Source organism: Dermacentor variabilis, chromosome 9 (assembly GCF_050947875.1).
Source record: "Dermacentor variabilis isolate Ectoservices chromosome 9, ASM5094787v1, whole genome shotgun sequence".
Classification (NCBI taxonomy): Eukaryota; Metazoa; Arthropoda; class Arachnida; order Ixodida; family Ixodidae; genus Dermacentor; species Dermacentor variabilis.
In genome coordinates, this window is record NC_134576.1 from 95005011 (window position 1) to 95057510 (window position 52500).

A 52500-nucleotide genomic window follows, 5' to 3' on the forward strand; every position below is an offset into this window, starting at 1 on the left:
GATGGGAGCATTGCAGTAGTCTGTTAAGGAAAATTTTGTCTTGGTTTCGGGTCTAGAACTCTCCATAATTGCCCCGGAATACTACAAGGCATAGCCTGGAATGTAGATGAAAAGAACATTGGCTTGATTTTCGAGGCCAGAGACTCGGATTACTTCTCAGCGGAAGTGGTATAACGGTTATAAACAGGAATAAATTGCGTCACAAAGGCAGACCAACGTTTCCATAGAAGGACGAATATAGGTCCTGCTATCAAAATGTTGGCCATCTTTTCTGAGTCACATTATCCCTGTTTATAGCATTTGTTCCCTGCATGCTCCTTCATCCGTCAACACCCCTTCTAGGTTTTGTATTCTCGACGGAATACTACTTATCCCATATGAACGGGTGCATAGAACGCTTTGTTAAGCGGAAAAGCCTCTTTTTCGTACTGTTTAGGTGCTTAAGGGCGCTATTGAACAATGGGGATAAGGCGCTTTCTATTACCGTTGCGGTAGGAATATATGTTTTTAGGAGATTTCACAGAAGCTGGAAAGTTTACTGTTAATGCTTTCATAGTCCATATTATCGCAAAGAGTAATGGTCTTTTTATTAACATTTGGACAAGGTGACGCAACCGAAAATGAGCCATGAAGAACTGCGTGATTGCTAAGGCCAGGAAGGTGAACGAGTGAATATGCGTAGTCCGGATGGGAAGTCAATATAAGATCGAGCACGTCGGAGCTGTGGCCAGCTGTTCTTGTGGGAGACAGTACGAGTTGCGAAATGCTAAATGTTTGGCACATGTTTACGAAATCCCTCTCAACGGAGTGATAGGAAGGTAGTGGTGATAGATCTTCCCACGTTATCACAGGGAAATTGAAGTCGCCAAAGAAAAGAATTGTAGCGTGACGATACACTGTGGGGGTAACCGGAGCAGAGCGGCATGAAAATCGTGAACGAACGTAGTGTTAGCGTTCTGGGGATGGCAGCAGACGTTGATAATAGCTTCGATATAACACGCTCTTGAGGATAACACTAGCGGGACGTGAGGCCCCAAGCTATGGATAACGAGCAATGACTTGACTGATTACATGATCGAAAAAATAGGTCTTGCTGTCCGTCAATAACCGGTCCTGTAGCAACTTAAAAGGGTAGCAGGGAACTTTTGCGAGCATTTCTAAACAGTTAAAAAAAGAAGGTTTAGTAATTTTTCTCATTTAGCCCAATAATAAATCACACACTTAAAATTTTGCTGTTTGTCGTCCATAACATTCCCCAATTACTATAAATGTAAACTCGGTGAATGAGCTGGTTTCGTCAAGACATGACGAAAAGCCACATATACGTATTTGAGCAATTATCGTAGCATTCAGAGCTTCGCTTTAAATGAACGACGGCTTCGAGCTGACAAAAATACCGGTGCTCTTCGGGCTCTGGTTCGGCATCAACGAGCTCCGATTTTGTTGCGGTTCAGTTCCGGTTTGAATCAATAGAAAAATCATAACGGCACGGGAACCGATTCGCAAAACTGAACCGGTTAGCATACTGGTACCGCTCATTACACTCTGCCCTTCCCCATGGTGACATGGCACACATTGCTGTCAGGCTTGTCTTTATGTGCAAGTTTTTTTCAGTGGACGGTATCAATGGACTCCCTGGCACAGAGCAGACAGCAATTGTTATTTTTACACAGATATCAGTTAACGAAGTTTAATGTTATGCAGCTACAGCAGCCACTTACATTAAGACAACCATGCTAGGCAGGGACATTGCCATAGTGTGCGCACGCAGTACGGTGCCTCAAGGCGTACGTCTTTGTGCTCAACCTTTTCCGCGGTGGCTTTTATTATCATCCGTAATAATATTAACCAAAATAACGCCTCTATTGAAACATATAGTGCCCGCGCTGCTGTACACCACGTTGACCATCAGCAAACAAGAAAATTAATATTTTATTCGGCCTATATGTTCCCGGATTTGACTATTTGTAAATGGTAAATATCAGTCCCAAATGAATTAACATGACATTCTTTTCCCGTCGTAAAAAGCACACTCAAATGAGCTTTGTGAATATATCAAATAAATAGAGACCATAACATAAGTCTAATGCTGTGCGCAAACGCACCGGGATGACAAGCGACAAATTTTGAATAAAAATGACGAACTACTTGCGGATACACAACAGAACACCTTATTTGCATTGTCCGAAAATAAACTTCATAAATTTAGCATATAGGGGGGGGGGGCGAGCAGGCAGCGCAATCATTACTTGCACAGCTAAAGGTACCTGGCAGAAAAATAAAAATTTTCGGAAAAGATCGAAGAAGTAAGAAGGAACACCATAGAAATAGTTACTCATCAGTGGAATGTACTGATTTTTTGCTGACGCTGCGCAGCATGCACAGCGTCAGCAAAAAGTACATTTGCTCGTCCGCAAACGGGATGCCACCTCACTTATGCGTAAAAACATTCATCCAATAACGTTATGCATAGCCTAACCGCGATTGACAGGAGCCTTGCTGAAAGTCCAGCTCACCTCCCCGTTCTCGATGGCATAGCGCTGGGCACATCACTTCATTTTCGGTCCGGTTGCAACACACGGGCCCGCATTCAGGAGTGCGAGTCCTGATACCAATTGCTACAAGCGTATATGCGACGCATGGCCAATGCACAAACGCGACATCGGCATTTACTTTTAGTCACGCGAAGCGCGCGCACCGCAACAATCCGTGAACTGAAGCAACAGCTAAGGTACTCAGTTGCTGAGGTACAGAGAAACGGAAGAAAGGCAAGGGCTGAGGAGCAAGGGTAAATAAACTGACCCAACTCTTCACTCGGTCTCGACATCAGTCTCGCTCACTTGTCACGAAGAAAGGTGACCCAGCAAGGATGACTCGTAGAGCGTCCACAGCAGTTTATGACATGGCTGTCCTAATAGGAAGTGCTTCGACCCATTTAGTTGCTGCATCTATTAAGACTCACACCATAAGCCTCTCCAAATGGCCTGACGAAATCTAGATTCAGGCGGCCTCCACCTATCATTTGTGACTGGCCATGGTACTGGAGTATGTAGTGGAGGCATTGATGTGGTTACCATACGGACTGAACATTCCCGTACGATGCCTTCGATTTCTGCATCAACATTTGGAAGCCAGAACAATGATTTGGCTGTCTTTTTCATAGCAGCCATCCCTGAGCGATTCTCGCGCGTCAAATTTAAGATGGGTCTGATGGCAGCTGCGAGTACGACGATACAATGTCCCCAGAAAATCAAATCCTTAGTAAGGGTCTTTTGTTTGAGCAGGGCCAGTGTGACTCTTGATACTCCGCGAAGAAGTTGGGCCAACCGTTAACAATACACTGCCTGACTTGCTGTAAGGTCACATTCGAGTATGGCACATGTACTAGCCTCCCGTTGCTGTTATGGCCATGCTTGCTAAGAAGTCAATGTACATTACACACTCCGCTGTGTCACCGAGAAAGAAATTCAACAAGAGTGGACACTCGGCGAAAAGTGGCAACAGGAAATACGCCACGCTAGTATTAATGGCATCCGTTTGCTGACGCGAGCATATAAAAAAAAAAGAAGTGAAATAAAGCTAACAGGCAACGTTTTATTTCTTTATTCTTTCCCGCTAAAGTGAAAAAAAGTTTTGCGTATAAATGAACTTATACGTTGCACATATATTTCTTCCGTTACCTAGCAACAAGCCAATGACGCACCAGATGAACGCATACGCCACGCGCCAGACGCGACACAGAAGCGAGCAAGGCCCACTGCGCATGTGAGCGTGCGCCTGTTCGGCGATCAGTCTATCTTATTTTTGGATGTAGCCTGGTTTCTTGGGGTACCGGCGTATTCTTGCATTCATTCTGCACTTTGACAAAACACCACGGCGCTATTGGACTACTGCAAGGGGAGGAATCTTGTTTGACAGTCTCAGCTGCATTTCAAGCAATTTATGCTTAAGAGATGGCCTCGAGCATTGTGCGGCAGTTAGCAAAAAACAGCTCGGCCATTGTGGCCAGTGGACAGTTCGCACGGCGTGCACTGAATCGTACTGCAATGTGTTTGCGACGCTTTCTATGGGATCCAACATTATAGCTTATTAACGCAGTAGCATTAAGGGCCCCGTGTCGCAGAAAATTAGGCGCCGGCGTTCCGCGTCCCTCGATTTGCTTGCCTCATCAATTGCAGTTCATGTTGCCGCAGCGCTGCCGTTTATACCGGTCGTATCAAGTTTCATAACATTGATAATGAAACCGGCCTGCGTGGATATGACCAAGTGGTGCAATGCTTAGGCATACTTAGTACACTCTCTGCGTGACTTTTTTTATTACTTCAACACAGTTAGGCGGTCGGGCACAAAAGACATCTGGCAACACTGCCACACGAGAAAAATTCATAACGGCGAACATTACATAATGGCTACACACGAATGGAACAATTTACTGGATATGCTCCCATCAGAGATTCTAGCGATTTTTCATCCAGCGAAACTGTCGAAGATGTGAGACGGTGCATCATGTTTTGCCATAGGCACCGCATTGTTCCAACAGCATGACCAAGGCTGGCGCCCTGAGACCTATGCGTCGCGAATGCTGTCTACCACCGATGAGAAGTATGTGCAGGTCGAGAAGGAGACACTTGCTGGAACTTTTACTTGTGAACCCATTAGAGGCTTCCTACTGGGTTACAATGTACTTGTTAAGACAGCTCAGAGACCACTCCTTGCGACAGCAAAGCAAAACTTCTGTGATATGCTCCCACGTCCTCAGCGATATACTTTAGACTGATGCTCTTTGATGTGTTGCAGTACGTGCCCGGGAAGTGATTGGCCTTGACCGATACCCTGTTGCAGATACAAGGGGCAGCCGGTCACAACCCAGACCTTGACCAGGATGCTATTACTGTTCGCGCTTCTCACGTCCTCTAAGTCCTAGTGAGTGACAATATGAAATCCCTCCTGGCTTCGGCAACAGGGGAAGATGCTGAGTTGAAGCACGTCATACAGTCCTTACAGAATCAGAGGCCTGTCGTGGGAGAACTAGCTGCATTTTTCTCTGAGCTGTCGTATATTGAGGGAATTCTGCTCCTGTGTAGAAGAGTGGTGATATCCAAAAGTGTAGGTCATGAGGTGTTGCAGCACCTATATGAAGGTCCCTTGGGGTTCAACAAGTGCAAGGCCCACACTAGGCTGCTGATGTACAGGCCAGGAATGAATACAGACATAGCGACACTGGTAAATCGATGCGAAACTTGTCAGTTTGCATAATGACAATCAGCGGAGCCTCTGACACTAAGAGAAGCTCCAAAGCTACCGTGGCAGCGCATTGGCGTTGAACTCTGCGAGTACTATGGCCGAAACAACTATCCCGAAGTCGACTGCTTGTTTCAGACAACAAATACTGCTGTAGTCGCCAAACTACATATGAATTCCGTTCGAAGTGAGCGCAGATGGAGGTCCCCTGTTCCTCTCTCGAAACTTCAAGGCGTTCAGAGACAAGTGCGACTTTATCCATGAAACATCCAGCCCAGGATTCCCGAGGTCCAAGGACTTGGCTGAAGAGGGAGCTCAGGTAGTGAAACGAATATTGAAAAAAAAAGTGAGCACGCAAACGAAGATTTCTGGGTGCGACTGTTGAATTACTGAGCAACCCCACTGGTGGATGGGTGGCCACCCTGCGAGCTACACGTGGGAAGACGGCTCCGTGGTAGGTTGCCGATATTTAGTCCCCAATGCAAATCCTGGGCACAAGAACCCTCAGAACTCAACACATGGACGACCTCTGTCAATGCTACGTGAAGGAGATATTGTGAGGATACACCAGGACAAGTGGTGGGGTCCTAGGGCTCAATCGGATAAATTTGTGACCCCAACAACACACAGAGCTCACACCGACCGCACCTGATAAAAATGAATGTCTTTTGAGCTGGAGGCGGTCATGGAAGATGACCTTGTGCTAGTGCAGGGCCTCCAGCGGCTCCATCACACGCAGCAATGACACAAACAACGCAGTGCCCGGAGCCTCCATCCCAGGGGCCCACTACAGAAGAACACAACCTCACACCTGTGGTGTCACCGAATGTGAGCCCTACGACTCCGCCTCTACGACGCTTTAGCCGAGTGCGAGCGCCTCCAGGCTACCTCCGTGACTATGTGACCTCCATACATTTGTTGGTCTTTGTTGGCTTCTTACTCCATGCCTTGGGTAACTTCTCCAGTGAAGCAGAGATTCACCAGTAGGGGGGCGGTCGCCAAGGACGTCTGGCAACACTGCCGCACGAAAAAAAAACAACTACATAACGGCAAACGCCTAATAAAGAATGTTTGTCTCACAGTTACAATGATGTGTGCTTGTTTTTGCATGATGGAATTTTGTAGTTAAAATGTTGTTTATGCTTTCGTTTTTTGGTGCATTAGGCTGTTCACCGTACTTTTTCGAACATCTTTGTAGTGATCAAGAGTTTGTATAATTTATTTTTCCTAGATATTTCCTTTATGTGGTTCTTCGTAAGCGATGCTTTTTTGGTGTTGCGATAAGGTTTTAGAGTTTTGTATAAGAACAGTTTTCATAGACAGATTTGAACATACAAAGAACGCAATCGTGAACTAGTTCAGGATCTTTGATGCAATAAACATTTCACCAATCAACTGTTGACAATTACCTGCCGAAAGCATTGACGCTAGATTCATTAATATCCCTTATGACTGCATCAGTGTTCTCCTTATCCGTAGTTGTGCATATATTGTTTGGCGTTTAAAATATGGGCAATTGATCACTAATATGTGCACTTACTACACATGAAAAGGGACCTGGATATTTGAGGTGTGTGAAAGAAAGGTGAATCAAAGTTGATGAGTTATTTGAAATTCTTGCGCCCTATTTGTGTGCGTTTGAAGAACTATTTACTTCGAGGGTTCTGCTCAATTCCTTTTCTTGTGCAGAAACTGTTAGTAGATCGATATTAAGTTCGCCTGCGGAAATCAACTTGAAGCCATTGTCCTTAACACACATGAGGTAATTGTTAAAACAAAATAAAATTCGGAACACTTTCTGTCAGTGGCCGATAAGAAACACCAAGAACAATGTCATTGCATTGTACATTCAAGTCTTCATAACCTTCTACATTACAAGCCTAAAGTTCAATGAAACGGCAAGTGGGCTTATTCTTCACCATTAGCAACACGCCTCTTCCTAACCGTGAAGAATGGTCTGAGAAGCAGGATGTGTACCCTGGCGCCCTAAGAACATCACAATCGTCCCTATACCACGTTTCTGTTATCATGAAAACATCGGGCTTAAAATCGAAGGCAGCTATCATAGCAAGAGTATTATGTTCCTTATTTAGGGTAAACTGTGCATTGAGAGGAACAAAACTAAAGTTTCCTAAATTGTCAGCCTCTAATACGCCAAATTCACTTGGCGTGGCAAAACCGCTATCCATCGTGCCTTCGGAAATGATGACGTAGGCACCAAGCCCGTGAAAAAAAACATTCTTACTCAGTATTCTCTAGATCACTGACATGGACTATGCGCAGTGCACGTGAGGATTCTGTCTGCCGTGCGAAAACCTTTCCAACCTTCATTCAGCAATGTGAGAGTTCTTTTGTTTTTTTTTCATTGCGGTAGTTTGACCGAGCAATTTCTCAGGTTCTGGACATAAATGTTCGTTTATGAACAAGGGAGAAGGCTGAATAAAGCCAGTGTCCTTGCTAGAAAAGCGCGCTTTCCTTGCCTTGCTTAAAACTTCACCACGCTTTGCACGGCACACAGACTGAATGACACTGTTTGATTCAGATTTTTTCGCACTCTGCGACAAATCTCTACGCCACCCTTTGCAATTGGCTAAATTTTAGCTTTGCCAATATTGTCCAGGATTTCGAGCACACTCGGTGTCAATCACTGGAATGCCTTTGATTTCAAGATTTCTGTTCCTAGACGTTCTGTTGCAGAATCTTTTCTCGGCGTCAAACGTTCCTTTCTTTAGAATATCGAATTCTGACGTGAGAGAGGCTTTCTGAGCATGAATTTTGGCATTTCATTTCAGGATGGCCTTCAACTCAGTGAATAATTATTCAAAACCTTTGACAAAAAAGTGTAGGCTCTTCATATGTCAATTTTAATTTCTGGATTCGCTCTCCAGAGAAGCCCGCATTTCTTTGAGGCCTTGATATAACTTGAGTCGTGGCGAAGGGACGTGGACGTGTACAAGAAATCGATCACGAAAGAATGAGCGCTGACTACTAACTGAAGTTTACTCAAGAAGTGGTTTGTTAGCCACCAGCGCTCGTCCAGCCATGGTTGTTTTCTTGTTCATGTCAAAATCCCTTCACGATGCTTCAAGTTATATTCAAGTTGAACCAACTGCGAGCAAATCAGGTTGTTGCTACGTCAGCGCGTCGAAGCGCATTTAAAGCCGCCATCGTCGAGCTTTCAGCGATGGCTTTGATTCATATGAGGTATTGGAAAGAAGCTAAGACACGTTAGTATAGATAAGCGAAGACATTTTTTTGATGCACTGCGCTGTCGCAGAATGGATTGCGCAGGTACGGGTACCTTATTGCATTTTGCGTTCACTATACAATGTTAAGGATGCTCCATGTGTATGCCTAGAGTGGGCGTAGCGTCCACGCCTCGCTGCCGCTTGACAGGAGCACATCAAGTGTGCCTTAGCTCCAGTTATTTACTCCTTAACTGGTGTTCAGCAACGAGTGACATGTTGTTCGATGTCGGAGTCAGCAGGTATCAAACCTGTATTTTCTTTTGTTTGTTTCTTTTATAATAAAAACAAGTGTAGACATTTTTGCTGCCGGATGATCAACAATGCTGGTTCGTGCCAAATCCTGCATCAATCTTTTTTTGTGCAGCTGCACGGGCCGCAGAGTGTTGCTCTGACTAGCACCGATAAAAGCAATGGAAGCAACGTAAACGTTGCCTCGGCAATAATGTGTACAACATGTGCAAGCGTTTCACACGTAAGAAATGTATATCTCACGTGCCGTTTACTAACGTGGTTACTGCACACTGATGAGGTGAGTTCATTCATAAGCGATTGCAGTGCTATGATTACAAAAAGACGCGCTGCTACCCTCGTCGGCGTATATTTCTCCTAGGACGTAACGTATTTTCTGCACTCTTCGTGCCCCGTCGTGCGTGTTTTCCGGGCTGTCTTATAGTAACGGGTTTCTCCGCCTAGCATTTAGGTGGTCTCATCTAACAGCGGAGGTAATTACGCGAATCCCCTAAAACAACGTTCTCGGCTGCAGAACGGAACTCGGCATGGCCAAGTTCAGAAGTGTAAGCGTTTCTTCTGACGTGGCCGTAGCCACCGGCATAGTCAACGTTTATCCCCAACTCGCATATAACGCTATTCGTTAGTGGACCTAATGTCATAAAAATCACGAAACTAATGAGCACCCAGTGTCGTCCTGTATGCTTGAACTGTTTCCTGTCCAATCGGTAACTGCTTTTATTTTTTTCATATTCAGGTTCAGTTCGGGTTCAAGAACGCTCCTAGAATATAGTTTTTTTTTATTGATATGATATAAGGAGATGTTGGCGCACAGTTTAAGGCGCCGGCTACTCCTCATCTCTTGAGTGGTTCCGTCATACATCGTACAGGCTTCAAGGTTACATATCAAATAGTCTTTTCACACAAGCATCAGGACTTATCATGCAACGTTTCCACAGGAAGACTATGACGTAAGGAATACATGGTACATACAATATACAATGTAAATGTCTCCACACTTATGTAGATGAAGGTCTCCCCACTTATGTAGATGAAAGTCTCAAAAGTACAAAAGATATTGTCGCCTAACAACACATTGTCTAGTCAGCGGGCGGTACATACATCGTGTAAATGCATTATTGTAGATGAAAGTCTCAAAAGTACAAAAGATATTGTCGCCTAATAACACATTGTCTAGTAAGTGGGCGGTACATACATCGTGTAAATGCATTATCACATACAGTCACTACAGAACAGTCAACATAACGTAATTCACAAACAGATGGATATATACAGTCACAATGAAATGAAGGGAACAATGAAATACGCTAATAACGTCCAGCAATGCCGCTGTCTTTAAGAAAAGTCTTTAGTGCTTTTAAAGCACTCTTCTGTAAGGCCGTTGTTGGCCAAGGGCCCAAAAGTTTCCTTAAACTGAAAGGTCTGCGGTCTAATTTAATTAGCGCTGATTTAAGTCGGCTTCTTGGTGTGTCGTGATGTGGGCAATCTAGAAGCAGGTGATATATATCTTCGTCTACAAATCCACAATCACATTCAGGGGTTTCCGCACGGCCAATTCTGTGTAAGAAATGCTTTGTGTAGGCAGTGCCTAGCCTTGATCGATGAATAAGGGTTTCCATAGTTCTATCTGATGACAGTGAAAATTTGAATTCAATAAATGGATCAATATGATATAAGTCCGGGCTCTTAGAATTCTGATCAAACCAAGTGTTTCTAGACATTTTGAGAGACGTTGTCCTTATAATGCAGCGTAATTCATCCTTTGATATTGGGAGCGGAGCCGTATCATCTTTGAGGTGCGCTTGTCGGGCTGCTTCATCGGCTGCTGTGTTGCCAGGAATGTCGCAATGCCCTGGTATCCACTGGAATGCTATTGAATGTTTCGCTTCGCTTGCCTTTGTGAGGTTTTTAAGTGTTTCATATATTATACTGTCACTGAATGTTTTCCCCTTTGTGTTGCAGAGTGATGTTAGAGCCGCCTGTGAATCGCTGAAAATTACCCATTTTTGCGCATCTCTTACTGACAATATAAATTTCATCGCACATAGGATTGCGAACAGTTCAGCCGTTGTGGACGAAGACGCACGAGATAACTTAAATGATTCTTGTTTGTTGAGGTGCGGTATAATGAATGATGAAGTTGAAGAGGTTGCTGTACTGGAGCCATCTGTATAGACGTGTGTGTATCCTGAATACCGCATATATATCTGGTACAGCGCTAGTTGTTGAGCAGCTCGAATGAACGTGTCTCTTTTGCTGAATATCCCATCTACTGACAATTCGATTTTTGGAACTGTAAGCAGCCATGGAGGATATTCGATGTCTGAGTTCCAAAATTCATTTCCTGGCAATATGTGAAGATTTTTTTGAATTTCTACATGAACATAACTTCTATCTCGTTTCATAATGTCTAGAGCCAATGGGTGGTTTTTATGCTGGGTTTGAAGACGGAAATAATGCCGGCATGTTCCTGTAGTTCGCATAACTGGAAATGGTGATTGGCGAGCCTCAGCTATTACAAGAGAACTAGAAGTCGCTCGTGGAACTCCTAGGCATAGGCGTAGTCCTTTAGCTAAATGTCTTTGACGTCGCTCTTCTGACGTGTGGGAAAGTCCGTGTAAGATGGGCGCGGAATATGCAATTTTTTGTCGTATTAATGCATTGTAAACAGTCAGCATGGATGATACTGATCCGCCCCATGATGTGCCTGCAAGTCTGCGAAGTACAGTCACTATGGCATTGACCTCGTTTTCGAGTTTTTTTATGTGGGGTGCCCAGGATAGCTGCCTATCAAGTATTATGCCTAGAAATCGATGCTGTGTGACAATCATTAGAGGGTGTCCTTCCAGGTTAAGAGTGAACTTTTTAACTGCCTTCGAGTGAAGGGCAATACAGCTGTCTTTGCGTGTGATAGTACCATTCCTCTCTCTCTCAAAAATTTGTTGATTATATTTATGCCTTCTTGCAATGCCATTTGAATAATTGAGCATTAGACCCAGATGTCCAAATACACACATCATCTGCATACAGTGAAAACCTTAACTGTGATGGCAGCCTTCTTGTTAAATCAGCCATGACGCAGTTAAAAAGGAACGGGCTGAGTACGCTTCCCTGTGGTACTCCCTATTTGACAACATGTTCAGCACTCTTTCCTTCACCCGTCCGAACAAGTATTTTGCGACCTGATAGAAATTCAGACATCCATCGCAAGGACCCGCCAGACAGACCAAGTTCCAACATGCTTAGCAAAACATGAACGTGACTAACAGTGTCAAATGCCCTCTTGATGTCTAGGAATACTGCTGTAGTCATGTTCCCACGTGCACGCTCGTGCTCCACACAGGTTACTATATCTAATATTGCATCCATTGTGCATCTATGTTTTCTAAAACCTACTAAGTAGTTGGACAGCACATTCGTTTCATTACACCACCATTGAAGTCGCGCGTCAATCATTTTCTCCATTACTTTGCATAAACAACTTGTCAAACTAACAGGGCGGAAGGATTCAAAGCACAAGGGCGTCTTACCAGGTTTTAAAATTGGTATGATTCGAGCGACTTTCCAAGAGTCAGGTACAGTTTCCTCTATCCATAAGTTATTATAGATGTCTAAGAGAGCATTTGCACCTGTCGGTCCGAGGTTTCTTAGCATATTGTACGTAATGCCGTCCGGCCTAGCAGCGGACTTTTGGCGACATGATGCAATTGCACACTGAAGCTCGCTTAATGTGAAAGTATGATCTAATTGAGGATGTTTGGCCCAGTAGCAAGCAGTAATTTTTCGCTTAGCCAGCACTACTGAAATATCAAATTCTGCACATTGCGATGAAAAAGCAGGTCTGGAAATAAGCTCACAAAATTCATCTGCAACTATTATTTCACACGTGTCCCGAGCTACAGCGAGAGCACGAAATGGGAAGCTCTGTGTTACAGGTCCGCTTAAAGAACGAATTACTAGAAAAATTCGTGGGACAGTCGTGTGAGGAGACAGCGTGCCGCAGAAATCGCGCCAGCGCCGTTTGCCTAAATTCTCCATTCGTCTGCGCATTACATTGTGTATTTTCTGAGCGTTTCTGTATGCTTCTAAACTTCCGCTCCGTCGGTAAGCTCTTTCGGATCGACGTTGGATGGCTCTTAGGTGTTCATATTCTCCGTCAACTGCAGCATAATCTTTTGGAATTGGGACCTTCTTTGTGCTTATGTTCATATTGTCCTGCAAAAATTCTGTAAATTTTTCCACTGTTGCATGTTGATTAATTTGATCCGTTAGGCGGTACCGAAAAGCTTGCCAGTTGGTTAGTCTGCTGTAACGCCTGATATCACAGTGCATGCTAGAGTGGTAAACAAGGATGGGAAAATGATCACTTCCGCGCGTTTCCACATCTGTTGTCCATCCCACACCATTCACTAGATCATGTGAACACAGGGTAACATCTATGCAGCTTGAGTATTTATATCCACGAAGGAATGTTGGCGACCCATCGTTTAAAACAGTCAAATTGCATTTATCTATGGCGCACTCAATAACGTTTTCCCATGCATCACAATGATCACTGCCCCAGATGGTGTTGTGTACATTGAAGTCGCCACATATAAATACATTAGAATGAGCTATCTTGAAGATATCCACTAGCGCTTCTACTGAAATCCGGTTTGGAGGTTGTAGATATAGATTAATCACTGTTATACAGAGCTTGCCAAAGGATACTTTCCATGCGATGAATTCCGGGACGTCTGAATGACTGGACTGAATTTGATAAGATGGTAGGTCCTTTCTGACGCACAGGAGCACTCTGCTAACAGCACCTTGACGATAAGTCTTGTATATCACATAATTTGAGAGGCGAAAGTCGCCATTGATTCCCGCCTCTTGAATGCAAAGTTTTGGGAAGTTGTATTGCACAAGCAGTTTACGAAAATCAGCACACTTTCTTCGAAGACTGTTGGCATTCCACTGAAATATGGAGACATTTTTGTAACGGTTATTCATGCTCTGCCTGCCGCAGTTTCGGCCCGGATTGTTGACACAATAGTGCTTCTAGAGGCAACAAGGCTTTCACTTCTGGTAGGTTGTTTGCTTCCGGCAGAGCAGACAGGATTGCCTTAAGAGCTGCGCAAAGCATTGGCAAAATCAGTTGTGTCACCGATGCTGTGGTATGTTCGCTATTAGCCGGTGTTACTTCTGCAGTAGATGAGTAAGGTCGCTGAGAGAAATGTGTGCGAGTACTGGAGCTTTCTTCTGTATTACTTTCTGCCTGTTGTCGTCTGGGTTTCCGTAGCACTGATGCATAAGACTGGGCACTTGACTGTGATCTTCTTGATTGGTCTCTTGTTTGCACTGTTGCTTGTTCTCTAGAGGAGGAATAGCTTGCTGATGCTCTTGGCTGTGGTGGTTCCGGTGCTCGCTGAGGTGGTTGATCAGGCACTGGATGAACAATCTCAAGGTTTGGGGTTGGTTCATTGCGATGCGGTTGTCTTCCATGGATTAGTTCATGTCGACGCATTTGTGCCGCAGCTTTTTTCTGAGGGCAGCCTGAGAAGGAGGCGGCATGGTTCCCCGCACAGTTTGCACATTTAGGTTGAAGAAGTGACTTACACTCCTTGTGGTCATGATCTTCTGAGCAGATTTTGCATCGACGTGTGCTGCGGCAGGTTTTCGCCATGTGCCCAAATCTCTGGCAGTTATAGCAGCGAAGTGCTGGTCCTAGGTATTCCTCGACAGGGTGACTGGTGAAACCTAAGTAAATTCTTCCTGGAATAGGGCGATCGTCTCTGAAAGTCAGAATTACCGTGTGAAGTGGACGTGACTGTACTGCTCCATCTTCTTGGCGGGAATATCTTATCTGTCTGCGTGCCGATATAACTCCTGCGTCTTGCAAGAAGTCTAGGAGTTGTTCGTCTGTATACTACAGAGGCACATGTTTTACTTTCCCAACGTTTCGCGTGTATGACTCGGGGATGAAGGGCTTGACTTCCAGGCCACCTACACTTGAGAGCATCAAAAGGCGTTTCGCCGACGCTAAGGTAGCAACGCTGACACTGAAGCTTCCATCTCTGTTCGTCCTGGAAGGCTGTACTTTTTCTTTGGCAGCGGAAACTATTTCGGCAGACACTCGGTTTGGATTTACTTGCCAAAAAGTAGTACCTTCACTTGTTGGGCGAAAGACAACCGGAATGCCTTCGGCTCGCTTTTTCTTGTACGTGACCAAAGTAAATGGTGCATCTTCACCCATGTCTTCTTCATCACTTAGCTCATAATTCGATGTTGTGTCATCGTACTTGCTGTATTCTAGGCGAGGCTTCTTGCTCTCGGCTTCACCGTCAGCCATTATTCCTGAATTCGCTGAAGTTGATTCCGAGTTGTGGAGAACCAAACGTGCCGGCTTTATGAAGCTTTGTGACGCTTGCAAGGCCCCAGGCTTTTCATTACGGCCCGTAGCATCATTCATATGGCTTTTTACGTTTGGACGAGCATAAGGCTCATGACGATGTTCTCGGCTTCCGACCATCGTAGCGGCAGGGTAATAGCCAGGTCCTCAAGAAAGAAATGTCGTACCTGTAAGGTGCCTGGCTCGTTGAATCTTCGGCCGACGTCTTGTTAATCAATCGTCGTCAATGGTAACCGTAAATGTCCAAAAACCAGAAAACTCAGAGCACCGCACAAAAACAGCGACCGAACAGATACCTAGAATATAGGTTCGTGTTCGTGTTCAATTTAGAACAAAATACCGGTTCAGGCACGGTTTTCGGTTCGGGTTTGGTACGACACCCCGCAAAGAACACAAAGCTCCAAAGCCAATTAGCGTTAGGGTAATAGTGCTCGCTGGTTTCGAGTCTTAGCGGCCCGTGTTAGAAGCAGGTTACACACCCAGGGGGTCAAAATTAAGCTGGAACCGTTCGCTGCTGTGTCCTCTGGTCGGCCGTGTCTTGTTTTTGATACAGAAGAAGTCATAATTAGATTCTATTAGTGCTCGCTATGGGACGTGTACAAGGAATAGTGTGATGTCGACAAGAACGTGTATGCAAAAAGGGCCTTGCCCTGAATGTGCAGAGTTGCAAGAAGTTTAAGAGTGGTAAATGTGAGGCGAGGAAGGACCTCCTGCTTCAAAGAAATGAAGCATGAGGCCCCCTGAGCTATCGGTAACGTTGCTAGCAGAGGGCAGCTGCCTAGGCTAATTCAAATATCACAGAAAAGTGTATTGCATGCGTGAGGCATGCTTTTCTCGCTTAGCATAACCCGGACATATAGCTTCTTCAAACGTTTCAAATGATTGTGTTGGTTTTGACAGGCGTGCCTAACGCTGTCTGTTGTAGCTGTGACGCCTACGCATTGCAAAGGCAACACAACATATACGGGTACCCTATGGTATTTTGGATGAAACATTTCTGAGAAGCGCCCGTGACGGGTGTTTATTTTATGTCTTTTCGTTCGTGGTTGTGTCTTAGCCCTGTATTATGACCTTTGGAACGCTGCTGGCGTCATGAGTCGATCGTTTTTGTTTGTATTTGTTACATGCGACTGAGCACACATCGCAGAAGCGATGGTGAGCTTTTATGTGCGTGAAGGTGAACGTCGTTTGCTTTAGCAGGAAAGGTCGACCCGCGGACGACAACGCGAAATGCATCTGCTCACGCTCGGCGTTAGATTGTGGCTTGGGGGTAAGTGTGTTGTTCGACCGTAATTACATGCTAGACGAATTTATTCGTTCACAACCGTCAGTTAAGACAAATATTTTGAGGAAATTTGTCCTTTCAATGAATGTTTCGCCATAAAAGGATTCACATTGCTCGGCGTCTCGAATAGACCGAGGCAGTAATGTCGCGAACTTTTCCTCTCCGTTTCATGACCAAGTTTTCACAGTTAAAGGTGCATTTCATTCTTAAATATATTTATGATTGACCTGAAGCTCCACTATATTCTTATAAGAAACCGCCATTGGTCGTCGTGTTGTTTCAGGAAAGCGTTGTGCGTATGAACGGTTTCGCGAACCCTGGGTGTAGTAGCTTCTCACAGTGTCGCTAATTGTTTGCTGTGTTGACGACTTTGCACACATCGACAGGATCGGTGCAGTGGCATCACTCGGGGTGCATACTTGCTGGTTCAGGCAGAGTTTAGCAAGTCTGTCGCTCTTGGCACCCATTACCGTATGTCACTTAGGGACCATAATTATCAACTTGGTTACCCGTCGTGGTTGCTCAGTGGCTATGGTGTTGGGCTGCTGAGCACGAGGTCGCGGGATCGAATCCCGACCACGGCGGCCGCATTTCGAATGGGGCGAAATGCAAAAACACCCGTGTACTTAGGTTTAGGTGCACGTTAAAAGAACCCCATTTGGTCTAAATTTCCGTACTCCTCCACTGCGGCGTGCCTCATAATCAGAAAGTGGTTTTGAGATGTAAAACGCCATAATATAATTTAATGAACTTGCTAATACAGTTCTCGGGTTCACGCAGTAAGTATGAACTTTTACTGTCGGTTTGATCACCAAATTTTCACCTGAAAACACGTAAGCAACATTTTTGGAAATACCTCAGATAATTCCAAGTACCTAAATCATATGAGACATATGATATCGGTGTATCAGTAGTAGTAGCAGTAATGATAACCTAAGGGACTATGATGGATGTCCACTATAGGTGGTTGACCAAGAATAGGCGGCGTGAGGAAAACAAATTCACGCAACGTGGTGCCGTAGTGGCTATGGCCATATTCCTTCCATGTTTTACAGTTCACGAAACTCCGCCGTAACGCCATTTTAGGTGCACGTTAAAGGACCCCAGGTGGCCAAAATTAATCCGGAGTCCCCCATTACGGCGCGCCTCATAATCATGTCGTGGCTCTGGCACGTTAAACACGAGTCTTTAAATTTTATTTTAATGAAAAGCAAATTTAAGCTAGTCCAAGGAAACTTGAATGAACTTGTCAAACCTTTAAACCGTGACCCCAAATTTCGTAGATTGAATTGCGCATTGCCTGTTAAACTTGAGCCCATTCGGTGGGGTAGCAAACTTGTATATTAAATTATTATATCGCAGTTGTGCTGTTGTGTACTTCGGGTACCGAGAGAACCACAGGAATCGTCACGGTCGCTATGTATCTTCGCATCTGCGTCTATAGGGGGCCAGCCCTAGATTGTTGCTGCTCGTTTCTGCTGGTTCGTGCTAAATTGGGTGAAGAAATTGCGGGTACATTTCCATGGCGACGCCCTCAAAGCGTCGTCGGCTACTAGAGCAATAGTTGCCGCCGCCGCCGCCGCCGCCGCCGCCGCCGCCGCCAACAACAACAACAACAACAACAACAACAACAACAACAACAACAACAACAACAACAACAACAACAACAACAACAACAACAACAACAACAACAACAACAACAACAACAACAACAACAACAACAACAACAACAACAACAACAACAACAACAACAACAACAACAACAACAACAACAACAACAACAACAACAACAACAACAACAACAACAACAACAACAACAACAACAACAACAACAACAACAACAACAACAACAACAACAACAACAACAACAACAACAACAACAACAACAACAACAACAACAACAACAACAACAACAACAACAACAACAACAACAACAACAACAACAACAACAACAACAACAACAACAACAACAACAACAACAACAACAACAACAACAACAACAACAACAACAACAACAACAACAACAACAACAACAACAACAACAACAACAACAACAACAACAACAACAACAACAACAACAACAACAACAACAACAACAACAACAACAACAACAACAACAACAACAACAACAACAACAACAACAACAACAACAACAACAACAACAACAACAACAACAACAACAACAACAACAACAACAACAACAACAACAACAACAACAACAACAACAACAACAACAACAACAACAACAACAACAACAACAACAACAACAACAACAACAACAACAACAACAACAACAACAACAACAACAACAACAACAACAACAACAACAACAACAACAACAACAACAACAACAACAACAACAACAACAACAACAACAACAACAACAACAACAACAACAACAACAACAACAACAACAACAACAACAACAACAACAACAACAACAACAACAACAACAACAACAACAACAACAACAACAACAACAACAACAACAACAACAACAACAACAACAACAACAACAACAACAACAACAACAACAACAACAACAACAACAACAACAACAACAACAACAACAACAACAACAACAACAACAACAACAACAACAACAACAACAACAACAACAACAACAACAACAACAACAACAACAACAACAACAACAACAACAACAACAACAACAACAACAACAACAACAACAACAACAACAACAACAACAACAACAACAACAACAACAACAACAACAACAACAACAACAACAACAAAGAAGAAGAAGAAGAAGAAGAAGAAGAAGAAGAAGAAGAAGAAGAAGAAGAAGAAGAAGAAGAAGAAGAAGAAGAAGAAGAAGAAGAAGAAGAAGAAGAAGAAGAACAAAAACTTACCTTGTTCGATGATCAATGATTAAATTTATGATCTATGATGAGAGTGGCAGCTTCTAGCATGCAAAATCATATTTTAGACTCTCGATGTCCGTTTACGAGTATTTGAATGTAATGAGGTAATTCTTGGGCCGCACACCTAAACCAACAACGCCAAGCTTTTACAGCAAACCATAGCTTTAAATGAAACACGGCGCTGTATCGCAGCGCTCAGAATGCACACAGCGTAGCGCAAGCTGCTTTGTATTCTCTGGAGTACGCCCAGGAGCCATGTTCTTGTACGCCACACGGAAGTGCAGGCGAGCAATGGTTTGGCTGGACGATTCAGTTTTCAAGTTCAAGTTCGTTCTGCTCACAAGCGACCAGTCTAGGAGGCTCGGGCTGGAAAAGGGAAGAAAAATCTGCCAGCTGCATTGCACACATAAGTCGTTATCTTGTTAAATACCACCGCTGCACTTGAAGCTGAGGTTTATGCTGCTGCATGGCTGTTGATATTTGTCGTCGCATTTGTCAAAACGTCTCCAAGTTTGTCACAACGAATCGGTTTGTCGACAGTCTTTCAACATGCTGACGTCCTCATCTTTGTACAAATACTCTTTCTTCACTTGCTCAACACGTGCCATTTTTTTATTCGCATCCTATTTGCTTGAAGCGCATGTGCAAGTTCAGCTCACTGTGTCTTCTTCAGCATTACGTTAGGGACCAGCATCCCGGCGAAATCCTGCTTGTTATTTCTGCTAGAGTTTTCGAGGGTAGCTTCGAAGAAACAATGTCCCTTATTAGTCACAGACGCACGCTCGGAATAAGGCACAATACAATTAGTAAAATGCTCCTCGAAGTAGCGCTCGCACACGGCTCATGTTGTTGAAACATTTTTCTCAGCACGGCGATGTGCAAGTTGACGTTTGTCGGAAAGTTCTCGGGTCTCGCGGCGTCAGAAGCGGTGGTATTTTAGCCCGTGGCTTGGCTTGCACGTTCGTAGCCGAACTTACGATTCGACGCAAATAAAGTGGTGCCCCTTCGCCTCGATTTCTTCTGTGCAGGAAGACTTTCACTCTGGTGTCTAAGCCTAAAAAGCTTTGTATTCACAAAGAATACCCGCAGTATTCACTTCCTTCCTTATACTTCTAAGTAAATTGCAGGAATCCGGAGAACTATCGTGACTGCGAGCACAGCACACCGTGCCGTCAGCGTGCTAACAGACGATATGTATGACGGCTTTTGAAGATTACTCATCGCAGCAAAAAACATCACACTTGTATGCACTCTCTCAAGATAATTTAACCATTTTCCTGCAGGTTTTATTGTGAAAACCAATTACTTTAAATATAACAGGCGCGCAGTACCCACATAATCGGTAGCAGATGACGCGCATCTCGATAACAGGTTTCTTATTCGACTACAAAGTGAAGCTCAGTGTTGCATGTTTGTGAATTCCGTGCAAAAACTGCGGCGCCAGCATGTTGGTGGGAACTCGTGGATTTAGAAGCCTTGCTTCGTATTGGCTGTTGTGGCGTTGTGAAAGTTCTTCAGATTTGAAAAAGTTTAGGGTATCGCTCTTTTAAAATAACATGTAGGGTATTTTTACCGAGAAAATATTAACTATAGGTCTCAGCAGCCACCGCCACAATTCGTGACATCACCGCGAACTGGTTTGTCAACCTCAAAGCGGCCTTGCCACCGATCTTACCAAATTTCCTCTCATAATAAGGGTGACATTCTTGATATTGTAGAACAGAATATTCTAATACAGCTCAAATAATTTCTTTATTCAGTACTTTCAAAAGTTTAGGTACAGGAATGAATTCTTGTATCCCGCGCACGATGTTGCCGTTATCACCCGCGAAGATATAGAAGCTCATTTTATTAGGTAACATTTATATGACGTATTAATAGCGCGGCTAAACGCTTCACTTGGTGCTCAGAAATTTAAATAATTGTCATCATCGTCAGCAACATCAACAGTGACAACACTAAAATTCAGATGCGGACACCACTCACCTTTTCTTTATGCGAGAAGGTGCCACACTTGGCGGTTTCTCACACAATACTGAAGTTGTAGATAAATATACAGACACCAGAACAGAAGATGCTTACAAAATATAGCGGCACTGGTGCAGTTTCCATATGACCGCCGGAAGCGACAGCTGCCGAATTTCGGGAGCTCTTCGGTTCCGTTAAGGCAGGCTGTAAAGTAAGTAGTGGAGCTCATAGGTTTCAAAAGGCGCTGGTGCGAGTATTCCTTAAAAGTACATACTGTATTTACTCGCATAAGTCCCGCCCTCGTGGAAGATACGCACAAGAGTGGGATACTGTGAAGCCAGGTTTCACAGTATCCCGAACTTGCTCGCATGCAGGTTAATTTCCGGGAGCCGCTACTAGATGGCATTAGTTGTCCTGCTTATGATGTGATTATCACCATCACCGTGTGGCACGGAAGCGCCGGATACATGCCAGAGCATAGAGTTAGTAGAAAAACTCTACAAGAAAGGCTGGGCGGAGAAGGTGGAAACCGCAAAAGCGGCGCCGTGTTAGTACGACTCATTTTTGTAACTCAGAATATTACGCAAAAACGAGCAATAACACGTAGCACGTACGTATAATAACACGTAGCACGCACGTACGTATAGAAAGATATAACGGGTAGTTGGACAATTTGGATGTAAAATTTATGGTGCGTGAAAGGAGGCCTTTCAAGGAGGAGGGGGAAACACTTTATTAATTATTGAGAGGGAAGAGAGGAATAAGGAAAAGGGTAGGGTGGGAGGGAAGTGGTTGGGTGGGTCCCTATTCCAGGACACCAGTGATCCTGGCTACTCTCTCCGCCGGGTCCAAGAAGCCCCTTTGGGCGCCCAGCCCCGGCCGGACGAGGATGATCTCCCACGTTAATTAGATGGCGCCACCAAACTGACGGAGGCTCTTGATCGCGGTTATGGGAAATCTCGTCTGCATCGCATCTCGCCGTCTGCGCCTGAGCGCCCGTGCAGAGTAGCAGCATGGCGGCGCCCTTGTGGTGGCCGATTTAAATTCACGGGTCATATCTAACTCTGTGCGCCAAAGTAGCCGAAGTAGGACCATACCGAAACCTTGGTCGTCGACTCCGACGCAGCAGCGCTAGTTAGCTGGCCGGTTGGCTGGTGTTGCGTACTCCAGGGTAGCGTATCGTACTGCTGCCTAGAAGTAGCGGCGCCTGCCTATCGAAGCTCGACCGACGTTACTTATTGGGTAGCGTGGCGTTGTCGGCGGGCTGCAGTCATCGGGAAGACCATGGCGACCAAGCAAGGACGAGACGATTTCTAGTGCGAAACTTGCAAGGTTTATTCAAAGGTAGATGAAAGAAAATGAGAAGAGCATGAAGTGATTAAAAGTACATTTCGGAGCCCCTAAATAGGCTCTCTACAATCGTGGGCGGGATCGTGCTTTCGTCGATATCACGTGACCGGCATGGAAAGGGGGCCCCTCCTCCTGTGGTTATACCGAGCCTGCTGAAAGGAAGAAGTCGTCCCGCCGCCCGGAATTGTAGATGCCTGTCCGCCTCTTCTGCGCTTTGCGGGTTCGTGGAAATTATCTTCTAGGTCCAATTCGAGGAAAGGGCCTCTCTAAACTCGCACGCACGCACGCACGCACGAACGCACACACACGCACACACGCACGCACGAACGAACGCACGAACGCACGCACGCACACACGCACACACGCACACACACAAAGTGGCTGTACACTGCGGGGCTTCCGGCAGACAGGCACACTCTTGAAATGGTCATGGCGAATTAGAAAGTCAAGCTTCATTTCGACGAGGCCTGGTAAAAGGTCGGGTGAGAGAAAGTTCTTTCTGCACATGGGTCAGGACGCCCACAATAGCAGGCGAAGTCACGCCTCGTTTCGACGAGGCAGGGTGAGTTGGTCGGTTGAAATTTCTTTCAACACGTGGTGTCAGACGCCAACCCTAACACTGGGCAGATGGCGCGTCATTGCGGGAATTTTTCCCTCGAAACGTTTGTGCGCATAGGCGACGCTAGTGGTTGGGCCTGAAATCACGAGCCTGGACTGGAGAGACGGCTACGTACGTGAAGCGAATTTTGGGTGCCCGACCAATCAGATGGTTCCTACACCGAAGGCTAATCCAATTTCCCTGGGCGCTTACTAGACGGAGCGGCAGTTACTGTGAAGCCGAGAAAGATCCAAACAGATTTAGCGCAGCATTGCGTAAACTGACAGTGTCACGGAGTCAAGGCCACGTGCGCGGTATATCGTGGCGTCAAGGGTACCACCGAAGAAGACGGGCTGCGCGATGGGTGAACGCGAAGCCCACCCACGGCCCTGGTCATCACGAAATTTCAAGCGAACTTTATTTGATCGGTGAAGAACACTGAGCAGAAGTCTGCAGACAAATCTTTCGCTGCGCCGATGCCATAAAGAATCACAAATGAATTTTACCGTCACAATGACTTTTTTTGAGACTCCGATTTTTAGGATATATTCACGGTATTGCCCGTGTCTGAAAAAAAAAAAGAAAATGGTCGCCGTCTGGGCATGTGCTCATAGCCAGTAGTTGCCTCATTATTCATAGCAGTCGGGATGCAGTTCGGTGCTTCAGTGAGCAGCCGTAAGTTCGCCTGGTGTAAGGCCCGCACTCTGTAAAAAGATATTCAGAAAGAAAGGGCAGGTCTTATTTTAATAAATACGCCATGTCACATACATGAACGATTAATCGATTTGCTTTTTGCTAGTCAGGCTTTAAATGTCTGGGCGAAGCTAAAGTGCGACCGTGTGTAAATGTCAGAAAGAAAGTGCGTGACTTTCTTAAACAACTGGTACTTTCGGATAACACGAATATTTTCCTTATGCGGATACAGGAAATCGATGGTTTCTGGACTGCCGCATTCCAAGGCACGACTACAGTACTTGGAGGTAGACAGAAGTTTTACAAAGAATGTAAATTTTCGGTTTAAGAAAGCAGAGATAACGCGAAGCGCTCGTGCTTTGCTATCATTCCAGGTATCTCAGGCATCGTGATATTGGAAAAAGCTGAGGCCAACCATTATTGCTTGCTCGACCCGGCAGTCGGAGTGTGCAGGGCCTCATTACCGAGGTGGTTTTTCAACCGTACAGCAAAAGAATGCCAGCGCTTCACTTTCGGCGGATGCCATGGCAATGAAAACAACTTTATGAATGAAAAAGAATGCCAACGACACTGCTCAGGTAAGAAAATGCGAGCTAAGCACTCATCGACGTTGTTCTTGCCTGCAGGCACTTCCGCACACTCTGCAGTGAAGGCACTTTTGTGCTTTCTCAGAACTTCTGGTTTGCGTGAGCGGCTTTAACTCAAGTACTGTCCGTACACGTATCTACACCTTCTCTCTCCCTTCTCTCTCTTCCCCTTCTCCCTTCCACCAGCGTAGGGTAGCCAACCAGACTCTTGACTGGTTAACATCCCTGCCTTCCTATATTCCTATCTCTCTCTCGCTCTGCAGTCGCAGCGCATTTGTAGCTTAAAGCGAGGAAGACCACGCTGCAGCATACGTTGTGCGAAGGCTGTGCCGTCGGGATCGGATGTAGAATCGGAGGCTGTGAGTAGGGCGTGTCCTCGCAGGAAAGCACAGATTCAAAACGCAGACTCGGTGGCAGAAAAGAAGATACCGAAGCCCAGCAGTCTCAGGTCAACATGCGCGCAGAAGTTTGAAAATGAATCTCTCAACAGATAGTGATACGGCGCGTTCTTGCCTGGCAAACGTCGGCCGCGATGTGCCGTATGAGTATTCGCCGTGACACGTCAACATTCAAATTTTGCCATGCGCATGCGCAAATCACACTACTTTTGCACCTGGCGTAAAAGCAGGGCTGCCTCCCTTGCGCTGCTGGTGAGCTTGGTTTTGGTATTCTATCGATTGAGCGTTGAAATTTGGGGATGAAGGTCTTTTTAAAGCTAAAAAGAAACAACAATGCAATATCATTGAAAAAAAAGTTACCGTTTGTTATAATGTGGCTGCCTCTTAATTTGTCACTAAAGAAATGCCCCAAAGCTTCTAATAGACAAGGTAAATAACTTTTTTCATTACTGTACTGAAAGAAACGGTATTAGCGGCAAGATGGGTCTTCCTTGCCTTGCACGTCAGCTGCACTTATAACGTCTTTCTTTAAAAAAGAACAGTGTCGTCTAAAAAAGAAAGCACTGTGTATAATACCACTGAAAGTGATAGACATAAGATTACGTCAAACGCCATATTGTCAATGTTCGTGCTCTCAGTAGGTGACGTACCATGTTTTGCTCGAGAGCGCGAGCGGTGGGCGGTCGCCGCTGTTCATAGGAACGTGTCATTCTGCACCTTTGAACAAACAAGCAAGCAAACCAAACACAAGCAAGCAAGCAAGCAAGCAAACAGGCTAAAAAAAAACACAACCAAAAAGGAAAGAAACAGACAAACAAACGAGGGCAAATAGGTTCAGCTTCTCTAAGCGATGCAAATAATAATTAAATCTCTCATTCCGACGTACAAAACTATGCGATCTTGAGTTACATCGAATTACAGGAGGCAGATGTTTAATTAGTATGTGACGCACAATGCTTTGGCGACGAATGCCAGCCGTGAGAAAAGTCTCTAACTTTCATATGATATTACTTCCTGTGTATATGAAATGTAATGTTATGATCGGCCCGAGAGTAGCACGACGCTACAAAGGAAGCCCACGTTGATTTGCCAGAAAAAATAGGAAAGCCTCGCTGATAAAAAAAAAAGAATTCTTCTTCGTAGCTTTCTAATTTGTCAGAGTTGACACTATTTTCTTCAAGAAAGAAAGATGGTTAATCTTTATTTCAGAGAAATTGGTCGTAAAGCTAAAGTGAAACGGGCATTCTCAAAAGAACAATGCAGCTCTGTTGCACATTCACAAATACAAATATCAACGCAGTCTTTTATTAATGCGAAAGCATCATATGTCCCATGAGGCAGAAATTCTGGCGTCAGTGGTACTAAAGATAGCCGACGCCGCAAAGAGAAAGAAACACGTAAAATGTTGCTGCGATTGACGTCAAATTTTTCGCGGAGGTTCCTGAAACAATGTAAATCAATGGCTTCGCAAATAAAATTTCGTACGCTTTCGTCTGAGTCGGAATCGAACGCGGACCCCCAGGCGCACGCTCCTCCGACGACACGGCCGCTCCATGGTTCTGGCTGTGTAAAGGTGCGCCTAGTCTCTGCGTCACTGCACACGCCACGTCGCCGCCACGTCATAGTAAGATGGCTTAAGTGAGAGGAAGCTGGCTTAAGGGCGAGTAAATTAAATTAAGGGGAACTAAAGTGAATGAAGGTGAATAAAAGTTGCTAAAGGTGAGTTAAAGGCACATTAAGGTTGGTACAAATTAGAGCAACGTGCATTAAAGTGGATTAAGGTAGATTTAAGTGGATTAAGGTAGATTGAGGTTGGTACAAGTTAGAACAAGCTTGACTAGGTTGATTGAAGTAGCTGAGTAATGAAGGGCACGTGACACTGTGTGACGTCTCGTATCATCGACGTAAACAATTAATTAGAGAAGTCAAAATGCATTCGCATTCAAATCACATAAGGATACTTAAGTCACTGCCGATTTGTTTTCTTATTTGCAGTTTCACTAGAAGGGCGACGCAATGACAGCGTTAACAAGCAACGCGAGGCCTGTGGTGCTCCCCAACGTAGGCAGCGTCCCGTAGGCTACCAGGCGTCATAGGTATAACCGATGCGACAGTGACTGCGTATGGGGCGAAACTGCATCGGAAAGGGAAGGTCAATGGACTTAACAGAATGCATGAAATCAACAGGCGGCAGTAATTCCCGGCAGTGGCAGGACAAGAGGCACGAAAACAGAGTTCTCAAAAGCTACTGATAGAAACCAACTTTCTACAAAAAGTCGATATTGCGCACAACAGGTTGAATAAAATGTTCCCGGGCACAAGCATAATATTCAAGGACAGTCAACAAGGAAAGCCATCGCGAACACAAAATTGGTGTGCTGGACTCAAGTCTCACTAATATTGCAGCGTGGGCGATAGTGCACGATTGCTCCCAGTTATGTCAGAGCGTGGTGACCGACGTTGCAGAAATTCTTCCTCGCCGAGAAACCGACGCTAGCAATTCGACGCGCCCTGTGCGTCTTCTTTTGTCCCGTCTTTTAATCGCGCTACCATACACCCTTTGAAGATACATAACCAACAAGCCCACATTGCAACCCTCGTGAGCGTCGTTAGAGCTTAGGTGGCACTGCCGGAACTGCACCGAATATCCCGCACGCAAGAGAGCGATACCATCTTTACTATCCTCAAAGATGCCCAGGCTGCTGGCTGTGTTTCTGTAAGGAGTTAGGCAGTTGTAAATTAGATCATACCTAAACATTTTCTGTGCAGCAAATATACGTGGGAAAGCGTAGAATTCCTTTACTAAAGGAAACCTTTGTCAATGCCTGTTTTCCCTACCGTTAGGTGGGCAGAAAACGACAAAGTATTACAATCTTGCGGGGGAATGCCAAAAATTCGCTTGATGATGATTGTGGAACGAACGTACATGGGACAGTTTTCCGCTGGAGTTCGGCAGAGAATACGTTCATGTAAAAAAAAAAAGTAAACGATGACGGTATCCGCGGTAAAAAAAAAATCTCACCGCAAAGCATGTGTGCTCAGAAAGTGTCCGGACGTCGAGGTGTGCCAGCGCCGTCGCGAGAGGCTCTCTCCGGGTGCTGCAACGTGGACAATGACCGAGGTCTTGTTCGATAGATTCCTCGCTACCGCAATCATGCCGGCTTATGTAGCTTTACTCATCTGAAGGCTACGAAGGCGCTACTGAAGTTCCGCCGTTAAAGTGAGGTGATTAAATGACTCTGACACTTCCGCATGATTTTTTAGTTGTGTGCGCCTCTTCTCCAACCCACGGTAAGACAATGGGCGTTTGTTTTTCGGTTAACCTCCTCACCTTTGTTATGCGAGCTCACTGTGGTGGCGTCGTGGCTTTGACATTGCGCTGCTAAGACCGAGGGTGCGGGATGAAATAACGGCCGCTACGGCCGCGTTTCGATGGACGCGAAATGCAAACACAACGCGTGTACACAACGTGTATACAATACAACGCATTGGACGTACGTTAAAGAACCCCAGGTTGCCAGAATTCTTCATTTAAGTTCAAAAGTACCCCACTTCGGCACGTCTCAATCATGTGGTGGTTTTGGCACGTAAAGCGCTAAAAATTTTTTCATGCTTCTTTTCTGCTTCTCTCTATACAGTTTGCACGGATCCTTGCTTAGAAACCAAGCCTTCGACTACAAAACCAGAAGAAACCGGTTCTGCGTACAGCTGCAGCTTGCGTAGCAGCTGAATTGCAGCAATTTCCCGATGTGCTTGAAAGTGGCTGCAAGATTGGCCATTATTTTTGTAGCGTTAAACATTCTTGTTTTCTGATAATGTCAAATGACAAGAACATGTGGTTTCTTTCTATTCCAGGTAATGTAATTCTTGAGAAGCCTTCAGCAAAGGATGTCTGCTTTCTCGAAGAGGTTGTGGGTAGGTGCAGAGCGGCATTTCCAAGGTGGTACTTTAATCAAAACACGGGGAGCTGTGAGAAGTTCACATATGGCGGTTGTCACGGCAACAAGAACAATTTCCTCACTAAAGAAGATTGTGATGAGTTTTGCCAGGGTAAGAACTGTATTTATTTATTTATTTATTTATTAATTTATATTGAATGGCCAAGATAGATCCACATTTAGATCCACATATCTCGAAATACCAAGTTCACTACTCGGGCAGAAATAATCAAAAAACAATAAAAAGAAATGCGAACGCAATGCCAACACAAACGGAAAATGTTGAATTTTCGTCCACTTTTATTTAACTTTAGCTTATCATTTCTATACAGCAATTAAAAGTGCAAATCAGTTCCCCTTGCTTTCCTTGGCTTTATTAGGTTGTGAAGCACACAGTGTCCTTTTTTCTTTCTAACACAGTTTGAGTGATTCTATGCATTCATATTATATCAGTAATATACATTTGAAACAATATGGGAAGGGAAGTTGATCCGTCATAGACACCATGGTGTATCACTTTGCGGCTTAATATGATATTTCTACGCATGAAAAGTTTATAGCGGTATAAATATAAAAGAGAGCGTTGTGCAACAAGGAACTGAGCGGCATTCTTCACTAAATCAATCTCAAGCTATGTTCTTTTTTTCTGAATTGGTAATACTATTTAAGAAATATGGCCTTTCGCGACTGAAATGATTAATCTTGCAATTACTGACCCGTTCCACATGTTTATAAAGTACGGTCTAGTTCACAAGAAAATTGATAGCTACCGAAATTATTCTTGACTCCTCCCCAATGTATTTCTGTTAAGCATGTTAGCTTAGTGGCTATTATGAAAAGCACACCGAAAACGAAGACGAAGGACGGCGAACACACACCACCAGTGCTAACTCTCAACTGAAAAATTTCTCCAAGGTACGAGTAAATATACAGTCCAAATGCACAAATACGAATACAAAATACGAAAGCAAAAGATCTCATTCGTCTTGCTTAGTGAAATGGCGCAACCCACTCTAGGGGATCGGCCATGAAGGGGGGGGGGTGAAAAACCTGTTATCATTGTTTTAAGGAAAATAAGCTGAAATGGAATAAGGCTCTTGTAAGTGCGAATTAAAATGTCTACTTTTACAGATATGAATGACCAAATATCTAAGCATCGTGGTTAGACTAGTCAACCCTTCTGTCGCGTCTTCACCTTCGTTCGTCTTCGTCTTCCGTGCACTGTTCAGTGCTCACACCAACTTGCCCAGTTTTCTAACCTCTTCATTTTTATTTTCACGTTTGCTGGTTATTATACCGCAATGCATTGCATTGTGCAGTCGAAAATGAGGCAGAGGTTTTACTGAGCCGACTGCAATGTCGTTGCTCTCACAGTGCTCTCCTAATGGATGTCTCACAAAATTTCGATTTCCCAGTTTTCGCGGCTCAGCTCCTTTCTTAAAGGTTGGTGAACAAATGCGTAGATACGTGCACGGAGACACGTCCACCACCGCACGTGACTGACGCACCAAATGTCACAAATGTCCCTGCTACCTAAATTAGCTAGTGCACTACCTTTATACAGTTTAGCTTCTACAAATCCTTCTCGTGGAATGATAAAAGGTGAAAAAAGCAGCATAAAATACAAACTTCATTCATGTACCAATCGGCTCATCTTTCGACTTTGTCGTGGAATAGTCTCTGGGCACTGGGGCATCTTCGATTTCAAATTTGGCTATGTTTTAGTCTGGCGAATAAAAACCCCATTAAAATTGTTTATGTAATAAGGTTCTCGCGCACGCTGAAGGTCAATATATGTATATTTTTAAGACGTTTCAGAGTTTTCTAAATTACTCGCGTCTTTATATTTATTGAATAAAAGTGAAGCTTTTATGAAACTCATTTGTCTTTTTACTGTTTTTATATAACTGAAATATTGTTATTCTTCAATAAGATGTATGCAGGTTCAATCGCTTAAGCTGACACTGAAAAATAACGTTTGAACTAGTACCTAGGTTGGCGCGCCATATAGGTCAACCACTTACGTTGACTTGTCTGCTCAGCTGCCCGATGACAACTCACAATGTACTGAATGCGCTATATAAGAGGACGGGGGGACGTAAGCTGTGTTTCTTACCGAGAAAGAATTTCGACCTATGTTCAGATTTATACTGTAGTGGTTTTAAATACTTACTGTATTTTCATACACGTTTATAGAATCTAAGCTCGGCTGGCGTAACCGGGACAAGCTGTTAATAGACATTAGCCTTAGTAGCTGAAAGACGTCAAACTTCGAGATCCGTTTCTACACATTGTGGTGAAGTGCCTAAGAGCACTGTGTATTGTTTTTAAGACCGGCTCTTCCGTTGTAAGCGTTCTGGAAGATGTGGCTGCATACTCCTAAACAAACATGTACAACGTTTACTCCTTGCTTATCAGCTATTGTACGCATTGTACATTGTTTACAGACGACCATACTATGGTCTGGAGGTAAATCTTGCGGCTTCTGCTTGTGTTTGCTTGCAACAACAGACATCAGGCGTGTCGCAGCGCAGCCTTACACCATGAAATAGTCGCTAGTCGCGGGGTAACTGCGATCCGAGAGTGTCAGTTTAAACTCTAGCGTCATAGTGTGACATCGCCAATACCACTGCTCCTAAACGTATATTTTATGACAATGAGAAAGAAAATGTACTTCACAAAACTGTAGCGAGGTACAGGTCTTACCTTTTTGAGCAAGTCATGCCACTGTGAATATAAATACGTATACTGCTGTGCTGTTCAGAAAGAGTTTCAAGTGCTGCCACAGATGTGCGCTATACTGACTATCGTAAGGACAATTTAGCAATTAAAAGAAACAGGCGCCGGGCTATATTTACGAAAGAAAGTCAGACCATGGTAGACCCAGATACTGCATACTTTGTCGATTTCATTTTATGCAGTTGAAGCTTCGTCGATCATTCTTGTTCCTATTTTCTCCCTTAAAAAGGTTAAATGTTAAATTTAGGAACAGTAAATCTTGAGTATTATGCTTTCGCACGTTACTTAGTTTGGAACTATACTGACCCGAAAATGAGAGACAGTGACTGACAACCGGGAAGGTTACGTATGAATATACACGGCAGCTTGTGTTTTGAGTAAACAAACACGGTTATTGCTTAAATAGCTGTGGCAGCTATTCTTGGCGTGCTATTACTAATATCGTATGTAGATTCATCATTCAAGCACGTGATTTCCCCAATTATTCTCAAATTATTGTATTCGCAGAATTCCTGAAGGATCCCTGTGCACAGCCGATTATTCCAGCTACGAAGAAGTCATGCACACACGAGCAGAAGGGACGAAGATTTGGTTACAACAAAGTGACACGAAAATGCGAAAGCTTTGAATATTCCACCTGCAAAGAAAATATGAACAACTTCAAGTCTAGGAAGCAATGTCTTTTAGCTTGTGCGAGTGAGTGCAATCTTGAACTCTTGCATGTTCATGAAGCCACGTGTTTTGCGTGTTCACTTAGTCAAAATGACAGGCCAACGACTATCATATACCCATAATTTATGCTCCATTTCATAGTCAGCACATATTTTATAATATCTTGTCCAAAAGATCGTGCGCAGTAGATTTTGTAGGGGCGTATTGACTTGGAATGTATCTTCAAAACACGTCGACGAAGCTTAGGTCCCGTCAACTTTCACGCGTTCCGTTTAGGAGACGGCGACGAGAACGTTTTGGCCGAAACATGGAAGGAGAGAAGTGCGCGTGTGTTTGAAAGTGCTAAATCCATGCTAACTAAAGGTTTACTAGGTAAAGTATGGTTTACAAGAATTTTAAGAATAAGAGATTTCAAGAATAATCAGGTTATCATTTTTTTCTCTTGCGGTTGCGCATTGCAGAGGCATGCTCACCTTTAAAGCACATTTTGTTGTTCTCATTTGCTACAAGGTCATTCTGTTTTAGCGACGAAAATAGTTCGTACGGCTGCCTTTTATTTTTATGGCCTCAGCGTACTTCGTGGCGTTCTCCTTTTTTTGTCTTTCTACAAGGAAAATAAAACAACCGCTACTTTGCTGCTTTAATGTTGTACCGCCATTCTTTTTTTTTAATAACCACGTAGAAGCGACAATAATTTGACAAGTTTCGGGCATATATACATCTCTCTCTGTCAACCTTCATTGTTGACCGCACTTGATGCTATGAATAATTCGGGAACTATGCCTGCATGCATGCAAAAAGTCGTAAGATCTCTGGAGTTCAAGTGCCTTCAGTTGCCGATTATATAAACTGGACCCCACGCTGCGGTTACAACTGCCATCTAGCCTTTCCCGCGGCGAAGCAACCTTGCTGTACCGCTTGTGGCTGGGAGTAGCATTCGCGAACTCATAATCCTATCTTTTGGGAATGGCCGAGAGCCCGATGTGCGACTCCTGTTGGTGCGAGGAGACCATTGCGCACCTATGGTGTACCTGCCCTCGCTACGATGTCCAATGCCTCTCTCTGCGAGCAACTTTACGCCGACTGGACTCGAGACCGTTTACCGAGTCAAAGATACTCGGACCGTGGCCGCACCCGTCACTGGCTCGAAAAGCGAATCGTGCACTAGTGCAGTACTTGAAGTGCACCGGCTTAAGGGAACGGTTATAGTGTCCCTCTGTATAGTGTCCCTCCCACACGCACTCAGTGCTTACTGTCTCCCTTTTTTCATCTTTCTATTCCCCTTTTCTTCACCCCCAGTGTAGGGTAGCAAACTGGATGCTCTTCTGGTTGACCTCCCTGCTTTTCCTATCCTTGCTTTTTTTTTCTCTCTCTCTCCGTATTCGAATCCAGGTGTCTAACTTTTTCGTTTTAATGTTTTTTTCTTTCTACTGCCTATTCTTCTTTTGGTCTAACTGTTTCTTATACGACGCTTAAAGATTCATTCATAATTTAAACTCAAATTTTGACTTCTTGAAGTTGCGTTCACGTGCTTCCTGTGATTTACTGTCCCATACCAAGCAGTGTCTGAGCTACTGTTCCTCGGGCAACAGAGTAATGATGATGATGATGATGATGCATAATTAGGGTAATATGAAAGATTGTTTAATTAATTACGCCAGTGCTATATTATTTTAAGTTTATCGCTTAGGTACGCCTCAAGGAGACCTTTGTAAACAGTACGCCGTAGCCTATCTTGGCATACATGGAGTGAGTGAGCCGTCCTTGGCAAGAAACCCGCAGTGCGACCCGAGGTTTTCTACATGAGCATAATTTACAATAACAAACCACACTCACACACGCACACAGAAAAAAAAGAGCGGTGTGACACTGAATAACTTTGAGGCTGTATTGACATAATTGGCAACCCGAGAATAACTTTGCCGATACGTAGAAATTGTTAACGGTATCTAAGAATCAAAGAGTCGTACCGCACTTGAAAGTGTTCGTTCCCGAGTGCCTGCTCCTCATTTACGCGCGTACGCACACGTGTTGGCGTACCAACTTTAGAAAAAAAAATGTTCTGAAACAAATAAACAAACAATAATAAATAAAGGAACAAAAAAAGAAAAACTCCTTGTGGGACTTGTCAGATAATGCGTAAGCGTTCTTTTTAGTCGTCCATCTTTCACTCGTGGAACGAATGATTGATTTAGTGGCCACCTTACGCACACCACGGCTCACTTTGTCAATGATGAAGCAACGTTCTGCAAATATGTCAATGACATGTTGAAATTACCTAATTGGGGTCCTAATTAGTCGGAAATAATCAGATAGGACAATATATGTAATTGTAATTAACTGTAAATAGGGCGAAGTAGTGCAATAATTAGATTTAATTAGCGTTATTAATATTGATTGGGCTGAAGCAATGTCATCGTTATTTATCCTAATCAGGCTTAAGTCATCTAATAAATATTGATTAATCGTGATTATCCTTAATCAATATAATGCTATTCAATCAAACTCAGGCTTAAATAATGCTAAGTACGCTGAATTATTCTTGTTTAGCCCTGATTAATATAACATTAATAACTGGAATATGCTAATTTTTATTATTTAGATTATTCATTAATTCCCATCATGCTTCCTTAGCCTTCATTAGTATTAAGGAGTCCAATTCAGGCTCAACTAAGTTTGTAGTACCTAATCTTATTAGTCTTTTACTGACCTTAATTATTGTTAATCCTTATTCAGTATTTACTATACGTAGCCACTATAATAAATCTCAGTATTCACATGTAGTTATAAGGCAGTCTCATAGGCACCCCGTTAGGACCCCATGTATACCTAAGGAGTGCATCGTGTCATGCATTACGAACGGACGGACAGATTTCCGAGGAAGGTAGCCCTAGAATGCTTACGCATTAAAAAAAAATGTACAGTAGGACGCATGTTACTTTAACGAGCTCTTTGTCCTTTATGCTGTTAAGCCATGGGATCCCTGTAGAGCATTTGCATATTATTATCCTTCGGATGCATATATTAACAAAAATATGCAAAATGATACCATACAATTATTATTCCTGCCTAGCCTGACCACATCATCCGTAGTAAGTGAAACGATAGTGGTAAAGAGCAGATATGTTTGTCATTTAACCGTCTTATCAGCCCCTCAAGTGTCCTTGTTCTTTTTTCTTTTTCAGAAAATTCCTTTTGCCTGCGCCAGACGAAGTACCACCGTTCGCGGCGTTACGTATCATACTTTTACAGCGCCCGCCAAGATCAATGTCTACAAACTACCACATATCTTCATAAGAAACATACCTGGCCCACCGACAATCGGTTCAGGAAACGCGAGGACTGCGTAGCAGAATGCATGCCTGAACATACGCCGCATATGAGAGTGCAGAAGCTATAACTTCTCAATCTATACCAGAAGTACCTGAAGCAAGCATTTTGGGTTTAAGGTAATAGACCTGTAACTAACAAAATGACCATATTTCAGGCTCATCTGCTTATTTCTGTAGTAATTAAGACAGAGGTTTACGAAAAGATGGGCGCTTGAAACGATAAACAGTAGCTGAATAAGGGTTGTCCCTTGAGCCAGCGTTTTGACAATATGACGACGGAAGAGCGCAGTTGTTACCCTGACGAAAACAAGTCTTGCCGAAACGTTGGCTTCGGCAATAGACAGTTTTAGCTTAGCGTGTTTAGCGTAATAGCGGGCTTAGTGGAATAGTGAGATTGAAATGCGCACGCGCAGAACGCTAAACAACCCGTAGCGTTTAGCGTACGCACGCTATTTCTCAGATGTAACGTTACCGTCATCGGGTGGTTGACATAGTTTACATAATACATAATACAGTTTACACAATACAGTTTACGTAGTTTCCTCCTATCCAAAGAAAATAAAGTTGATTGATTGATTGATTGATTGAAGAAAATACATGGCAGCGGTCTCGACCGCCCGGTTCGAACTGAATTTGGCGTTGCTTTTGTAGAATTCACTTCGTTCGTAGCAAATAACTGTGCAAACGGCTTTCGCTTAGTCTCAAGCCACTTCGACGACAGAGTATCTGGATATCCTTGCGGAGTTTTCGAGATCGCTCGTCGTTTTGAACACATCGAGGCCTAACGAGAGAAATAGATGGGTGGACGGATGCTATGATCCTTCCCCTTCGAAACAGGGCGGTGGGTTGCGCCACCATGCTCTTGTTATAATTTTGCCTGATTTCCTAAGCATATAGAAACTTCCGAGATGCCAGTGCCGCCTATCGCTGAAATCGGGAGATAGCCGCGATTGCATATGGCCTCTGAGATCGAAAGATCTTGGAGGCTATGGTCGACAGCCGGTACTGCTCCTATCGATTTCGCCGTTGATCGGCGGTAATGGAAAATACAAATACAACACGCTTCCGGCTTCCAATTGCACTCTCTCTCGCAATTTTTGAACGCACACACAAAGTTTGGCGATAGATAGAATCACTTAAGTGCACTATGTAGGCGAAATTCAAAACGTAATAGAATATCACTCCGCACGGGAACTACACTATCACGCTGTACTAAAAATCGCTTTTTGAAAAGTTAGTATGCTTAACGGTAATGCGATTTCCCTTAACCACGTTATTACTCTAACGTTAAACTTCAACAGTCTAATATTGTTGTTCTACCCCTGTTGATTAGTTACAAACCTACAACCCAGAAATGAAAACATTGTCTGTGTCGTTTTAATTTCACACTTTACTCTGGAGACACATGACCAGCGAAACACTTGTGAATGTTTCTTTCGGCAGCCAGCATTGGCGTTCCGCACAGGCTCATATACATTAACGGCTGTATTTCGGCGCAGCGGCTCAAAATCGCCTTTTGAAGCCGAATATTGTGATTGTACGCATTTGCATTGCTTCCGAATAACCAGGCACGAAATTGCACAGTTTCAAGTCCAGCAGACGCAATGCCGTTAATGTTAATGGCGTTCATTGCCAGGGCACATCAAGAGCAAGTACTACATTCAGAATGCGCATTAGGTCACGTTACCATGGCAACGGCCTAACTGTATGCAAGACCTCATGCCTAATGCATTCAATGTTTACAATCGGGATCTCTTCGATAAGGTACTAGATATGCGCGGTTCTCAAGGTTATTTGTTATGGAGGAAAGAAATCATATTTATAAATTAAACGCATACAATAAAAATGAGATATACAGGGTGTTTTTTAGGCTGTGCAAATTTAAAAAAATATGAGAAGCTGTGAGCGCAGCGAACGTGGCCCTCGTGCAGATGAGTTCGGCAGTGAGGGAACATACTTTGCCGATAATAACCTGAACTTCCGGAGATTTGTTACATAAATTAACTAATTAACTTTATTAGCTTTATTAGCGACTTGAGAGAAGTTGTTGAAATGGCAAAATTCGCAGGAGGTCACAATTTTATGGATTCTCAATATTTGAAAATCCTAAATGTCGCGCAGAATTCATTATAAACATAATGAAGTTTCAACGTTAAATCGAGGCGATATCAGGATCCAGCGTGCCGGAAGCACAGAAAAAGGCGGTCCCACTTTCACGTGAGATGCAAACGACGAGTGACGAAAAGCGTGACGAAAATTGGAACTGAACGTGTCGGCCAATCGCGGCGGCTACTCATAAGGCACGCTTTGCCTGGCAAGCTTGCGCAGCTGTGTGCCGTGTCAGGATTGGCGGCGACGTGCCATCATTCAAACTTCGGCACACACTTCCTTGCGGGGCGTTGGCGCTTAATGTGGCAGAAGGACGGGCTCGGTTTCGATATTGCCTCGACTGAGATTTGAAATCTCATGACGAATATCACGAATTAGGTTGCAGTTATCGACAATAAAAAAAGTGCGCACCTTAAAATCTTACTGCCTCCAAATTTGCCATTTCAATAGGGGCCCCAGGAACTAAGAAAAAGAGTGAATAATTCATTTTAATGGTTAACCTTTCAGGTTAGGATAGGTTAGCTCACGTTACTAGCGGCGAAGTATGTCCACCTCGTCTAGCTTATTTTTGTAAAGAAATCCTATGGTCTAAAAAATAGCACCCTGTATATATTACACAAGGCTTACGCTACAGCAAAGGATATATTGGGTGATATACCATTTGAGCGTATTGCGAGTTATTGGTACATTGCACGCTCGCTACTACTGATACCATGGCGCGTGCAGCTAGCCAAGATTATGTAGGGCCGCTAACACCCTTAGCAGCGAGTGATGCGAGTTATTTTTGGAGGGACCTTGCTGCTGAATGTCCAGGAAAACATTATTCACACGTGATGTGGTAAAGCTCCAGACCCACACGTGCAATTCATGGTAACAATACAAACCAGCCGCTCGAATGAAAGAAGAGTTCACCTGGACATTGGATTGGAACAGCCTGTACTAAATGCTTTTTGCACAACAAATTTAACTAGAAAAATTTTTACTGACAGTGTCTTCTTGTGAATGGGCTGACGAATCATTAAAGCGTCTCTCTTTCTATTAAAAAAATATCGTACCATAAGGGGCGTTCCGCAAATTTACATGGTATGGGTAAGGGACAAATGTCAATAGGTAAAATATATGATGCATGCCCTTCAGAAAACATTGCAACACAGTGGATTGCGACACCGCAGAACACATTAGTACACAATTTCTCGAAAAATCGCAAATATCGAAACGTTACTATAATATTATAGTAAATTGATTAGGTCAAAGCGTTTCATTTGCGGATTTATTTTTATTTGTTTTCACAATTTTATCTGATTTATGACGCTGGAGAAACTCAACCACCTGATTTCCATCTGACCATCACGAGTGCTTATTCCTTCTTTGTCTGGAGCACTAATTGTAGATAAGCTGTTATCCCATTCCAACAAAGAAACGAATTGGTGACGTTCGAGCTGGCTGTCTCCATGCCGCTGCGGCCGGCCCGTAAGGCGACTAGGACAGCGTGCTGATTTATCTTCTGCTGTGCGAGATTGGAAGCCGATGCCCGGCAATAAATGCTGCAGATGCGTTACAGAGGGGTTCGTGAAGACGAAATCAAGTGCCCAAACAGAAATAATGAGAGTGTTGGTGACTAAGGCGATTCGAAGATGTGTCTTGAAATGCCTTGCGATCGGGTTCTTTTTGTGAATGCGTCTTTTTCCAGTAACGCCCTTCTATCTGGAGTTGCGCGCTAGTCATATGACAATGCAGGCATCCCCAGTACTAGTTGAAGATCACCTTTCTCTCATTCCTAAAGGGAGCAACGAAACAGAACAGATGGCTGAATAATACTTGCACTAACGTGCACTAGCACATCCTGCACTTCGTTGCATGGCAAATAGTAGAGGAGCGCCGCTAGACTAAATTTGCCTTCGGTATCGTTCGTTTATTCGCCGTTTCTCTGTAAGCCAACGCTTGCCTTTTGTTTCAAGCAGCGTTGCACTCAGACGAATTCCGAAACGAACTTCGGAAACGTGGCACGATAATATATGTGTGATAGACTGTTTCATCTGCAATGTTTAGCTCTTATCCTATCCGTTTAAATATGTGAGAATGGCAGAAACTCATAATGGGCGGCAACTCAATAAGAATGAAGGGCTCAATAGGGCGTAGTAAAGCAAATTGAGCTCCGGTTGATGTCCTTCTTCGCCATTAGTACATCCGTGTGCCATTAGATGCCCTTGTGTTGCCAGATGTAGATCTTAGAGCACTTGATAAGTGAACCTCGGGCGGAGTAGTTGCCGGAAGCATTTGCCAGCATAGGTCTGCTTGTAGCGAGCAATACTCCTCCCCCTCGAATCGAGCATGGCTGGTTTGTATAGAGATCTCAGCGCGAAGAAAACTATCATTACGAAAGAGGACAAATTAAGTAGTTGTATGAATTGTAGTTTTTCTTTTACATTTAAATGAAGTGAAAAGTGAAAACAACAACAACAACAAGAAAGAACTACTAACAAGATTGTAACTGTCTAGCTACAACTGTGGACGCATAATTGGAAATGGGGGTGGAGCGTTCAGCAGGGAGAGCAAATTGACAGGTAGAAAGAGTATGTTGAGAGGGTAGACTAGGGGTGAAGGAAACTACTGTGTCCGTTTAGTCTGCCTGTGTTGGGCTTTTACAGTTTTTGTTGAACAGCTGAACGATTTGAATGAAAGTCGTCACATTTAAAATGAAAAGAAAGAACTCAGTCACATGGGCAGCAGTGCGCTGAGATATAACGAATATGTTCTTGAAAATAGAGTTGGAAATTTCTAGGACAGAAATGTATGTCATTCATACCATGACGTGTACTCCATGTCATTCATCTCAATTCATGCATGCATGTCATTGTTATCCCTGATATATCGAGATAAGGAAACGGCCCTGACGGCATCGTTTCGTTCATGCAATTTATGCTAGGACATACATGCCATTAGAAATATGTCATAGCATTGATGTCGTGAAATAATAATAATAATAATAAGTTTATTTTGACCATCACGTCACAGATGATGATGCAGAGGGACCGAAGTAAAAGCTGTCTTTCAACGGCTTGACAGAGCAATGGCCTCCTCTTTTTGAAGGTAGCATACAAAGTTACAGAAAAGAAGATGCACAAAAAGAAACAGTGCTCACGGCAGTCACATTGCACTACAGAACAATATATAAACATGTTACGTAAAGGCTGCATATGGCACATTTAAAAAAAAATGAATTAAGCAAAATTAAGCGAAAAAGAATTAAGAAAAAAGAATTAAGGAGGAAGAAGAAGCCGAGTAGTACGGTTGTGCCCACATCGGCTCCTGATTTCTTCGATATTTTCGGTGAGCAATTCATCTCAATCTCGATGATTTCTGCACCAGCGGATGCATAAGGAAAAGAGGAACCCACGGATACCAACCTTTCCGCGGTGGGTGGCCTTCGCGTTCTCGAGCTGCTTCTCTTCCGTGACGCCGCGCTCCCCTCAGTCTGACGGCAAGGCCTAACCAGCATTCGCCGGGCAGGGTTAATCCCGCCTCGTCATGACAGAGGGAATGGTTGTTCTAATGCAAGGAGACGATCTTCCTCCGGGAGAATTTGGTGCGGAGCACGGCTGGCGCTCCGCCGCTGTCAAGAAAAACACCCTGCGTGTCTCTCGTCGCGACAGCACCGGTGAAGCGGCAAGCAGCGAGGGGCACGGCGAGCGTCTCAATGGCAGCAGGAAGCCCTTTAGCGTAAAGCACAAGATCATCAAGTCGTCGCGAATGCCTCAGCTCCCGAAGGAACACTGGAAGATTATCGCCCACCCCAGGTGTGGTCTGGGTGTTCAGAAAACGGGCTCCGCAAGGCTTGGTCGGGCCGTTGCCGCCGCGGCAGGACTCACGTCCGAGCAAGCTAGCCACGACATCGTCTGCCCCAACGTAACATAATATATTATCGTCCTCAGCACCGCGCCTCGCGATAACGCAGATGCTTATCTAAAAATGAATTGCATCACTCTGGGAATCAAACAATACGAACTCAGCACTTACAAAGCCGCGCCGCACGCCACGTGCAGGGTGTCATACGTCAAATTGATGTCTCGGAGAGCCAGGCTGACCTGGACAGAACCATCCTCAACGAGTGAAATCCCTTAGCCCTGGGAGCCAAGCGAATCAAGAATAGTGAAACGGTAGTCATCGTTTTCGACGGCTACAAGTTACCAACTTCGTTTTCTACGGCTCGGCGCTAGTCAAGTGCTCCTTGTAACTCAGGCAGCACGACTGCTGCTATGCCTGCGGTAGACTAGGCCACAGAGCCGACGTCTGCCCAACACCGGAGGACACACTATGCAGGAAATGTGGGGCAAACAACCCCGACGACAACCACACCTGCTCGCCTACTTGCGGCCTCTGCGGGGGCCCGCATGCCACAGCGGACAAGACTTGCAAGCAAAGATTCCAACTCCGATAAATCGTTCGACGGAGGAGAAGGGAAAGAAATGCGGAATCCAGAAATCGAGACCCGTCACCAGCACAGACATGCGCCGGAAGCGAACCGGCTAGATCTTCGAGCTGGCGCTCCCGCTCGAGAAGCCGCTCGAGGTCCAGAAGCCGTCCCCGGTCCAGGTCCAAGACTCGTTCTAGGTCCATGTCCCGGGGCCCACAGAATAGGGTCCGGTTCGAGGAGCCAGCCGGTCCTGGGAAACAAGGCGCCACCTGGGCAGTGGAGCGAGAACTGCCGAAAAGGTAACGGGGGGTGCGGCGCCAGAGCATGGTTCCTCTGAAATAGCTCAGCTTAGGAAAGAACATGCCGAGATGCGCACCATAATCGAGTTAATGCGAGCCGAAATATCAGAGCTCAGAAAGGCTAATCAACCTCACCACGTTCCAGTCCCTAGTTCAACCCCCTCAGGGACCCCCTCGGCGACCCCCTCGCCCCATCCCCCTCGGTGACCTCAACCCATTCCAGTCCCTAGTTCATCCCTATCGGGGACCCCCTCTCCCCAAACAGCAGATGTTCCCATGGTCGTGGATGCAAGCCACCCAGGCAACCCAGCGAAACGAAAGGCCGTTCCCAGCATGCCCGATAATGTACAGGCTAAAGCCAAGTCAGAAGTCAGAGAAATGTTGACTTCCATCTGCTTCGAGGTCAAGAAGATTAATGAACGACTATCTGCAGTGGATCAGTGACTCTTGGTCGTGGATCAGAAGTTAGACGCGCAAAACGTCAAAATTCAATGCTTAGAAAACAGAATGCTAGAGATAGAGTCCAAGTTGCAGGAAATGAACATCAGGACGTCGACCCACGTACGTCCTGCTTACTTCCCGGATGGCGCGTCGGTACTACGCCGTCACCACTGCACATCCCAGGACCGATTAATAGAACCATCTCCCTCGAGACCCTAGTAGCAACGCCGGAAGGTGCTCTATACAGCAATGATGGGGCCACACACCCAATTTATGATTTGGCAATGGAACTGCAGGGGACTCTACCATAAAAATGTACCCTGGAGCAGTTTGTTCGCACTCACAAAGAAAAGCCACATGTTATATTATTGCAAGAAACAATGACTGATCAGGTTTCACTCCAGGGATACAAAGCTCTTGCTATCCGTGGGGACGGCAGAGGAATCTGGACATTAGTCTGCAGCAAGTTCACTTTCGTCGCACACGATCTAGGGGTCCGGCATAGCAAGACGGAGATCTCCCTAGTAGAAGTCATACCAAGTCAATCCAACATCTCGAGCATTCCTATACTTAACGTATATAGCAGCCCGAGCGATCACAGACAACGTTTCAAAACCATCATCACTAGGGCAACGAAACTCGCCGGAAACTCTCCACTGGTTGTGGCCGGCGATTCCAACGCCCCCTTTCATGCGTGGATTAACTAGACGCACGACACGGTCAAGGGCAGAAGCCTGTGGTAGGAGGCGGGAGGTGCGGGACTCTCTCTATTGACGGACCCAGCCTTTCCCACCAGACGTGGCACCTCCTCGACCAGGGACTCTGTCCCAGATCTCGCCTTTGTTAAAAACACTGACTCAGCCGTGTGGTCGAATCTGCTCATAGACCTCGGTAGCGATCACTACATCACGATCACCAGCTTACAAGTGGAGCAGAAAAGAAAGAAGGCCGTCTCGGTCCCTGACTGGGACAAATTCCGTGAGGTTCACAAGGCCCGCGCCGCCCGTGGAGAAAAGCCGGAGAATCTCGTGCAGTGGTGCGCATTAATTCTGGAAGATGTCTGCTCCACCACCAAAACCATAGAGACGGATCTACAGACATACAAAATGGATAGCAGGCTAGCACACCTTCTCGAGGCCAAGTAATCACTTCTCGAGAGGTGGAAAAGCCAACGCTTAAATCGCAAGCTCAGAAAAAAGATAGCCGAGATCAACAAGCAGTTCGACGAGCACTGCCAAGCCCTGTCTAGGCAGCAACGGGACGAAATTCGGAATTCAATCGACGGGCAGATGCGCGCGGGAGGCAAGTGGAATCTTCTCAAACACTTTCTCGACGACTCCGGCACCAAGTCAAACCAGAGGTGTCCTCGCTAAAGCGCTCCACGAAGCCAAGAAGCCGTCTTCGGAAAAGGACGTGCTGGAGATGCTAGCTAAGAAGCACCTGCCGCTCAAAACTCTGGCCGATGATGCGGTATACCCAGTATACAAAGGGAAGCCTAACTCCACGCTGGACGAGCCCTTCAGAGTCAGTAAAATCCGTCGCGCCCTGCACGACCTCAATGGTAGGTCAGCGCCCAGCCCGAATCACATTAACAACAAGGCTCTCAGAAACCTAGAGGACGCATCGATCGAGTTTCTCACAGATGAGATAAATCGGATTTGGGAGGAGGGAAATGTACCGGAAGAATGGAAGTTGGCGAAGGTCATACTAACCCCAAAGCCAGGTCAACCGCCTAGCTTGGACAACCTCCGCCCCATCTCACTGACGTCATGTGTAGGAAAGGTGGCCGAGCACGCCATCTATAACAGAATTACCCAGTATATCGAGACCAACGACCTTTTCCCTCACAGCATGATAGGCTTCAGGCCAGGCCTCTCCACCCAGGACGCCATGAAGCTTATCAAGATACAAATCCTGGAACGCTGCACTCGGGACACGAGAGCCATCCTTGGTTTGGACCTGGAGAAGGCCTTTGATAACATCCGTCACGAGTTCGTTCTCGACGCCATCTCCAAACTCGACCTAGGCTCGTCCTTCTATGCCTTCGTCAGATCTTTCTTAAGCAAACGATGCGCCATCCTCAAGGCTGGAGATTTGGAATCGCAGAAAATGGAGCTGAGCAGACGAGGCACCCCTCAGGGATCAGTCATCTCACCGCTCCTCTTTAACATCGCAATGGTCGACCTCTCAAGGTACCTAGGGAAGGTCCAGGGCATCGGTCACACGATCTACGCAGACGATATCACTGTCTGGGGCGCGGGTGGCAGTGACGGACAAGTCGAAGCCGCTCTCCAGGAAACTGTCGGCACTACAGAGCGCTTTCTAACCGACACGGGACTCCGGTGCTCCCCAAAGATATCGGAGCTCCTTCTCTACAGCCCAACTAGAAGGGGCCGCAAGCCACAGAACTGGAAACCCCCCACTGAAATTGACATTAATTTCTACACTAAGTGCGGAGATCCCATTCCCAAAGTCGCGTCCATTCGAATCTTGGGAATGACACTCGTAGGGGCGGGCACGAATAGCATCACCATTCACAAACTGGCAAAGAAGACGGATAGCGTCATCGGTCTAATCAGGCGGTTACCTAACAGAAGGAGAGGCCTGAGCGAAGAGAATCTGATAAGGCTAGTCCACACTGTCTTGTTATGCCATCTCACGTACGTAGCGGCCATGCACGTCTGGAAGAGGGCCGAGCGAGACAAGCTCGGCCCTCTTCACAGCGAGACAAGCCATAATAAGGAGGGCGATCAAGAGCGCGCTCGGACTACCAAAATACACAGGCACCGACCGACTCCTGCAGTTGGGTATTCATAATACCCTGGAAGAAATTGCAGAAACACAAGAAAGGGCACAGATTCTCAGGCTCTTCGGCACCAGGGCAAGCAGACGACTCCTAACAGAGATGGGCGTTCCCCCGGCCACTGTCGAAGACGCTTATCAGGGCCTTCCGAAAGAGCAGAAAGATAGAATCATCATATCGCCCGCCCCGCGCAATATGCAACCCCAGCGCAACGTCGAAAGAAGGAAGGCCAGGGCGGTGGCGCTCCTACGCCGCGCGACAGAACTCCCCGGCCGCAGCTGCTTCGTTGACGCGGCCCAGTATGGCAACAGCAATAATTTCACGGTAGGGTCGATCAACCACAGGGGTTCGACAGTTAACGCCGCTTCGGTACGAAGCACGTCGTCGCGTGCGGCCGAGCAAGTGGCCTTGGCCCTCCTGGACGACAAACATGCCAATATCTTCAGCGACTCCAGGGCAGCCATCCGCGCCTTCAGCGTTGGCGCTGTGTTTAAGGAAGCCTGTCGCATCCTCGACGGCAAAAGCATCGCCACCCACACTCTCACGTGGTTTCCCGCTCACATGGGATCCATCATGGGAGGCCCCACAAACCTCAACGAGCTGCCCCACTCCAAGGCGCGAGGTCTCGCTTTCCGCGACCATGGAGAACTCCAACGCCGGCCCGCAGTGGTGGAGAACAGAGATCAACCGACCACATACAATGAAATTGTGCAGCACTTCTATCTCGGCAGGAGAGACTTTCCCCTTCCACACAAGAAGTTAAATAGAGCGCAGGCATTGACCCTCAGATTATTGCAAACAGGCTCGTATCCCAGTCCGGCTTTATTCCACAAGCTCTATCCCGACACCTATGCCACTAGTTCTTGCAGGCACTGCAATGACATCGCTAGCCTAGACCATATGCTCTGGCGTTGCCCCTCGTTACGAGACACAGAACAAATCAATGAGGACAAGTGGCTCTCCGCTATCAAGAGCCCCGATGCCGGGGCGCAACTATGGGCTGTCCAGAGGGCCCACGATGCGGCGGTCGGGCAAAGACTGACTGTCCCAACGTGGGAGCGGCCCGCAGCGCGCTGAGTCGCGTACCTCAGGACCTTTATTAAAATTTTGCATCCATCCATCCCTCTATACACACATGGCAAAAAAAAGAATATAAGAAGGATTCTAATGATTTACACAATGCAGTGACATGGCAAAGACACTTTAACAGAAAAACATAGGAATAACATCGAGTAACACCATAATTCTGTAAAGCGATTCGGCTTTCGTTGCATAAAGAAATGACCAAGAAAAGTTTAGGAAAGAAAGTAAGCCAAGAGTGTCCGAAATGTGACACTTTGGGGTGTTATATCCCGTCTCAATAGGTCGTTAAGAAGCTGTGGAGGCCGGTGTTCCAATGTTTGTAGATCATACGTTATTCGAAATGTTTCAATTTTCCACATGTCCTTATTTCTTGTATTATTGTTTTGTTCCCGCCTTCTCAGGCTTGAAAGAGTTTGAATAAAAGATGTTTTAGGGAAATGTTCTTGTTTAAGTGTTCGGCTGAGGTGATAGTCATAGATTTTTGTTACTGGAACAGTTTTTTTGTTCTAAAATATTTCTCTTGTGTGATGTAACCTCGGTAATCTCTTCACAATGATCATTGATTTTTTTTGTAATACAAGTAATTTGTTCAGGTTTGCCTGTGTTGTAGTTCCCCAGATAAGGCTACAATAATAAGGGCGAGAATGAAATAAATAGTAATAAACTAACATAACACAAGATGGTGAGATTTCACGGTTGCGATAGAGCAGACAAATTATTTGTGACAACTTGGAAGCAATATGGGCCACATGACCGTCCCATGGAGGACATCTCTTGGTTTAACACAACACGCAGAGTTTCGAACTGTGGTACTATTTCCAGCGGACAAGATCTGAAGTATATTTGTTTTGTCAAAGTAACTTCTTTATTCTTGGCCCCAAAATAACTGCTTTTGTTTTGTTCACATTCATTTGCAATGCATTTTTGTGTGCATTTGTCTAGGTGTTTGAGCCTGCCGTATCTATTAGATCATTGACATTTTCGCCAGATAAGAATGCTCGTATCATCTGCGTATTTAATAAACTTTGCGAGGGAAAATATATTGACGATGCCATTGATATATAGATTCAAGATAAAGGGACCGAGTATACTTACTTGCGGAACACTGCAGCGGACAGGGGGAGTTCGTGACATGAAGCCATTTACACTTACGGCTTGTCGGCGATATTCTAGATACGATTTGACTATGGATGCTGCCTGCCCGCGATGACCATATTGTTCAAGCTTCCCGAGAATTAATTCATGATTTATAAGGTAAAACGCCTTTGTAATATCAATAAAAATACCCTAGACTATACTGTTCTGTTCAAATTTTTCTAGTATATATTCCTTCTGCTCTAAGAGAGCGAATTCTGTTGAAAGCTACTCTCTAAACCTATATTGTGATTTGGTGAGTATATAATGTTTGGATTCAAATTCTGCAAACTGTTTGTGAAGAGCGTTTTCTAATACCTTTGAGAATATTGGAAATATTGATATTGGGCGGTAACTGCCTAATTGGTTCCTATCTCCCTTCTTGAAAAGTACAGAAACGTGGGCAACTTGCATTCCATGAGGAAATACAGCATTTGCAATACAGAGATTAATGATGAGAGTGATATAGGGCCAAACAATGTTCAGAATTGATCTTATCGGCCATATCTGTAATTCATCTATATCACGTGTACTATTTTTGAGCTCTGTGAAAATATTCATTATTTGAACTTCATTCACAGGCTTAAGATATATCGTTTTGTCCAGCAGTGGGACGTCGTTTGAGTCGTTATTCACGTCTCTGATACAAGAAAGACCAACGAAATATTTATTAAACTCGTCCGCTAAGTTTTAGACGAACACCTGTGTCCCATTTAATTTCGCTTACGTAATTCCTCATTCATTAGTTATCATTAGTTATCATTAGTTATCAGACTGTTTAGTTTTTTCCAAACTAGATCACTACGCCATTTAGTTTATTCGAAGTCCCCATTTATGAAATATTCATTCCTAACTTTCTTAAGTATCTTGTTCAGGCGGTTACGATAGGTTTTGAAGATATGCAAGTCGCCCATCCCCTTCTTCCTGATAAACGTATGGTAGTATTTACTCTATTTTCTATCTTAAGCAGAAGATCAGGTGTGAACCATGGTTTGCGTTTTTTTTATTTTGCCTACATGTCTTTATGGGAAAACAAGTAGCGTAAGTTGGTTTCAGAACAGCAAGGAAGTCCTCATAAGCCAGGTTTGCGTCACGTTCCGATAGAACAGCAGCCCAGTTAGCTTCAGATGCACGCTGTCTAAAAGCGAGAAGGTTTTCCTCCGTGATCGCTTGATAAGAGAATGATTGCTTGTTCCTATTTTTGAGCGTTCTTTTCAAACACAAGAATATCGGCAGATGATCACTGATGTCTGAAGTAATACACCACACTTGGCAACATTTGTTGTGAACAGATATATAAGGGATGACGATCTAGATGTTATGCGCGTTGGTAGCTGAATCACGTTAGAAAGCCCACTTGCCTTTAGTAATAAGTCAATACTTTTCTTCGAACTGTCATGAGCACACATATTTATGTTCACATCTCCACCTCAGACCAGTGTAAGGTTTTTGTCGGAGACAAAAGAAAACAGCGATTCAAGAAAGTCGAGAAAAATAGGATTGTAACCCTGAGGAGAACGATAACAAACAACGAAAAGACAGTTTTTTTGCAAGTACTGACAGAACTTCATGATCTGTTGTGCTCCGCGTAAACTGTAGTAAGAGCTCAAGTCCATGTTCACTTTTTATTAACAAACAGACGCCACCACTACGACCTGCATTACTGTTTAAGAAATATGTTTGATAGTTAGGAAACCTAGGTACTTCTGAACTATCTGTAGCCCAGGTTTCTGTTAACATAATGACATTGAATGTCACATCTAACTGTTGTAGAAAGATAGTTAAACTCGGTACTTTGTTTTTAATTGACTTGGCATTGAGATGTATTCATTTGAAAGACTTTAGGAAGGCTTTGCCAAGGTGATTCGCGTAGTCACTAGGGATAACATTCTGTTAACCTATTTACGCGTTGCTGCAAAATATCAGAACAATGAGCAAATGTTGTAATTCAATACCTGAGTGCACTGTAGGCTAACGATTGAACCAAGAGTCTTCTGACAGACTGAGGTAAGAACAATTTGATGCGATACAATAAAGAGACGATTTACGGGGTTTGGCGTATATGTAAGATGAGTGAATCGGATAAAATAATACCGGATTCAAACCATATACCCGAATAATTTACTGAATCAAAAAAAAAAGGTAAGTACCCTTCCACTCTGTGAAGAAGGATGACAAGCGAAGCAGTGCATGCAGTGTAAGCATTGCAAGCAGTATAAACTGCACCTCTGCCAGGGGTCGGCCCGGTATTGCACTATCCTCGGGATCGGCCCACGTATGGGTAGTGCTTAATGCCTGCTTCACCTGCACCTCTGCCAGGGGTCGGCCCAGTATTGCACTATCCTCGGTACCGGCCCACGTATGGGTAATGCTTAATGCCTGCTTCACCTCTGCCGCGGGTCGGCCCAGTATTGAATGTTCTTCGGGTTCGGCCCACGCATGGGAACTGCTTAACGCCTGCTTCACCTGCGCTGCCAGTCGGCCCGGCATTGCATTGCTTCGGGATAGGCCCACGTATGGGGAGTGCTTAAAGCCTGCTTCCCCCCACCAAGGGCCTGCCCGGCATTGCACCATCTTCGGGATCGGCCCACGTATGGGGTGTGCTTAACACTGCTTCAACTCCACCGCAGGTGGGTCCGGCATTACACTATCTTCGGGATTGGCCCACGCATGGGGAGTGCTCAACGCATGCTCCGCCGCCGCCGGGGGTCAGCCGGCATTGTATTTTCTTCGGGATCGGCCCACGTAGGGGTAGTGCTAAACGGCTGCTTCACCTCCGCCGGAAGTTAACCCTGTACGCTTTGCCCGAAATGCGAAACATTGATTGCGATCGCAAATTAATAGGTAGCTATCCGAAGTAAGAAGACTAGTTTGATCGGTGGTATAAACTTGTAAACATTCACTTACTAACTAAATTAAAAAGCACGGTGTCGCGCGCACACAGGTAAACATCAACACCTCTCGCTCGATGACAGCGGAAACTCGCTGTCGAAACGCTGGAGTGAGGAATCGCGGCAGTAGCCGCGAGCGAATTTACCGCGCTGAAGCTCTCGCTTCAACGCAAACCGAACGTCGAAAGCACAGTGCATGGGAAGCTACCGGCACTACGCGCACTCTGCAAACATCGCAGATCGCTTTGAAGATGAGAGGAGGAGGAGGAAGTACTCTTTATTGCTCTAGAAAGAGTAATTCGGCGGTCGGGCCGTATGTCTTCATCTTCTGTTGGTTGATGACGATCTCCGGCCTGCATGGTTGGCGCCCCTATTCCAGGGCACCACTGAGCGTGGCTGCTCGTCGGGCATGATCCACCAGCCTTCGTTGGAGGCTAGGGTCGCCGCTGGAGAGCACGCTCTTGCACTGCTCCGCACTCGGATTTTCTATTTTGTGGAATGCCTTATTCGTACTGCACTCCCATGTGATGTGATAAAGTGTGGGTATTGCGCCACCCCACGGGCATGTGTCCCTGTATTGACTTGGGAACATTTTGCATAGTATATGTAAATTTGGGAAAGCTCCTGTCTGCATCTTTCACCAGTAAACTGCCTGTTGTTGAGTGAGTGTATTGTGGCACGGGGGATATATGATCCTCGTCCCTCTATGGTAATTTACTATGTCAGAGTACGTTGGGATCACTGTCGCGAAATCCTCAGGATCTCTGTTTAGGTCCGCTCGGTTTGTATGCTCGCGAGCGATCCTATCAACCCTTTGGTTGCCCTCAATCTCAGTGTGCTCCGGTACCCATAAGATGGTGTATCTAATGCGTTTATTCTGCTGGCCAGCGCGGAGGAACATTTGGAGCGCTTTTTCACCGATTCTGCCGTTAATGTAGTTTCGGCACGCTTCCTTGGAGTCTGTTAGAATTATAAGGGATCTATTTGTGCGGTAGCCCTCCACAGCTGCTAGAGCAACAGCCATTTCCTCTCCCTCGGTTACCGTACAATCCCGTGCCGACGCGCAAGCGATTTCCCTATAGTCCGAGTTTATTACTGCCGCGACGACTCTTTGTTCTGTTTCCCTTCGTTCTCGAGGATATACCGCGGCGTCCGTATATACACTGTTCGCCTTGGTTGCTGGGTATTTTTCTACATATTTTGCCCTAGCGTTCCGCCTGGCTGTGTGTAAATTCGGGTCCATGTTTCCTGGCAGGGACCCTACCTTGATGGTGCTGCGATACTCATCGGGTAGGTTTGCCGTTCTTTGTTCTTCCCTTTCAATTTCGTTGTGCCCCAGTTTATTTAGGAGCTTTCTGCCCGTGGTAGTCTGCTGAAGTCTGAGTAGCTGCGACCCTAATTGTGCTTTTTTGAGCTCCTAGAACGTGTTGTGGAGTCCCAGGGCCAGCAGCTTCTCTGTCGAGGGGTTGGCCGGCAGGTGAAGCGCTGTTTTGTATGCTTTCCTTATGATGGCGTCCGCCTGGTCCCGTTCGCCTTTGTTTGTGTTGTAATATGGGAGGGCGTACGTAATCCGGCTGATTATGAGGCTCTTAACGAACTTGACCGTATCTTCCTCCTTCATGCCGATTCTCTTCTGCGAGACGCGGGTGATCATACGTGCCACCTGTGCCGTCGCTTGCTTGAGTAGGTTTATGGTGTGTGTGCAAGGTTGATTGCTCTGCACCCACATTCCCAGAATCCTGACGGCTTCTT

General features: G+C 45.1%; 1 protein-coding gene across 1 annotated transcript; it reads left to right on the forward strand.

Moving 5' to 3' along the window:
* The first annotated feature begins 16268 nt into the window (after window positions 1–16268).
* LOC142557165 (carboxypeptidase inhibitor SmCI-like) lies at window positions 16269–36151 on the forward strand. The gene is made up of 5 exons (XM_075668829.1): window positions 16269–16399; window positions 24283–24486; window positions 28749–28943; window positions 32078–32266; window positions 35428–36151. Exons 1-5 carry the CDS (start codon window positions 16360–16362, stop codon window positions 35640–35642), a joined length of 843 nt encoding a protein of 280 aa, XP_075524944.1. The 5' UTR covers window positions 16269–16359; the 3' UTR covers window positions 35643–36151.
* Window positions 36152–52500: the final 16349 nt, after the last annotated feature.

What these genes read in the sequence shown, in the direction of transcription:
- LOC142557165 (XM_075668829.1), top strand. Translation starts at nt 16,360, where the DNA reads ATGCATCTGCTCACGCTCGGCGTTAGATTGTGGCTTGGGG. An exon ending in CGTTAGATTGTGGCTTGGGG is followed by an intron (nt 16,400 to 24,282) that starts GTAAGTGTGTTG and finishes CTATCATTCCAG; the next exon opens with GTATCTCAGGCATCGTGATA. An exon ending in TTGTGATGAGTTTTGCCAGG is followed by an intron (nt 28,944 to 32,077) that starts GTAAGAACTGTA and finishes TTGTATTCGCAG; the next exon opens with AATTCCTGAAGGATCCCTGT.